General features: G+C 43.2%; 1 protein-coding gene across 1 annotated transcript; it reads left to right on the top strand.

Moving 5' to 3' along the window:
• Nucleotides 1-33,340: 33,340 nt before the first annotated feature.
• LOC126088428 (solute carrier family 52, riboflavin transporter, member 3-B-like) lies at nucleotides 33,341-55,810 on the top strand. Its single transcript, XM_049906572.1, has 2 exons — nucleotides 33,341-34,517; nucleotides 55,517-55,810. The coding sequence occupies exons 1-2, from the start codon at nucleotides 33,399-33,401 to the stop codon at nucleotides 55,709-55,711; spliced, it is 1,314 nt and encodes a 437-aa protein (XP_049762529.1). The 5' UTR covers nucleotides 33,341-33,398; the 3' UTR covers nucleotides 55,712-55,810.
• The last annotated feature ends 16,279 nt before the right edge of the window (nucleotides 55,811-72,089 follow it).

The following is a 72,089-nucleotide window of genomic DNA, read 5'->3' as shown; positions in this document are numbered from 1 at the left end:
AGTGCCACCAATGCGAACAAGAGGTGATCGAGACGTGTAACCAATGGCACCCCATACCATCAAGCTGCGTGATACGCCAGGAAGGCGATGACGAATACACGCTTCCAATGTGCGTTCACCGCTATGTCGCCAAACACGGATGCGACCATCATGATGCTGTAAACAGAACCTGGATTCATCCGAAAAAATGACGTTTTGCCATTCGTGCACCCAGGTTCGTCGTTGAGTACACTATCGCAGGCGCTCCTGTCTGTGACGCAGCGTCAGGGGTAACCGCAGCCATGGTCTCCGAGCTGATAGTCCATGCTGCTGCAAACGTCGTCGAACTGTTCGTGCAGATTGTTATTGTCTTGGAAACGTCCCACCTGTTGACTCAGGGATCGAGACGTGGCTGCACGATCCGTTACAGCCATGCGGATAAGATGCCTGTCATCTCGACTGCTAGTGACACGAGGCCGTTGGGATCCAGCACGGCGTTCCGTATTACCCTCTTGAACCCACCGATTCCATATTCTGCTAACAGTCATTGGATCTCGACCAACGCGAGAAGCAATGTCGCGATACGATAAACCGCAATCGCGATAGGCTACAATCCGACCTTTATCAAAGCCGGAAACGTGATGGTACGCATTTCTCCTCCTTACACGAGGCATCACAACAACGTTTCACCAGGCAAGGCCGATCAACTGCTGTTTGTGTATGAGAAATCGGTTGGAAACTTTGCTCATGTCAGTACGTTGTGTGAATGCTCTGAAAAGCTAATCATTTGCATATCACAGCATCTTCTTCCTGTCGGTTAAATTTCGCGTCTGTAGCACGTCATCTTCGTGGTGTAGCAATTTTAATGGCCAGTAGTGTACATTTTTTTTGGCATTTCGGTTTCACATCTTCAACCTCAGAGAAGACTATTTGATGTAGACTACTCAAATACTCTGCAATTTATATCCTCTCACTTTCGCTCCGCAAAAATATACTTCTGCTCGTTGTAGCACTCTTATAGACGCTATCACAGCCTTAAGATCACTGATGCCCTCGCCTACGTTAACTCATTAGAAAAATTCGGATCTATTACCTTCCACGACGTATAAGATGTTACCCTCGCGAGTTGGTTCTGTAACTATCTGCTCAACATAATTTTCAGACAACACTGTTAGAACAATCTCGCTCTAATCCCAGTCTCTGACACAAGTTTTAATGACTCTCTCATTCTATAGTTGGCATACGGAAGTCTCCGCCTGTAACAATAGCATTATCAGGAAACCTACTAACGATATTCGGTAAGTTTTCTTTGAAGCGCTCTGTCACTACATCTTCTGATACAGGTGGTCCATAGAAGCAGAGCGTTACTATATTTTTTATCCAAGTTTGATGCCTTACTTTACCAAGATTATTTCACATTCAGAATTCGTAATAGCCTTAGTATATTACTGTTAATGTATAACATGTTTCGTGTCCTTTAAGGCCCTAATTCGCGATGGAATTTAAGGAACACGGTAAGTGAATGAATGACTGAATGGATGAATGAACGAATTAAGGAATGTATGTGTCGCGTCATGTTGTTTGTGGAAAAAAATGTTGATTGTCTGCAATTTTTTTCAGAGTACGCACAGTAAATTACGCTATGGGAAATTTATTATACTGTCATTTTCATATAAATCTCGTTTAGTTGCTTGTATGCCATATGAGAAACTTAGCACTCGGTGGTTATCTCGAGAAGCATTTGGAGTACAACGGCACTTGAAATTCAGAGTATCTTGGTTAGTAGCTTGACAGTGTGTTGAATAATTTGCAACAGTCAATGTGTCACAGCTGTGAATTACAGCACCCTTATCTGCCAAAACGCTTAAATTCGTATCTTATTTGCATCTGTTAAAAATCTAACTTTCGTGGTACCAACATGAACGATTCAAAGTTCAGGGTTCTATCGACTTTATCTTTATATGTCTGGCCTCTGAACAAACGTGTTGAACCGTGACTTGTGAAATATTTAAGAATCCGGGGATCCAGGAGTGGTAAGCTAAAGAGCCCACTTGTAACAAAAAAATTTACAACTTTATAACCCACAAACCATTTACGCAAGGCGCACGCTGGTAAACTGAACACATTTAGTTAGTTAGTTAATCAAATGTAAATTATTATCAAACTGTTAGAATATATCAAATGCCATTAACGTGAAAAAGGGGCCGATAAAAATATCTTATAGTGCAATTCCAACAAATATTTAAGGCGCTGCTAATTCAAGTATCAACTTAATATTAAAATTTGTTTTAAACCCTGAGGATTTAAGCTTACAATTTAACATAAAAATTACTTAAAGGGGCGCCAATAATTGGATTAACAAAATACTTTACGGGCTCGAATAAAAGGACAGTTTAACATCAAAACGCCTTTGAAAACGCCAAGGACCAAATTAAACAACGCAATATCAAAACTTTATTTTTAAGGCTCAAATAATAAGCATCAAAAGACCTTTAAAAACACCGAAGACAAAAGTAAACAATGTAATATCAAAATGTATTGTACGGGTGCTAATAATTAGGGCGAACACTGTTCCGTTCCATGGATTTAGACTTAGTACAGAGTTCAAATGACGCCGAATAAATTACAACCCAGATTTTACGCCGACGAAGAACGCCAAGGGCTTGGCCTGATTTTAATTACAAGCTGGCAGTTACGTTCCACTCCGGATGCAACAGTTTGTCCCACTACTTCTACACGGGTACAATAAAAATAGTTAAGTTTTAGAGGTCTAAAACAGCTCTGTTACACACACAGAAGCACCTCAAAAATAATTACATACGTTTAAGGTAAGAAACGGTTTTGCATGTTTAGCTTTACTCAGCCGCTTAAATAAATTTATCAATGGATACTGCACGCCCCTTTGACTTAACATGGCACATGCATACATCAAAAACATTTTTGCACCACACCGGTTCCCAGAACTCCTGAAGATAGATATTGACTGTGGATACTGTATCACAGACAGCCCCTTTTACTGTCCAGAGATGTTACTAAATCCGCCCAGAGATGTAACAACCACGCATGAGCAGCGCCTATTAGACGCGGGGGTCCGACAGCTGATCAGTTCCACTAATTCCACCAGGAAGGAGGTACACGGCTCGTGTTGTCTGTAGTTCAACCATGCCTAGACGGTCAATACCGCGGTTCGATCGCGTCCGCATTGTTACTTTGTGCCAGAAAGGGCTCTCAACAAGGGAAGTGTTCAGGCGTCTCGGAGTGAACCAAAGATATGTTAAAACTTCCTGGCAGATTAAAACTGTGTGCCGGACCGAGACTCGAACTCGGGACCTTTACATTTCGTAGGCAAGTGCTCTACCACTGAGCTACCCAAGCACGACTCACTCCCCGCCCTCACAGCTTTACTTCTGCTGGTACCTCGTCTCCTACCTTAATCTGGCAGGAAGTTTCATATCAGCGCACACTCTGCTGCAGAGTGAAAATCTCATTCTGCAAAGAGATGTTGTTCGGACATGGAGGAGATACAGAGAGACATTAACTGTCGATGACATGCCTCGCTCAGTACGCCCAAGGGCTACTACTGCAGTGGATGATCGCTACCTATAGATTATGGCTCGGAGGAACACTTACAGCAACGCCACCGTGTTGAATAATGCTTTTCGTGCAGCCACAAGACGTCGTGTTACGACTCCAATTGTGCGCAATAGGTGGCATGATGCGCAATTCCACTCTCGACGTCCTTGGCGAGGTCCATCTTTGCAACCACGACACCATGCAGCGCGGTACAGAAGGGCCCAACAACATGCCGAATGGATCTCTCAGGATTGGCATCACGTTCTCTTCACCGATGAGTGTCGCATATCCCATCAACCAGAGAATCGTCGGAGACGTGTTTGGAGGCAACCGGTCAGGCTGAACACCTTAGACACACTGTCCAGCGAGTGCAGCAAGGTGGAGGTTCCCTGTTCTTTTGGGGTGGCTTTATGTGCGGTCGACGTACGCCGCTTGTGGTCATGGGAGGCGCCGTAACGGCTGTACGATATGTGAATGCCATCTTCCGACTGATAGTGTAACCATACCGGTAGCACATTGGCGAGGTATTTGTCTTCATGGACGACAATTCGCGCCCCCATCGTGCATATCTTGTGAATGACTACCGTCAGGATAACGACATCGCTCGACTAGAGTGGCCAGCATGTTCTCCATACATGAACCCTATTGAACATGCCTGGGATAGATTGAAAAGGGTTGTTCATGGACGATGTGACCCACCGACCACTCTGAGGGATTTGCGCCGAATTGCCGTTGAGGAGTGGGACGATCTGGACCAACAGTGCCTTGATGAATTTGTAGATAATATGCCACGACGAATACAGCCATGCATCAATGCAAGAGGACGTGCTGTTGGGCATTAGAGGTACCGGTGTGTACAGCAATCTGGACCACCACATATGAAGGTCTCGCTGTATGGTGGTACAACATGCAGTGTCTGGTTTCCACGAGTAAAAGAAGGGCGGAAATGATGTTTATGTTGATCTCTATTCCAATTTTTAGTACAGGTTCCGGAACTCTCGGAATCGAGCTGAAGCAAACTTTTTTTGATGTAAACTGCAAAATACCGTCCAGGTGGTACAATAGTTATGGTCACATTCAAATCCCCAAAAACACAAACAAGTTACCGTTGGCTGTCCCTTGGAAGTCTGAATTAAACAAGTACATAAATGATGGAGCAGTCGAATTCACACGAGAGCTAACAAGTTCACTCGCCTTTGGCACAACCCAATTATTATACAGTACAGCAGACACGAGCTCAGCATGAAAGTCCGTTATGTGGTGGTGATAATTTCCTCACAGTCACGTTGTAGGTACACCTCGATGAAATACTTTGGTGGCGAAGCTAAATCCTGGCTCCAGCCCATTGAATGTTCCACAACAGCAATGGAGATGACCCGAAAAAAGTGATGACTTACCTTGTGGCTACTCATAATGTAGTGACCTCCAGACTTCAACACTTGTCGCCTTTGAGAATCAACAATCTCCAGTGTCCTGGGAAACCTTCATATACTTCTGGTTGCTAGCAGACTGGCCTCCACTGTACATCCCAAGCCCTTCTTTTCTCTTTTGCTCTTGGCATCCAGAAGCAGCACACTCTCGCAAAGTGCTAAAGAACTCCAAGTCAGATCACTGCTGCCAGCCTTCCCAAATAAGATCCGTACGAAAGTATCAACTTGTATATAAAAATCATTGTCGAGTGAGCTACTGCAGTGGTGAAGAAGCTGAACTTGTAATCGCGAGAGAGTAGAGTTCAGGTCCCATACTGATCATCCTGATTTACTTTTACCATGGTCTGTCCAAATCACTTGAAGTGGATGTTGGAGTGGTTTATTCAAAATGGTCATAGTTATTTCATTTTGCATTACTGCTTGTATCTAGAAACTTCCTGTCGACGAGAGATTACATGATAACCTTCCTATCTTCTTTTTTGGAGCTTTACTGACGATACGTAGCATTCTGTAAAGTTAATTGAACGTTAGCCAGGTATATCGACTGTAGCGACTTGGTGATCATGGGTGCTGTAGAGGGGTGGAGCAGTCTTCTTCTGAACTGTTAGGATAGCTTTCGGCCCTCCCACCTGAGCGGTGTGTGTTCGATGGGTTGGCGAGGAATACAGGAGCCCATTAGAGGTGAAGGTGGCTGCAGCAAGACAGAAGGCATTCAGGAAAACAAGCTTGGTCAGATACAGGAGGTAGCCATCGTCCAATGTCGCAGCCTGGCTCGATCCACGATGTCCATGTTCGTGGACGTGGTCAGGAGTCGATGTCATGGACCTCAGTGACGAAACATTATCATGAAGACATCAGTAGTGGCTACGTCCAGCTCGGCGCGACGTCATACCGATCACGCAACGGCAGCATTTCCGGCAGAGGGTCTGAGCTGAAACATGAGACTGACATGGCCAACCGAGTACAGGAAGTGCAGGTCACCTGTCCCAGCCGTAGTAATTGACACGAGCATAGTAGATATCTGGGGTGCAAGCCCTGTTCTGGCGTCTGTTGCTGGCAGATGCCCAGTGGTTTGGTGACTATGAGCACCTAAGTTCGACCGTTAGCCCATCAATGCTGAGGCTGGACCCTATGGTAGATGACCCAGTCAGGATGCTGGTGAAGTGGTAGTGGTCTCACAATGGAAGCCAACACCACAGTGGATGCTGACGAAATGACTCGCCAGTGGCCAGTATCTATATACTTCAAAGCGAGTTTGTTCTGGTATGGCTATCGCAGATGTCCCGTACTTCTCAAGGTGAACTGTCCCGGTTTCGATAACGCCTACCAGCGGGCTGCTGGTGACACCTAGTTGGGTGCCATGGCACAATTGCTGTGCCAGTACATAGCTGCCTGCAGCAATGAGTTCTCTTGCATTAGTCTCAAGCTGTAACATGATAGTAGCGCTGGTCGTAGAGTGGTTTCTCCAGACTGGGACATTCGTGTTGCCTCACAAGGAGACCTTACAGACTATCCTTCTTAGTATGTTCTTCATACTTGTAGTGCGCAGACATCAATTTCCTTAAGCGGAATGCACAACTCTCAAAAACTGTCACAATAATCTGCTTTGAAGTTATCCAAGCGTTATTAAGTAAAAAACTTTTATGCTTTGGTTATCAGACTGTCTAGAGCTCAGCCACAAACTGAAGGTCTACTGCTACAGACTTTATGCCTGCGGTGTCAACCAAAGACCTGAAGTTCATGAACTCCAAATTATCGGACATCTGCCGTTCGTTGATAATTAACAACAACTTCTGTTAATTTTTATATTTCAGTATAAAATGTTTTAAAGATTTGAAGTAGCATCAAAAAAGAGTGTAGGTTTCTGGTCTTATAGCCACAAGGTTGCTGGTTCGATTCCAATTACAGGCAGCAGTTTTAAACTTTTATTTCAATTCCGTGTTTTTCAATAAGTAGAATTGTTAATTAACAAGTATTAATGTGAATCATAATTTTTAATCAAAATGACATTCACAGTGTAATACAGATGGCAAGAGGTAGCTCCTATGAAGGTGGGAGAATCGGTTGCTGGCAAGTCAAAGTGAAGTGCAGTGATATGGCGTACCATCACAAAAAGATCCCTGGTTAAGAAAGTCTTTTATGCGTGTCATTTCAAGCGACAGATCGTAGTTGGAGAGAAGGTTGTTATTATCTATGAAGTAGTGTCTGCGGGTGATCGGCGTTCTTGCGTCAGCAGCTTGGCTACCAGGCAGGCAGTGTGTGCCGGGTACTGGTGACTACTTGCGTCAGAATTGCCACAAAGTTCTGATGTAAGGTGGTGTGCCGTCGGTGACAGATAAAAGAGGCAGGCCCTTCCTGCTCGGCAGCGATATGGCCACAGCTTACAACAGACTGGCATACATAATCTTTAAAACTTGGTGCCCAACATGGCCGAAGACGATGATGGGTGCCTGCTGCAGGTGATGGTCAGCAACAATGTAGGCATGCACAGGCCGCAGAACAGCATCAGTGTATCTGGGCAGCAAGCAAGCCCAGGCTCAAATAATGTACGGCTCTCCAAAGAGGTGGGCGTCGTTGGAATATAGTCACTCAGTGGGTGATTCACTTGTGCAAAGGTAGCATGTTGATAGCATGCGGACTTTAGCCCAGGCAGTAGCTTGCGGCTACTACTGGCAAATTCGGTAAGTAATGTCTGGCTGCTTCATCATGTACTGCGAGTGCCGTATGTCTTCTTGTCGTCAGCTGGCATAGACTGCATCCCTCAGCATGTTGCACACAACTGCATACAGCTGCATGCAAAAATATTTGAGAGCAGGGTCTGAATTGGGTGGTATACACTATAAGACAAAAAAAGACGATCCATGAAGGAGTTATACAAATTGATATTTATACAGGTATCAATGGGAAATGCAAAACTGTAAACTTTGGCGGCCAATGGACGAATGTGTGACGCTGCAGTGCCATTATAACGAGCAGCTGGTAAGGATATTAAATAGGTGACATGCCGATAACAGGGCGTAAAGTCTTTGCAAATTTCATTCCGTATACACAGTTGAACACTAACTATACCTTGCAGGAAGCGCGTGAATAAGATACGCAGAAGTGAGCATTTGATAGAGGACATGTAGTTCGGCTCAAAGATGCAGGTTCGAGGAATTGGCGAATCACTCCACATTTGAATAAGAGCGATGCTACTATACGAATATGTTGTCAGGAATGGGTGGACCGTGGCCAAACACAGCATCAAGAAGTAAGCGGTCGACAGGAGAGACCACGGAATGTGAGGACCGAGCGGTCGTCAGAGAGACACTCACAGCCCCAGATTCATTATCATCAATCTGACGTGCAGCTGGAGCTTCAGTGATCACAAGGACAACAAGCCCGGTTGCAGTGGTGTCGGCCTGTAATCTCATTGCCTGTAGTGGAATAGTCTTCAGTGACGAGTGGTGCATCTAACTGAGCCCTGATGATCAGCAAAGACGTGTCTGGAGATGCCACAGACAGCGGTGGGATACCAACCTGACTCTCACTCATTAAAGGGCCTGACAACCAAAGTGATGGTCTGGTGTGCCATTTCATTTCATAGAAGACCCCTGTTGGTGCCATTCGTGATACGACACAGTCGTATATTGATGATACTCTCCGCCTCGTTTTGTTACCCTTCATGGCAAGCCTTCCTGAGCTTACATTTCAGCACCTGTTCAGGCATGAGTTTCTACTGCTTGTCTTTATGTTTCCCAAATCCTACCTTGGGCCGCAAGGTCGTCGGATCCCTCCCCAATTGAGAACGTTTAGAGCATTATGGGCAGGATCCTCCAACCAGTTCGGGATTTTGACGCTCTAATGGCAATTTGGAAGAAGTTGGCAATTGGAAGAAGTTGGCAATTGGAGGAAGCTGGCAATTGTTAGAACCTGACAATTGGAAGAGGCTGGCAATTGGAAGAAGCTGGCAATTGGAAGAAGCTGGCAATTGGAAGAAGCTGGCAATTGGAAGAAGTTGGCAATTGGAAGAAGCTGTCAATTGGAAGAAGTTGGCAGTTGGAAGAAGCTGTCAATTGGAAGAAGGTGGCAATTCGAAGAAGTTGGCAATTGGAAGAAGTTATCATCCCACTCGGATAACTCATTCGTGATGAGTTTTTTTAGCTTGTTTATGTGAGCCAGCTGCCTAGTGTTTTCCCCATGGCAGCAATTCAGCACAGAAATCATAACAGGCTGAAGCATACAGCCATACCTGTTAGGCAATGGTGACTTCATTCATCTTGGTTTTCTCGTCTGGTCAACTCTTCCTGATGTGTTGGCGCTAATGTAAAGTGTCCCACCTGGCTTTGAGTAGCGGTGACTGGCAAATTCTGCAGGATTAACATACTGAACGAATCCTCTTGCACTCTGAGTACACTTTTTTTGCTTCACATGACCTGGCCTTCATGCTGACAGACTCTTCTCCCACTATAACATTGTTTTGCTGAATCAAGGTTGAGCATTCAATTACACCAGACCAGGTTTTGGAGCAAGATTCCTCCCTCCTTTGAAGAAATCTGGTCTCCGGATTATGAACGTTTTACATTTCTCGAAAAATACAAGTTCCACATGTTAAAAAAATAGTGAAAATCATATGGTTCATTGGCTGTCTGTTAGTATATATGTAACTTCCTAAGATTAGCTCAGTCTGTTGGTTGGCTGTTGGTCTACTGGGAACTCAACAGGTTTCGCGGTTCTCTCTTTAAACTCGATACAAGTTAAACAAAGCAGAGTCATTACCACAATGGTACCAGAAACTGAGTTACTCTTGCCCATGACCATATGGAGGATCATGCAAACATACCGCCGTTTGAGTCTCGTACAGATTCCCGTATGGAGGACATAGTGATAGACATCCCTGGGGTTGTGAAGCAGCTGAATGGGTTGAAAATAAATAAATCTCCAGGTCCTGACGGGATTCCAATTCGGTTTTACAGAGAGTACTCTACTGCATTGGCTCCGTACTTAGCTTGCATTTATCGCGAATCTCTTGCCCAACGTAAAGTCGCGAGCGACTGGAAAAAAGCGCAGCTGACGCCTGTGTATAAGAAGGGTAGAAGGGCGGATCCTTAAAATTACAGACCAATATCCTTAACATCGGTTTGTTGCAGGATTCTCGAACATATTCTCATTTCGAATATAATAAATTTCCTTGAGACAGAGAAGTTGCTGTCCATGCATCCGCACGGCTTTAGAAAGCAACGCTCCTGTGAAACGCAACTCGCCCTTTTTTCACATGATATCCTGCGAACCATGGATGAAGGGTATCAGACGGATGCCATATTCCTTGACTTCCGCAAAGCGTTTGATTCGGTGCCCCACTGCAGACGCCTAACTAAGGTACGAGCATTTGGGATTGGTTCCCACGTATGTGAGTGGTTCGAAGACTGGTTAAGTAATAGAACCCAGTACGTTGAACTCGATGGTGAGTGTTCATCGGAGATGAGGGTATCATCTGGAGTTCCCCAGGGGAGTGTGGTAGGTCCGCTGTTGTTTTCTACCTACATAAATGATCTTTTGGATAGGGTGGGCAGCAATGTGCGGCTGTTTGCTGATGATGCTGTGGTGTACGGGAACGTGTCGTCGTTGAGTGATTGTAGGAGAATACAAGATGACTTGGACAGGATTTGTGATTCGCGTGAAGAATGGCAGCTAACTCTAAATATAGATAAATGTAAATTAATGCAGATGAATAAGAAAAAGAATCCTGTAATGTTTGAATACTCCATTAGTAGTGTAGCGCTTGACACAGTCACGTCGATTAAATATTTGGGCGCAACATTGCAGAGCGATATGAAGTGGGACAAGCATGCAATGGCAGTTTTGGGGTAGGTGGATAGTCGTCTTCGATCCATTGGTAGAATTTTGGGAAGATGTGGTTCACCTGTAAAGGAGACCGCTTATATAACACTAATACGACCTATTCTTGAGTACTGCTCGAGCGTTTGGGATCCCTATCAGGTCGGATTGAGGGAGGACATAGAAGCAATTCAGAGGCGGGCTGCTCGATTTGTTACTGGTGGGTTTGATCATCACGCGAGCGTTACGTAAATGCTTTAGGAACTCGGGTGGGAGTCTCTAGAGGAAAGGAGGCGTTCTTTTCGTGAATCGCTACTGAGTAAATTTAGAGAACCAGCATTTGAGGCTGACTGCAGTACAATTTTACTGCCGCCAACTTAGATTTCGCGGAAAGACCACAAAAATAAGATAAGAGAGATTAGGGCTCGTACAGAGGCATATAGGCATCATTTTTCCCTCGATCTGTTTGGAAGTGGAACAGGAGTGAAGATGCTAGTTGTGGTACGAGGTACCCTCCGCCACATATCGTATGGTGGATTGCGGAGTATGTATGTAGATGTAGACGTAGATATTGTGCTGTTTATCATGGTACCACCGTTCAAAGACTATCGAACGTCTGGAAGTGAGGGTGTGGCGTCAGGACATTCCTTTGGCATCCTACTGAATCCATTTTACCTAATAATAACTGTGTCTCACACGCATTCGTGTGTAACCAGACCATCCTCGTTGGGCATATAGCAACTATTTCCTTTGGCATTGGCAGAACTCATCCATCGACATCGGTGCATAGTTTCCCCTCTCCCTAGATATTAACATTGTTCCTTGTGTCTTGATTTGTATATATTTTCCAAAAGATTGAGGGTGGATTGTAAAACATTCATAATGTGCATCAATACTTGCCACTGTAAACTGAACTAGTTTATATAGTCGTGCTCTATCGGTGTTAATTTCTTCCGTTGTCATATGGTGGTTGCTTTTACTATATGTTGCAGTTCCGCTGTAGGTTCTTCCTTCATCTTCTCTAGGCCAGCTAGGAACTGCCCTGGAGGTAGCAGTGTAGTACACAATTGTCCACGTACTGCTTGGTATACTGCTTCCTATAATGCTGTTGCTTCCTCTCTTGCATCTCCAGCGATATCCGCTAGTGATCGTAAATATCTCGCCACTGCTTCCCTAACATCCAGCAAATGCACTGGGGAATACATGGATCAATATGCCCAAAGCTATTTTCCTGTACGCGTATTACACTACTGGCCATTAAAATTGCTACACCAAGACGAAATGCAGATGATAAACGGGTATTCATTGGACAAATACATTATCCTTGAACTGACATGCGATTACATTTTCACGTAATTTGGGTGCATAGATCTTGAGAAATCAGTACCCAGAACAACCACCTCTGGCCGTAATAACGGCCTTGATAAGCCTGGGCATTGAGTCAAACAAAGCTTGGATGGCGTGTACAGGTACAGCAGACCATGAAGCTTCAGCACGATACCACAGTTCATCAAGAGTAGTGACTGGCATATTTTGACGAGCCAGTTGCTCGCCCACCATTGACCAGACGTTTTCAATTGGTGAGAGATCTGGATAATGTGCAGGTCAGGGCAGCAGTCGAACATTTTCTGTATCGAGAAAGGCCTGTACAGGACCTGCAACTTGCGGTCGTGTATTATCCTGCTGAAATGTAGGGTTTTGCAGGGATCGAATGAAGGGTAGAGCCACGGGTCGTAACACATCTGAAATGTAACGTCCACTGTTCAAAGTGCCGTCAATGCGAACAAGAGGTGAGCGAGACGTGTAACCAGTGGCACCCCATACCATCACGCCGTGTGACACGCCATTATGGCGATGACGAATACACGCTTCCAATGTGCGTTCACCGCTATGTCGCCAAACACGGATGCGACCATCATGATGCTGTAAACAGAACCTGGATTCATCCGAAAAAATGACGTTTTGCCATTCGTGCACCCAGGTTCGTCGTTGAGTACAACATCGCAGGCGCTCCTATCCGTGATGCAGCGTCAAGGGTAACCGCAGCCATGGTCTCCGAGCTGATAGTCCATGCTGCTGCAAACGTCGTCGAACTGTTCGTGCAGATGATTGTTGTCTTGCAAACGTCCCCATCTGTTGACTCAGGGATCGAGACGTGGCTGCACGATCCGTTACAGCCATGCGGATAAGATCCCTGTCATCCCGACTGCTAGTGATACGAAGCCGTTGGGCTCCAGCACGCCGTTCCGTATTACTCTCCTGAACCCACCGATTCCATATTCTGCTAATATTCACTGGATCTCAGTCAACGCGAGCAGCAATGTCGCGATACGATAAGCCGCAATCGCGATAGGCTACAATCCGACCTTTATCAAAGTCGGAAACGTGATGGTACGCATATCTCTTTACATGAGGCATCACAACAACGTTTCACCAGGCAACGCCGGTCAATTGCTGTTTGTGTATGAGAAATCGGTTGGAAACTTTCCTCATGTCAGCACGTTGTAGGTGTCGCCACTGGCGCCAACCTTGTGTGAATGCTCTGAGAAGCTCATCATTTGCATATCATAGTATCTTCTTCTTGTCGCTTAAATTTCGCGTCTGTAGCACGCCATCTTCGTGGTGTAGCAATTTTAATTGCCAGTAGTGTACTTCTGTAGCCAATCCCTATATTGCTACAGTAGTATTTAAAACGCCGTGTTCCAGGTTTTTTAGTTGTGATGTAAGCCACTCCACAACTCCTCTGTAGTTATTCACTGTTTGTTACACTTGTCCCAACGTGTTAACCAATTCCTGGATATCATCAGTGTCTGTCATTCTAAATTATATCACTAATACTTTTCCCCCCTCATCTAGTCACCCCATTTTTGATGCCACAGTGTGTTTGGCACTAGATCTACAACGTGACGCAACTGTCTTCGTAGCTGTTTATACGGGAGACTCCAGGTGCTCTCCTCACACCTTCTCTAGTATTCCCTTCCCTCTGGCCTCGATATGTAATCTGACGAACGTCTCCTCCAACCTTCATGCCTCATTCCTTACTTCCCATGCGCCGTGGTTCAGCCTCAGTGTTCAATCACAGCTGGTTAGTACGATGTCCCCCTGCCTGGATAATAGTACTCCTCCTTCTAGTTGCTGAGTCAGTAGTCTTTCCGACACTTCTCCACTGAACAGAGGTAGTTCACGAAAATTATCTCACACGTCATGGTCGTCCTCGGTGGTAACGCCAACTGAGAGAAAGAAATCTGTATCGCTCTCCCTCCTCCTCTCAAAAGACCTGGCGCATATAGTCCTTCATCACATACCAACAATGACACAACTCACCCTGTTGCGCTAGCATGCTTATTTTGCATTTATGGCCGATACTAACTCCATCACCAAAAATTATACCAATAGGTGAAAACACAAATCTCTGTAGCCTAACACAGTATAATAAAGCCCTAAAGTGAGACAATGGTAACAGACTAACACAATTTATTAGAGGTGTCTTCACAAATTCCACAAGCCATGCCACTTACCAGCAAGACCTGAGTGAGTAAGGTATCTCACATGCATCTTGTGTGAATCTTTCTGCTTCCTTCGTTCCGTTTTTGCCCTCCACCTTCTTCACAAGTTGCATCACTAGTGCATGTGGCAAAGAATATGGAGCACCCTTAAAAGGTTCAGTCTGCCTCACAGGGACAATGATGGCTCAGGTCAGTAGCCATGACTTTACATTTGTGGGTGATGTCATTTATATGACTCGGTATGATCCTTAATAGTACGTAATAAAGTTCTTTGTGTTGCACTTCGAGATAAAGAGGCTTGCTAACATTATTCTTTGGCCAGCCGTTTATCCTGTTAAATTAATACTATGTCGTTCAGTTTTCTCTTGCCGCTTGAGAACCTTTGTATTCGCGCTTTTTAATCGTTTCCACCCATCTCTTACTGTTTTCACAACATTTTGTATCGACTCTGCACTTTTCTAAATTTTAGGTCTAATAACTTTGAAAGATAACGACACCGTCTGTTATGGTAGCACCCCAACCCCTTCAAGCACTTTTCAACTGTGTGCAGCCACAACAGAAGGTAGTAAACATTCCAGTCGTTGTGGTGATTCTTCACATCACAGCTTAATATTTCACCAGTGGTATAGTGAATGGGCTTATCTTCCCATTTGCTTGCAGTTGCAGGGGACTAGTTCTTAGTTTCCATATTGGCAACATGTAACATAGTTAGTTATTCATTAGTTCACACATGCAGTTGATGGCATGATCCATAATTACTGTATCAGGAATACCAACTTCAGTACCCACTTGTAAACAGTTGCTTGTGCTACTGTACTCACTTGCTGATTCGAAATGTCAGTCACCAAGGCATAAGGCGAAGAATGGACTGTGATAGTTATTCTGTAGTGGTTACCCACTGGTGTTTGTTGGTTAAAGTGACCCAAGATGTCCTTCCCCACGATTTCAAATGGCTTGGAATGCTTCCAGTAATCTTTGAAGCAGTATTTGTTGACGGATCAAATCAGGACATTTTGCACATGGCATGCAACTCTTCGCAACCGATCAATGTGACGTCGTTTGGGTTTCTGCGGGGCCTACGAGAAAGACAGGCCGCGGCACGTACGTCACGAAGGTAGTCCTGCGCTCGATCGCTCGCTCAAATCAGCATACAGACTACGTTTCTACACCAGTTAACTCGTAACTAGGCGTGTCCGTACAAACGATCAACTGAATCTTCTACTGGAATTCGCTATTATGGAATCTTACTGTTATTAGTCGTATAGTAATGGGAAGGGCATGGGCCTACTTATAATATGTTACGGCTGTACTGGCGTACAATAAAATAAAATCATGCTAAAATGATAATCAGTTGCATAAGGCACCAATTCAAGCATGTAATGAGTACTGTTAAGCAGAAGATATTAAATACTATAAACAAGCCGCTATACCATTTACATCGATTATTGATCTTAAATTAAATTTTGCTGTAGTACTGTTAATCAGTAAGACTTCACAATAGCACATTCCAGTGGAAGATGCAATTCTCGTTAGTACTTACACGCCCAGCTGCGAGTTAACAGGTTAAGAAACGCATTTTGTCTGCTGTGCTGAGCGAGCGAGCGAGTTCAGAACTACCTTCGTGACGTAAGCGCCGCGGCCTGTCTTTCTCGTGGGCCTCGGGTCTCTGGGAGGGGACTTCCAAGGAAAAGGTGACCATAAGAAGATGGAATAACAACAATGGGATAACATTGTATTAGTTGGAGCGTGGAATGCCATAAGTCTGAACTTAGCAGGAAACCTAGAAAATCTTAATAGTGAAATGCAATGGCTCAGTATTGATATAGTGGTAGTGAGCAAAGTGAAATGGGAAGAAAATAAGGATTTCTGGTCAGACAAATGCAGGGTAATTTAAACAGCAGCAGAAAATGGTATAAGGGAAGTTGGATTCGTTATGACTAGGAAACTAGGGCAGAGAGTGAATTACTGTGAACACTTTAGTGATAGGGTAATTCTCATCAGATTCGACAGCAAATCAACACTGACAATGATGCTTCAGGCATACACGCCAAGCAGAATATAAAAGAGATAGAAAGGTGTATGAGGATGTAGAATGGGTATGTAAAGAAAGAGGAAAGTTTGATAATCACGAGGGACTGCGACACGGTTGTAGGGGAGGGAATTAGGAATTAAGGAAAGGCTTACGGGAGAATATGGGCTGGACAGCAGAAGTGAGAGAGGAGAAAGACTAATTGAGCTCTGCAATAAATTTCAAATGGCGACACCGAATACTCTGTTCAAGAATCATGAAAGAAGGAGGTATACTTGAAAAACATCAGGAGATGCTGGGACATCCCCGTTGAATTACATCATGATCAGACAGGGGTTCAGAAATCAGATATTAGATTGTAAGGGGTACCATGGTGCAGATGTGAACTCAGATCACAATTTAGTAATAATGAGGAGTAGACTGAAGCTTAAGAGAATCATCTGGAAGACTGAGTGTGAAAGGAAGAGGGATACTAAAGTACTGAGGAATTATGAAAGTCGTTTGAATTCCGCTAAGGATATGGATACTGCGATAACGAATACCAGAGTAAGTAGTTGAAGGGGAGTGGTCACCTCTAGAAAGAGCAATCACAGAAGTTGGACAGATCAGCATATGTGCAAGGAAGAAACCTTGGGTAATAGAAGAAATACTTCAAATGATCGACGAAATGGGGAAGTACAAAAATGTTCAGGAAAATACTGGAACAGAGCAGTATAAATCTCTTAGAAATGAAATAAATAGCCAGCCGCTGTGGACGAGCTGTTCTAGGCCTTTCAGTCCGGAACCACGCCGCTGCTACGGTCGCAGGTTCGAATCCTGCCTCGAGCTTAGTTGCGTTTAAGTAGTTCTAAGTCTAGGGGACTGATGATTTCGGATGTTAAGTACCTTAGTGCTTAGAGCCATTTGAAACATTTTTTTAAATAAATAGGAAGTGAAGGGAGCCAAGGAAATATGGCTGCATGAAGACATCAAAAAGAAACGGTCGTCGGGAGGACTGACTGAGCATAGGATAGGAGAATAGAGTACATTGAAGTCCTTCATAATAGGCAGGATGTCATCATTGACGTGAAAGAGGAATAAACTGGAGTCGATATGGAAGACATAGGGTATCCAGTATTAGAATCTGCGTTTAACAGCTGTGAATGACTGGAGATCAAATAAGGCGGAAGAGATCGACCATATTCCATCAGAATTTCTAAAATCATTGAGGGAAGTGGCAACCACACGATTATTCATATTGTGTGTAAAATCTTTGAGAAGCCGGCCGCGGTGGTCTCGCGGTTCTAGGCGCTCAGTCCGGAACCGCGCGGCTGCTACGGTCGCAGGTTCGAATCCTGCCTCGAGCATGGATGTGTGTGCTGTCGTTAGGTTAGTTAGGTTTAAGTAGTTCTAAGTTCTAGGGGACTGATGACCACAGATGTTAAGTCCCATAGTGCTCAGAGCCATTTGAACCATTTTTGAATCTTTGAGACTGGCGACGTACATCAGACTTTCGGAAAAATACCATCCACACAGTTTCAAAGATAGCCAGGACAGATAAGTGTGAGAACTATCGCACAGTCAGCTTAACAGCTTATGAATTCAAGCTACGATAAGCATCATATACAGATGAATAGGAAAGAAAATTGAGGATCTGTTACATGACAATCAGTTTCGCTTTTCGGAAAAGTAAAGGCACCAGGGATGCAGTCCTGACGGTGAGCTTGATAATGGAAACAAGACTGAAAAAAAATAAAGACACGCTCGCAGGACATGTCGACCCAGAAAAAGCGTTCGACAACGTAAAATGCTGCAAAATCTTCGAAATTCTGAGAGAAATAGGAGTAAGCTATAGGGAACTAAGGCTAATATACGGTTTAATACAAGAAACTAGAGGAAACAAGATTGGAAGACCAAGAAAGAAGTGCGGATTTAAAAGGGATTAAGTCAGAGGTGCAGCCTTTCGCCCTACTGTTCAGTGTATAAATCGAAGAAGCAAAGAGTAAAATACAGGAAAATTTCGAGTATGGAATTAAAGTACGGGGTGAAATATATGAGTGGTAATATTCGCTGATGACATTGCTATCCTCAGTGAAAGTGAAGTATTACAGGATCTGTTGATTGAAGTGAACAGTTCAAAAAATGGTTCAAATGGCTCTGAGCACTATGGGACTCAACATCTTAGGTCATAAGTCCCCTAGAACTTAGAACTACTTAAACCTTACTAACCTAAGGACATCACACACACCCATGCCCGAGGCAGGATTCGAACCTGCGACCATAGCAGTCCCGCGGTTCCGGACTGCAGCGCCAGAACCGCTTGAACAGTCTGAATATGGATTTTATGTTGGCCAGACAAGCAGCAACTTTGCAATTATATTTAGAGGCTGCGCAGATGATTGTAACAAGACTATCCTCGGTTATAATCTGAGCTACGATAAACATGAAAAAGGGCGAATTCAAGATAATTTAGAAATTTTACATAAGACTAAATGCTACTCTCTAAACATATTAGAATAAATGGAAATCTTTATTAGCAGCAAAGGGCTTGCTCAATTTCAGATTAAATTCACATGTTGCAAGACTTACAAGTGTGGCAGTGCGGTGAGTTTGGTGGGCTGAGCTGAGCATGGTGCTTGCCTGGCGTCCATCTTGTGTATGGCCACGTTAGCTGTGTTATCACAACAGGTAAATACAACAGCTGCGAGATGGAGGGATTCTGATTATGGCGGTGGTCGAAACGCTTTATGTTGTATCTTTTTAAAAGAAAAATATAAAAAGGAATCAAGATGAATAGTTATATAGACTGAAAAATGAAAATAACGTAACGATGTTCCTCAACTACTTGTACGTTAACATTTTAATGCCCATGCTATATATTTTAATAATGAAGTCATTATGTTTTATATGTTCTACTTACAAAAGAAAAGCAGGTTGCAATATGGCTTCACATAACAGAGTACAGACGAAGTTACATTAAGCACTGCCTTGTACAATTTCAAAGCCTTACGTTAGTTGTTCTTAACAACGCAATTGTCCATTTTATTTTTATAGATTACTTTTTATGAAATGAGCGCACGCTCTATTTTATGAAATAACAGTATGTTCAGTTTGTTGACGTAACTTGGTATTGTAGCGTCACCGTTCCAATTCATTATTTTTTTAGATTACTTTTTATGACAGTGTGCTTCATTTGCAGACGTTAATTTGAACTTTAGCTGGCACAACCAATTGTATTTAACGCCACTTAACTGCCAGAGACTGTTATTTCTGGTAGTCTGCCTCTAAACAGCGCTAGTCGTGGTAGAAGTCTTCATGTGACCTGACAAGGTACAGCGTATTGAGATCTGAAATGTGCTATGTCTTCGTTTGTTCCATAAAATGTATTAGTGTATTTCTGGTAGGAACACTAAGCTCATTTTTTCTGTTTATCTGACGGATTCTGATGATGACTGTGGCCGAAACACATTCGGGAGTACACTATGCGATCAAAAGTATCCGAACACCCCCAAAAACATACGTTTTTCATATTAGGTGCATTGTGGTGTCACCTACTACAAGGTACTCCATACCAGCGACCTCAGTAGTCATTACACATCTTGAGAGAGCAGAATGGGGCGCTCCGCGGAACTCACGGGCTTCGAACGTGGTCAGATAATTGGGTGTCACTTGTGTCATACGTCTGTACGCGAGATTTACACACTCCTAAACATCCCTAGGTCCATTGTTTCCGATGTGATAGTGAAGTGGCAACGTGAAGGGACACGTACTGCACAAAAGCGTACAGGCTGACCTCGTCTGTCGACTGACAGAGACCGCCGACAGTTGAAGAGGGTCCAAATGTCTAATAGGCAGAGATCTATCCAGACTATCACACAGGAATTCCAAATTATATCAGGATCCACTACAAGTACTGTGGAAGTTAGGCGCGAGGTGAGAAAACTTGGATTTCGTCGTCGAGCGGCTGACCATAAGCCACACATCACGCCGGTAGATGCAAACGACGTCTCGCTTAGTGTAAGGAGCGTAAACATTGGACGATTAATCAGTGGAAAATCGTAGGGTGGAGTTACGAATCACGGTACACAATGTGGCGATCCGATTCCAGGGTGTGGCTATGGCGAATGCACAGTGAATGGCATGTGACAGCGCGTGTAGTGCCAACAGCAAAATTCGGAGGCAGTGAAATTAAGGTGTGGTCGCCATTTTCATGGAGGGAGCTTGCACCCCTTGTTGTTTTGCGTGTCACTTTCACAGCACAGGCCTACATTGATGTTAGGCACCTTTTCGCTTCCCACTGTTGAAGAGGGGATGGCGATTGCATCTTTCAACACGATAGAGCACCTGTTCATAATGCACGGCCTGTGGTATAACAATAACATCCCTGTAATGGACTGACCTGCACAGAGGTCTGATCTGAATCCTACAGAACACCTTTGGTATGTTTTGGAACGCCGACTTCGTGCCAGGCCTCACCGACTGACATCGATACCTCTCCTCAGTGCAGCACTCCGTGAAGAATGGGCTGCCATTCCCCAAGAAACCTTCCAGCACCTGATTGAACGCGTGCCTGGGAGAGTACTAGCTGTCATCAAGGCTAAGTTGGGCCAACACCATACTGAATTCCAGCATTACCGATTGAGAGCTCCACGAAATTGTAAGTCATTTTCAGCAAGGTGTCCGGATCCTTTCGATCACATAGCGTACATTTTTAAAAGAAATAAAAATGTAAATAGCGATCAGAATGATAGTTATAGTGACTGAGAAATGAAAGAAACGTAGCGACGTTCCTCAGGCATAGAGATATATTTCCATGATTTTTATGAATATCAGTTAATGACATAATAAGTTACAAATTATCGTCGAGATGGTGGTCCTCATTAAAACATAGTCTTTGCGCTCAATAGCCTGCTTTACGCGCAGGATGACACCCGCAAGACGAAACTGGTGGTAAAAAGATCAGCAGAACCTGACAACTTGACATCATGGAGATTCCTTAAGAAATTACTGAAAAAGACTCAGTTAGGTTGATCATACAGGGTGAAAAGTATTTAAACCGACAAACTCTGGGATGTTGTATGGGACATCAAAACAAATATTTTTCCCTAATGTCATTTTTTCCTATGAGGATTATTTAAACCTGTGGAGGCCGTATTACGCTCTTCAGTTGTTAGAGGCCGTATTACGATCTTCAGTTGTAGCCAACTGCTGTCCACCAGTGTAGTAGTGCATTGTCTCTGTTTACTAATGGAGCGATACACCAGGAGTGAGTACACTGATATGGTTGGTGCGTACTACGTAACGCACCACAACGGACGAGCTGCACAGCGGGTTTATCAACAACAGTATCCTAGTCGCCGTATCCCGCATCATGCGACCTTTACTGCTGTGTACCAACGTCTGCGTGAGACCGGGTCATTTAGCAGATTACCTGGGCAGGGACGCCGTCGCACGGTAAGAACGCTGAAATTTGAGGAAGCTGTCTTGCAGCATGTGGAGCGGGATCCTTCAATCAGCGCTCGTGAAATTGCAGGTAACATGGGGACGAATCAGACGAATGTAAGAACAGTCCTTCGAGAGCAATTGTTACGTCCATTTCACTTACAGCGTGTCCTCAACCTGGAACCAGTTGATTATCCACCCAGAGCACAGTCTTCGCGGTGGTACCTGGGACATTGTGAAATGCATCTTACATTTCCATCATATGTGTTGTTTACCGATGAAGCAACGTTCGGGCGTGATGGAGTCCTCAACATGCACTATTCGCATGTTTGGAGGATAACCCACATGACACAGTTACTGGCTCTCATCAAGTGCGGTTCGTCGTTAATGTGTGGGTCGGTGTTGTTGGGGACTGTTTAATTGGGCCGTATCTGCTAACTAGGCCATTAAATGGCAGGCACTATTACAATTTTCTCGCCAGAGCATTGCCAGAATTGCTGGAAAACGTCCCGCTCCCTACAAGACAACGCATGTGGCTCCAACATGACGGGGCGCCGGCACATTTCAGTCGTCGTGTACGTCGATTCCTGGACCGGCGGTTCCCAGAAACGTGGATTGGCAGAGGTGGTCCTGTAGCATGGTCTGCTCGATCCCCAGATATGTCCCCTCTGGACTTTTTTGTTGCTTTCATTAATTTGTCGCTAGAGAAATCTTCCTCTACCGGTTTAAATACTCCTCATAAGAAAAAATGACATTAGGGAAAAATATTTGTTTTGATGTCCCCTACAACACCCCAGAGTTTGTCGGTTTAAAAACTTTTCACCCTGTACAAAGCAGTGTTACTATGCTCAATTTTTCTCCGGGCGGGTGGTTTCAAACAGGGCACACTATAACATACCCGCTCACAATTTAACCAGACTTTGAAGGAACAAATGTGTCGACCGGTACAGCCAGTCACCAAACTATAAGAATCAACAGTTTGGACTCCGTCGTTGGTAGAAGTTTACCTCACCACAAAATCCTCAAAAGCTTACAGAAGGCTACAGTTTCAACGATGAGTCATTTCAGTTCCATTATTTCTATATTTTTAGGATGGTGCAGCAGAGTCAGCAACTGTAAAATGTAATTATATTGAATTTCAGCCTCCAGTTGAATAAGCAAAGAAACTTTACCTAGGTTTCGTCTATAACAGGGGCGCGCAGGAATCCTGCACGTGTGCGATGCACTTGCACGTGTGCAGTTAACAGGTGTTGTGCGTGCACACAGGAGCAAGCTAGCCACCCGCTTCTCTCCACTTCCTCCTCTCCGCTTCTTCCTCTGTAATGCGTTTTGTTTCCTGGCCAGTTTTATTGAATGAAGGAATAAGGTTAGTAAGAGTGCTTGAAAGAAATCATGGTTTGAAAGAGTACCTATTACCTACTATACGTTTTATTTAATTGTCACAGGTGGAGTTTACAATACATTTAATGTCTGGAACAAAATTCCTACATACAGACAAACGCAAACAGTTACGTAAATATTCATTACTGATGTTTGCTCTTAACCGAGACTTATTAATTCTCATAACAGAAAAAGTCTCTCACAAACGTATGTCGAGCCACACATTGACATTATCTTCGCGACTTCACGATGGAGACGAGGAAACTCTTGCTGTGGAAAGTCGTGATAAAAATCTATTACACGTCTTGTCAAAAGGAACTTGTCTCTCAGACGAGAATTATGCTGTAGAATCTACAGTGCAAATCTATTAATTTCATTTGCAAACTGGGATGAATATCATCTGCAGAAACAACAAATTGTCTCGAGAACTATTCAAAACCTTGGGATAAGTGTGATATATCCCCAAATCGCTTGAGAAATTCCTCTTTTATTGCACTAAGTACGGGAACATATTGAAATTTATTGTAATGGCTTTCAATATTAAACTTCCGCTGACCAGCGAGAATATTGTCACATATTGTACATTTCGAATTTTCACGTTTTTGCACAAAGAAAAAATGATTCTCCCATTCCTTTTTAAAAGATAGCAAATCTCCACTTCTCCGTTTCTTTGATTCACTCTGCATTTTCCGGTTCTTGAAATACAACATTCACTACGTAGTGGTCGCTTCGCTTCAACGTCTGCAGCTTAGCCTGGTACTACACTGCCGCAACCTGCCGGCTGTCGTCACTGTCCCATTTGACGATTGCACGCGAGCAGCACACGTGCAGCGCCGTGTGCTCATGAGCCGCGTGCAACGTTTGCCCTGGTCTATAATAATGTAGCCTTCTTCAGATGTGTCACAATATAAAATTAAGTTAAAACATGCCAGATATTGGCCTTGTCAGACTTAAAATGTTAGTACCGCAGTACACAGTCATGAGACTGCGTCACTTGTAGTAATGTTCTGCCGTTAGGTCACGCCAACAGGCCAGACAGGTGGGCCGCGGGCGCTGAGTCGTAACTGGGCGCCTCGGGCAGCGACGCAGCGAGCTCAGCTGGTGGTCGCGCGCATGCGCGTGCGGAGTAACACAAACTTAAAACCAGTAAATGTTAACTGAGATTATTATGGAAATAGCTTATTACAATAGTTCGGACTATTAATGGCATTAAAGCCTTATGTTACTGAAGTTACTGTTCCATAAAAGGCAGAATGTGGTGTCACCGCCAGACACCACACTTGCTAGGTGGTAGCTTTTAAATCGGCCGCGGTCCGCTAGTATACGACGGACCCGCGTGTCGCCACTGTCAGTGATGGCAGACCGAGCGCCGCCACACGGCAGGTCTAGTGAGACGTACTAGCACTCGCCCCAGTTGTACAGCCGACTTTGCTAGCGAAGCTACACTGACAAATACGCTCTCATTTGCCGAGACGATAGTTAGCATAGCCTTCAGCTACGTCATTTGCTACGACCTAGCAAGGCGCCATTTATCCTTTGCTATGTATCTGATGAAGCATGAACCATCTGACCGATGTACACCAATTATGGAATAAAGTTAAGTATTACTTCAACTACGTACTTTATTTGCTACTATAATTTACGTTAACTGTTCCAGACCTCACGCCAGTCTGCGTGAGCTTGCACGCGTGCATTTCGGCCTTCTCTAGTAACACGGTGTTGGCTCTTCTGCCAACACTACACAGAATACATATAAAAAGTGTACTGTACATAAGTATGAATAAACATTAATTGATAACATTATTTGTTGCAAAAGCTAGAAATGTTACTGGCAAATAAACCATAATAACTGAAGTATCAGTTGTATGAGAGGCAAATGACGTTATATAGAAAAGGACATAATTTAAGGTTAACAGTGCCTGAATTGTGTGGAACTTAGCTAAGAGATAACACCTGTGAATGATAATGAGGACAATTGTCTCATAAAGATTAGCGGTTAGATATACAGCATGAGATCAGCAATTAATACATAAGAAAACCAGTAGGCTGTATGTCATAGCCAGCTACTGAATTACGTAGAAGACCATATAAAGCAGGGGCGGGCAAACGTTGCACGCGGCTCACGAGCGCACAGCGCTGCACGTGTGCTGCTCGCGTGCAGGCGTCGACCGGGGCTGTGGCGACAGCCGGCAGGTTGCGGCAGTGTAGTGTCAGGCGAAGCTGCAGACGTTGATGCGAAGCGAGCACTATATATTGAACGTTGTATTTCAAGAAACGGAGAAGTGGAGATTTGCTATCTATTAAAAAGTAATGGGAGAATCATTTTTTCTTTGTGCAAAAATGTGAAAATTCGAAATGTTTAATATGTGGAAGTATTCTCGCTGGTCAACGGAAGTTTAGTATTGAAGGCCATTATAATAAATTTCACAAGGACGAGTACAATTTATTGTCGGATTCTGAGCGGATGGGGAATTGACTGAGCTTAAGAAGAGCGATCTGACGATACCAGATGAATCTGTCGTAGTTGGCCGGCCGGAGTGGCCGAGCGGTTCTAGGCACTACAGTCTGGAACCGCGCGACCGCTATGGTCGCAGGTTCGAATCATGCCTCGGGCATGGATGTGTGTGATGTCCTTAGGTTAGTTAGGTTTAACTAGTTCTAAGTTCTAGGGGACTGATGACCACAGCAGTTAAGTCCCATAGCGCTCAGAGCCATTTGAATTTGTCGTAGTTGCTGTTGTCACGAGAGATCTGCGACTTTCTCTCGTCATGTCTCTCATCTAACTGATCTAACATTTTATGGAGCACTGTTTTCAAGTTTTCAGGACGACAACAATAATAGCCCAGCGGTATGTGCAAGTTATAAGACTGAGCTTAATATAGCAAGAGCTGGAAAACCATTTGCTGAATTAATAAGTCTCGGTTAAGAGCAAACATTACTGATGAAAATTTACGTAACTGTTTGCGTTTGTCTGTATGTAGAAATTTTGTTCCAGATATTAAACGTATTGTAAACTCCACCTGTGATAATTAAATAAAACGTATCGTAGGTAATAGGTACTCTTTCAAACCATGATTTCTTTCAAGCGCTCCTACTAACCTTATTCATTCACTCAGTAAAGCAACCTAGGAAACAAAACGCATTACAGAGGAAGGAGCGGACAGAAGGTATGGTAGGGATGGGAGATAAGCGGGTGGCCAGCTTGCCCCTGTGTGCACGCAGAACACCTGTTAACTGCACGCGTGCAAGTGCACCGCACATGTGCAGGATTCCTGCCCGCCCCTGATATAAAGTAATGGATTTGTCGGATAATAAGTGCGTGCAACACTACAAACTTATGAAGACAGTATAGCCAGTGGAGTCAGTGGAGTTATATGAAAACTTTATGAAGCTCTTAAATATAAATACGCCATTTGATGTTTAACAAACTGTGAAACAGCATTGAACATAAGTTAGTGTATTAAATATGCAGTGTATAATCGGGAAATACCCGAAGCTACTAATAAGAACAAAAAGGCTGTACGTCGTACCCAGGTATTGGCGTGGGTAATAAGCAATATACAGTATTAGATTTAATGGGTTAATAAGTAGTACATAGGGGCGTACCACGCCACAAGACATTATAAAGGCAGTTATAAGAAGTCATGTTGCGTGCAATCTTTACTAAGCTCATAAATAGAGATACACCATTTGACGTGTGTCAAATTGTGAAACAGCCGTAAACTTATAGAAATTAATGAAAATTATGTGAAACGCATATGTAAACATAAAGATAAGAGGGCAATGGCATCGGGCGACATAGAAAATTCCACATCATCATGGTAGACGAAGCAAGGGCTGAAATCCTTCGAAGAAGTTCTTATTTTTCAACTGCTATTGGTCATTAAGCAAGTTGTCTTTATCGTAACCCACTTATAAACAGAGAGCTCTTAAACCAAGAAGATAAAGGATGCAGGCTAGATGCACTCGAAGAAATGCAAATTTTCAAACACCTTCTTACTTTCACGTACTTCTCTTCACAACCGTACAAACAACAATGCTGCACCATGGCTGTCATTACAACTAAAACATGCAGACACGTACGTAAAAACAGGTGAATATCTGTAATATTAAACTTTCGCTGTTACCAAAAATTGCATACAAGCAGCGACGTCCCACTACCACATGACTTGCCCGGTTTGATGTTTAGAACATGCGCAGTAGGCTACGCTCACTCCACAGATATTTATACTCTACATTCTGTTTGGACGGCGTACCTCGTTCTCCATTTTAAGTGACGCGCAAGCGCTGACTGGAACAGTTCTGCGCATCTATGAGCACTCTGCTTCATTCTGCGCTGTTCGGCCCTTTGCTTCGCCGTATCGCTGCCCTGCGCTGTGCGTTTGTACGCGGCAAGGCGCGTCCGGTATAGACGTTTGATGAATTAAAAGCCTGACCTAGGTATCAGGAGTGGGTGAGTAAACCTCTTGCCACCTTTCCTCTCCCGTCCCCCTACTCAAACCCATCCAGATGGCTATGCCAGTGTGATGTTTTCTTACCAGAATTCGTCTGATATCGTGTTGAATTAAGGGCTTAATTGTATATAATCTGTGATACTTCATCTTTTAAATTATAATCCTGTTTAAGTTAGTTCTTATTTTATATCGAGCGGGCTGTATTGCTCCCATCAGCAATACGCCATACGGAGCCTAGCACTGTATTGGTGCTGCAACTACACTCCTGGAAATTGAAATAAGAACACCGTGAATTCATTGTCCCAGGAAGGGGAAACTTTATTGACACATTCCTGGGGTCAGATACATCACATGATCACACTGGCAGAACCACAGGCACATAGACACAGGCAACAGAGCATGCACAATGTCGGCACTAGTACAGTGTATATCCACCTTTCGCAGCAATGCAGGCTGCTATTCTCCCATGGAGACGATCGTAGAGATGCTGGATGTAGTCCTGTGGAACGGCTTGCCATGCCATTTCCACCTGGCGCCTCAGTTGGACCAGCGTTCGTGCTGGACGTGCAGACCGCGTGAGACGACGCTTCATCCAGTCCCAAACATGCTCAATGGGGGACAGATCCGGAGATCTTGCTGGCCAGGGTAGTTGACTTACACCTTCTAGAGCACGTTGGGTGGCACGGGATACATGCGGACGTGCATTGTCCTGTTGGAACAGCAAGTTCCCTTGCCGGTCTAGGAATGGTAGAACGATGGGTTCGATGACGGTTTGGATGTACCGTGCATTATTCAGTGTCCCCTCGACGATCACCAGTGGTGTACGGCCAGTGTAGGAGATCGCTCCCCACACCATGATGCCGGGTGTTGGCCCTGTGTGCCTCGGTCGTATGCAGTCCTGATTGTGGCGCTCACCTGCACGGCCAAACACGCATACGACCATCACTGGCACCAAGGCAGAAGCGACTCTCATCGCTGAAGACGACACGTCTCCATTCGTCCCTCCATTCACGCCTGTCGCGACACCACTGGAGGCGGGCTGCACGATGTTGGGGCGTGAGCGGAAGACGGCCTAACGGTGTGCGGGACCGTAGCCCAGCTTCATGGAGACGGTTGCGAATGGTCCTCGCCGATACCCCAGGAGCAACAGTGTCCCTAATTTGCTGGGAAGTGGCGGTGCGGTCCCCTACGGCACTGCGTAGGATCCTACGGTCTTGGCGTGCATCCGTGCGTCGCTGCGGTCCGGTCCCAGGTCGACGGGCACGTGCACCTTCCGCCGACCACTGGCGACAACATCGATGTACTGTGGAGACCTCACGCCCCACGTGTTGAGCAATTCGGCGGTACGTCCACCCGGCCTCCCGCATGCCCACTATACGCCCTCGCTCAAAGTCCGTCAACTGCACATACGGTTCACGTCCACGCTGTCGCGGCATGCTACCAGTGTTAAAGACTGCGATGGAGCTCCGTATGCCACGGCAAACTGGCTGACACTGACGGCGGCGGTGCACAAATGCTGCGCAGCTAGCGCCATTCGACGGCCAACACCGCGGTTCCTGGTGTGTCCGCTGTGCCGTGCGTGTGATCATTGCTTGTACAGCCCTCTCGCAGTGTCCGGAGCAAGTATGGTGGGTCTGACACACCGGTGTCAATGTGTTCTTTTTTCCATTTCCAGGTGTGTATATATAACGTTTCGGCCTTTTTCAAACGTGAAAATTTAATCCGTTTGAACATAAAAGTAATGCCAGCCCTAATTAAAGTAAAGAACGGATATTTGGTGTCCTTAGAGGCATTATAGAGATCTGTAACATAAGTGAATTTCAGAATACTTACGTAGTTTTTGTAGGAGATATAGAATTTAAACTTCTCACTTGTTTGGAATCTAAGATTGACTAAATTGGAAAAAAGGGAAAAAAGAAAGATTTTCTGATGCTTATACAGTGTGATTTTTTCCACTGTGTGCAAACTCTAGGGATTGATCGACGAGGGGATACAGAACAAAAAAGGTCTAATGAATTTATGTCCGGAAATGCATGCTTTCCGTGATAAAGACCATTTATTCAATCTTATATTGTCACAGATACTGCGGTATGATACGCCCGGTACCTGCAGTCACAGTTACAGTATGTGCTGAAACTGGTTTCCATATTCCTCATCTCATGTGGTACGAGCCATGTCTCACGTGTTCGTATCGGCCAGACTGCATCCGAACAGTGTCAAGGGCAGCGTGAACACGCTACTCCAGCGTCTCCACATCTGGAATGGGTTCTCCATACACGATACTTTTGAGATGGCCCTTTAAGCAGAAATCGCACTGGTTGATGTCCGGTGAGCGAGCAGGCCATGCAACAGGATCCCCTATTCCGATCCTTCGAGCAGGGAATACACGATTGAGATGCGTCCGGACGCTAACGGCGAAATGTGCGAGGTGCCGGGGCTAGCAGTGTATTTAACACTAAATTCTTCTAGAATCTACCTATGTAAATGATGCTCTAAGCCCCCCCCCCCCTATTCTAACTCCGACTTTTGCTGTTGCACATGGATTAAAAAGATACGCAAACTGACTGTAATCAACCCTGCAAGTGGAGTAGAAAAGAGTTTGGCACCTGCAATAATTTAATTTGATAAATAAGTGAGAAATGATAGGGTTGCTCTACCGATTAACAGAATGAAAGTTCTGTCCAAAATAACAATGTGATTTATTAAGACTAAACACAAAATAATAAACAAAAACACATGAAACCTTTACAATACATCAAATTGGCTCAAATTGGATACTCAAACAAACGCTATGAAGGTGAAGTTGTCCCTAAACTAGATTGTGAGGTTTAAGACAAAGTGGTATGTGGAGCCAATTCCTTGCCACTCAAATCTTAAGAGAGACACACAGCTAACCCAACATTAATTGCTGCTACTCAAGACAGAACAAAGTTAGAAAAAGACGAACAGGCGCGCTCTGCTGAGCTCTGATTATCACCTAGGAAAATCCCTAGCTGCCGGTGCTGTGGACATACATTACCAAACTGTCTTCTTAACTGCCGGAACACGATCTGGCGTACCGGAGGCGATGGCTGGTTGCTTCGACGTCATCGACCGAAAGGCGAGAGCCGACTACCTAGAGCACCCGTACAGGCCGAACACACAACATTCCCGCCCCCACGACAGTGGCCGTGGTTAAACGTTCCAATCAGCAACTCGAAAACCGGCGGAAAATTCCACTCTATTGCTGGAGCACTACCATTCCACCAATGGAGATTCTTGGCGCCAATTTCTGCGCTGATTTTGCTACGTCACGGAGCTATGCCCTGAGCAAGCCAATCACAGTTACTATTTTGCAGAAAGCGCGGGAATTTTCCCGCCACAACTGCCTGGGTACACAAGTCATTCCCACGCCTCGCTGGTAGCCCGCCAGAAAGTGTTTTCGCTAAGTTTCTGCGAAGTAACGGAACCTCTAGTCCAGCCGCTACTTCAGACCCCTCCGGGCGTGTCTTTTGACAATGTTGGCGTCTGCAAAGCATTCGCTCGACTTCCTCACACCCGTCGGCTTAACGCTTTCCAGATCAGCAGAGCCCGCCTGTCACTGGACCACCCGGGTGACGAGAGACACTGCGTGGGAAGTCCGCGTGTGAAGGAATAGGGACTTTTCACTGCAGGCAATTAGAGAGGAAAATCGTAAGATAGAAATATGAGAGGGGGCTCATGCCACCTCTCAAGTGCGCTGGAGCACCATTGTATATCAGCCACATAACCCTTCAAATCGTCAATGGCATTTCTTCCAGCAGGGGAGGCAAAGTCAGCTGCAAGAAACGCCGATAGTTTCGGCCTGTTAGGCAACGTGGAAGGAAGACTGGTCCCAAAACACGGTCGCCAGTTATCCCGTTCCGCACGTTCCGGCTCCATCGTTGCTGATGATTCAGTGTACCATACCATGGGGGGCTATGCATACTTTTCCACAGACGACTGTTACGAAGGTTGAAGATACCACTCCGCACAAAGGTGGCCGCATCTGTGAATAGGATGGATGACACATATCCTGGAATCTTGGTTGCCTGGTGAAGAAACCATTGGCAAAACTGGTGCTGTCTTGGAAAGTCTGTCTCTAGTAAGCCCTGCACGCGCTGTAAGTGATAAAGATAGTAACAAGTCATGGAGACTGTTCCACACGGCGGGCGAACTGCCTCGTACTGACATGGCGCTCACCTTCCATAATGTTAATCACACTTTCCTCCAAGTTTGGTGTCCCAACGTTTCGGGTACGTCCTTCCTGATTTCCTGCTTCATGACCCTGTCTCAGACAAACGGCGAAGCACTGTTACAAACACTGAATGCTGTGGCTGTTGTCGGCGGGGATATGTCTCCTGATACAACCTTGCTGCCCGCCGCCCGTTGCCATTTGCTTTTCCGTAAGTAAACACCATGTCGGCAATCTCTCGATTCGAATACGTAACCATTGTGTACAACGTTGTATAACGTCCACTACAAGGTGATTAAACAAGAGAAGTTAATCGAACACAGCATTACGAATTGGTATGGTAGAAGAAGGCACTGGGGCGTGACGTGTGAGGAACAGTAGCACCCTACAGGAGAAAACGATGCATACTGTAACTATGACTTCATGGTACAGCGCCTATTAGAACGCAGTCTCTGTAACAAAGTACGATTCAATAAATGGTCTCTAGCATGGAAACCATGAATCTCCACACATAAGTTCATTTGACTTTTTTGTTCTATATCGTTTCATCGATGAAGCGTTAGAGTTTGTGCACTTTGGAAAAAATCACCCTGTACTTAGCAAACTTTATGCCACAAGTAATTTGGGAAAGACAGATTCCTACCGACGTGTTTTGGTAATTTACCAAAAAACTTCGTTAGTTTTAAAGATATGACGAGATACGTTCTGAACAGTCTCCCGAACGAGCAAGCTTCATATATTCCAAAAAAAAAAAAAAAATAACTCCAGCGCTAATTAAAAGTAAGAAAAGTTCTTTGACGTGCTTAGTCAGTAGAGAGCTGCACGAGAAGTGAATTTCAAACTTAATTTTTGCAGGAGATAGAGACTTTTGTTGTGTTGGCAGAAGAGCCAACACCGTGTTACTAGAGGAGGCCGAAATGCACGCGTTTTAGCTCACGCAGGCTAGCATGAGGAGGGAAGAACTACACTGACGTGAGGTCTGGAACATGACAAGGAATTAGAATTCAGAAAGCGGACGTAATTAGTTTGATACTTAACTTTAATCCATTAATGATGAACGTCGCTCTTGACGGTACATGAGTCCCAATATTATCTGTTCAGAAGACATAGTAACTGAATATGGCACCTTGCTAGGTCGTAGCAAATGACGTAGCTGAAGGCTATGCTAAACTGTCGTCTCTGCAACTGAGAGCGTATGTAGGCAGTGAACGATAGCTAGCAAAGTCGGCTGTACAACTGGGGCGAGTGCTAGGGAGTCTCTCTAGACTAGACCTGCCGTGTGGCGGCGCTCGGTCTGCAATCACTGATAGTGGCGACACGTGGGTCCGACGTATACTAAAGAACCGCGGCCGATTTAAAGGCTACCACCTAGTAAGTGTGGTGTCTGGCGGTGACACCACAACTTTAAAGTGATTTTCTATCGCCACAGAGAGTGGAGCACTTGCGACAACGTCGCAATATCAGCTGTCAACTAATATGAATTAAACAGCGACTCTTCTACCAGTGTTGTTTACGAAATTCTTTTCTTTCACAGGTTGTCTGTAAACGAGGAAGGAAAGCAGACCACTACTCACGAATGACCTAGCACCGCTACGAAGCAGTCAACGTGATATCGTCATGGCGTTCCTACTGAAACGGCTGTCGAACACGCAGGTTCTGGTGCACATCTTGGCGACGTTGTTTGGAATTGGTACGTGGCTGCCGGTAAATGGAATGTACGTCCAGTTACCACTGCTCGTCCAGACGCAGCCAGAAGGATGGAATCTGCCCTCGTACATTTCTATCATCGTACAAATTGCAAACATTGGGCCCATCCTGTACGGACTGTCGCAGAAATTCCTCCCAGGGAAGTTGAGAGATAGCTTCATTATCTACGGTATACTAATAACGGGTACCATTGCACTCTTGCTGATGGCACTGCTGTATAGGGAGACGACGTACTTTGGCACTGAGGAACACAGCACAGCCTTCTTGGTATTGACGTTTTTTTGTGCCCTTGTTGGCTGCACCAGCCTCGTGCTCTTCATGCCATTCATGAGGAACTACAAAGAAATATATCTTATATCTTACTTCGTCGGAGAGGGCCTCAGTGGCTTTTTGCCAAGTGTTCTCGCCCTTATACAAGGTGTGGGAGGCAACCCAACGTGTGTGAACCAAACTGTCGTAAATGCTACTAATCCTGACGACTCCTATACCGTACTCGTGTCGCACGTACCGTCGCCTAATTTTTCAACCACCGTCTTCGTCCTAATTATGTTCGCAATCCTCGCCATCAGCACCGCCTCTTTCGCACTTTTAAACAACCTGAAAAGCTGTAAGGCCGAGAGAGTTAAATCACAAATGGTGCCGTGTAAAGTTTCCACCACGGACGACAACGCTTCAGAAGCATCGAGCGACCAGACAGAGGGGCACGGCTTGCCGCTTTCCCGCCGCACCTACGGCTATCTGATGGTGCTAGTGTCCGTAGTGGCTGCGTTCGGACACGGAGTATTTCCCAGCATCCAGTCGTACTCCTGCCTACCGTACGGCAATGTCGCCTACCATCTGGCGGTAACTCTGTCCGCCATGGCGAACCCGCTGGCGTGCTTCGTGCAGTTCTTCCTGCCGAGGACCTCTGTGAGAGCGATATCTGGCATCGCAGCGGTGAGCGCCGCTTTCGCCGCTTACGCCGTTGTCACAGCACTCATGAGTCCCGCACCACCTCTGGTTGGCTACACGATTGGTGAATTCCTCGTGGTGAGTATAAACTAATGGCACGCTGTGAATATTGCTTTTCTGCTGTGTGCAGCTCAGCGATTTCTTTTTGCAATGTTTGTGTGTAAAATGCCGATGCCGCTGTGGTGGCCGAACACCAGTACTTTGAAGTTCGTGACAATGGTACTGACAAGGGAACCTCCCCATCGCACCCCCCTCAGAGTTAGTTATAAGTTGGCACAGTGGATAGGCCTTGAAAAACTGAACACAGAGCAATCGAGAAAACAGGAAGAAGTTGTGTGGAACTATGAAAAAATTAGTAAAATACGCAAACTGAGTAGTCCATGCGAAGATAGGCAACATCAAGAAGAATAGAAGTCTAGGAGCGCCGTGGTCCTGTGGTTAGCGAGAGCAGCTACGGAACAGGAGGTCCTAGGTTCAAGTCTACCCTCGAGTGAAAATTTTAATTTTTTATTTTCAGTTTATGTGACAAACTCTTATGTTTTCATCACTTTTTTGCGAGTGATTATCACATCCACAAGAAAACCTAAATGGGGCAAGGTAGAAGAATCTTTTTACCCATGTACAAGTTAGGTGGGTTCGACAACATATTCCTGTGATGTGACGCACATGCCGTCACCAGTGTCGTGTAGAATATATCAGACGTGTTTTCCTGTGGAGGAATCGGTTGACCTATGACCTTGCGATCAAATGTTTTCGGTTCCCATTGGAGAGGCACGTCCTTTCGTCTACTAATCGCACGGTTTTGCGGTGCGGTCGCAAAACACAGACACTAAACTTATTGCAGTGAACAGAGACGTCAATGAACGAACGGACAGATCATAACTTTGCTAAAATAAAGAAAGTAAAATTTTCAGTCGAGCGAAGACTTGAACCAAGGACCTCTCGTTCCACCGCTACTCACGCTAACCACGGGACCACGGCGCTCCTGTGCTTACATTTTCCTCGATGTTGCTTATCTTCCGCGTGGACTACTCAGTTTGTATATTTTACTAATTTTTTTCATAGATCCACACAACTTCTTCCTGTTTTTTCTATTGATCTGTGTTCAGTTTTTCAAGGCCTATCCACTGTGCCAACTTATAACTAAATCTGAGGGGGGTGCGATGGGGAGGTTCCCTTGTGAGTGACATTTGTGCGGAGATCAGATGTCTTGACATTTCTGCAGAACCCAAGACACTCAGTTTTTTGCTTCCGCATTTGTTGGCTTTGCCAACTCACAATAAGCTGTCACATTCCATCCTAACCTAGAGCTCACTCTAACCTACATATCAATCTAGTTGTCACAACTAGGTTTTATTTATTTATTTACGAGGGTTGGTTCAAATGGCTCTGAGCACTATGGTACTTAACATCTGAGGTCATCAGTCCCCTAGAACTTAGAACTAATTAAACCTAACTAACCTAACGACATCACACACATCCATGCCCGAGGCAGGATTCGAATCTGCGACCGTAGCGGTCGCGCGGTTGCAGACTGAAGCGCCTAGAACCGCATGGCCACTGCGGCCGACTACGAGGGTTGTCCAGAAGGTAAGTCCAGATAGGTCGCGAAATGGAAACCACAGTGAAAACCAGAAACGTTTTATCTGCATCAGTTAGGTACACCTTCCATCTACTTCTCTAGTTAGTCGCCGCTCCAACTTCTACACTCCTGGAAATGGAAAAAAGAACACATTGACACCGGTGTGTCAGACCCACCATACTTGCTCCGGACACTGCGAGAGGGCTGTACAAGCAATGATCACACGCACGGCACAGCGGACACACCAGGAACCGCGGTGTTGGCCGTCGAATGGCGCTAGCTGCGCAGCATTTGTGCACCGCCGCCGTCAGTGTCAGCCAGTTTGCCGTGGCATACGGAGCTCCATCGCAGTCTTTAACACTGGTAGCATGCCGCGACAGCGTGGACGTGAACCGTATGTGCAGTTGACGGACTTTGAGCGAGGGCGTATAGTGGGCATGCGGGAGGCCGGGTGGACGTACCGCCGAATTGCTCAACACGTGGGGCGTGAGGTCTCCACAGTACATCGATGTTGTCGCCAGTGGTCGGCGGAAGGTGCACGTGCCCGTCGACCTGGGACCGGACCGCAGCGACGCACGGATGCACGCCAAGACCGTAGGATCCTACGCAATGCCGTAGGGGACCGCACCGCCACTTCCCAGCAAATTAGGGACACTGTTGCTCCTGGGGTATCGGCGAGGACCATTCGCAACCGTCTCCATGAAGCTGGGCTACGGTCCCGCACACCGTTAGGCCGTCTTCCGCTCACGCCCCAACATCGTGCAGCCCGCCTCCAGTGGTGTCGCGACAGGCGTGAATGGAGGGACGAATGGAGACGTGTCGTCTTCAGCGATGAGAGTCGCTTCTGCCCTGGTGCCAGTGATGGTCGTATGCGTGTTTGGCGCCGTGCAGGTGAGCGCCACAATCAGGACTGCATACGACCGAGGCACACAGGGCCAACACCCGGCATCATGGTGTGGGGAGCGATCTCCTACACTGGCCGTACACCACTGGTGATCGTCGAGGGGACACTGAATAGTGCACGGTACATCCAAACCATCATCGAACCCATCGTTCTACCATTCCTAGACCGGCAAGGGAACTTGCTGTTCCAACAGGACAATGCACGTCCGCATGTATCTCGTGCCACCCAACGTGCTCTAGAAGGTGTAAGTCAACTACCCTGGCCAGCAAGATCTTCGGATCTGTCCCCCATTGAGCATGTTTGGGACTGGATGAAGCGTCGTCTCACGCGGTCTGCACGTCCAGCACGAACGCTGGTCCAACTGAGGCGCCAGGTTGGAAATGGCATGGCAAGCCGTTCCACAGAACTACATCCAGCATCTCTACGATCGTCTGCATGGGAGAATAGCAGCCTGCAGTGCTGCGAAAGGTGGATATACACTGTACTAGTGCCGACATTGTGCATGCTCTGTTGCCTGTGTCTATGTGCCTGTGGTTCTGTCAGTGTGATCATGTGATGTATCTGACCCCAGCAATGTGTCAATAAAGTTTCCCCTTCCTGGGACAATGAATTCACGGTGTTCTTATTTCAATTTCCAGGAGTGTAGTTCTGTCGTAGTGTTGCATCAACTTTCCAATATCCTCGTCATAGAAAGCAGCCGTCTGAGCTTTCGGCCAGTTACCTGCAGTGGTCTGCAGCTCGTTGTCTGTGGAAAAATTTTGTCTTCATAGCCAGACACAGAGGCAGCCAGTTACGGACTTTATTGTGGGTGATCAAACACTTCTCATCAGAAACGCTGCAGGAGAATCTTCATTGCCCCTGCAGTGTGCGGCCGAGAATCCGCATGAAGAAGGAACTGCTCGACAGTTGTGTTATGTGGGCTGCATGACACAGGCGAAATCTCTAACCAGGCCCTCATACTTGGCGGGAGACGCTGTATCTACGCATCTTTATGTGCTGACAGTTCACTCAAAACTGAAAAGAGCGACGCGACACGATCGACGAGCATACTAGAGACACAGCCCAACACATCTGTGCAAAGCTTTACCGGATTTTCTCAGTGGTTTCCATTTCGCGACCGATCGGAACTTACATTCTGGACAACCCTCGTATTTTGCTTTCACATCCATTTGGTTTGCCAATTAAGAACGGAGCTGTCGCATTCCAGTCTACCCTAGACCATGGGTGAAACTGCATATTAAACTTGTCACCACAACCAAGTTTTCTGCTTCCACATTCCCGAAGCTCCCAACAAGAGTCCTAAGCTGCTCGGAAATGTGACTCCCCAAAATGTTCCAACCCACATTCTCTCCTCTGTGCAGTCAGTTCCTACTAAACTGAGAACATGCATTGTAGCTTGGCTATACTGACTGTGACCTAGTGTAATAAAAATGTGTGTCATGAATAAAGGGAGAAAAATGTTGCAGTTTAATTTCTCTAAACTCGAGGAAAAATATGAAAGGAGAATGGTTATTGTTATTCTTTAAGTCTTTGATTTGAAAGTTCTTTAAGTTTCATACAAAATATAAATTGGATTGTACAATGCTGTTAAGAGAATGATGTCCATTGCACGTAACAGTACACGTAGCTAAAGTCGAACATCTCACAATAATTACTGTTTGCTTAAATATGTGGCTAGCTTCATAACAGTGTGACGACGATTATTCTCTTAAACAGCAGATTACGTAGGAGAACATGAGCTACCTTATTTTCAGGGTAAATGTGTTTTCTGCATGTGCTGCTGCTGAAGACCTAGAAATCATTTATAAGTGGCTCAAAATACTAGAAGAAAATGAGCTGCGTCGTTGTTTAACATACGCGGCTGGCTGCGTCCTCTTGTGACGATGATGAGGTCCCATACTCCGAGGAGCGTAGGGGACGGTATGCGAGACCCGCACCGCCGTACTAGGCAAGGTCCTAGTGGAGGTGGTTTGCCATTGCCTTCCTCCGACCGCGATGGGGATGAATGATGATGATGAACACGACACAAAAACACCCAGTCATCTCGAGTCAGGAAAATTCCCTAACCCTGCGGGGAATCGAACACGGGACCCCGTGCGCGGGAAGCGAGAACGCTACCGCAAGACCACGGGCTGCGTCCTGTTTTACCTGAAATAATTTAAAATTCTGACCGTATGTGCCTGTATTGCTTGCACATTTTACTTCTCTTTATTAATGAATCCAGTTTTTAGCTAATATTAGGGCACCACGTCCAGGTTTAGGTGAATTTAGGGAATGCAGCAGCAATGGCTGCCAACAATTAACGGACAGCTGCTACAATGAAAATGGCAATAACTCGGAAAAAAGGTGCTTTACACACATATGAATATTACATAAAATCAGATATTTTATGTTCACGAACAATAAATATATTATGAGATAACAGACAGATATAATCCACATAATAAAATATTTGCGCACAAGTTTCCGTCTTATTCTTCAAAGGAATCGAACAGAAGTAAGGGTTAATAGTATCGCAGTCTTTACACAACTAACGTTAGCAATGAGCGTTGTATTTTCTTTGATTTTGTTGCTTCGCAGATACGACTATTATCTTAGTTTATGGGATTTTGTGCTTTTGTCACACCCAAAGAAATATCTAGCACTTCTTCCGTTTCCAAGCGATAGTACACTAGGTATGAACTTCAATTTCCTATTAGCCGGGGTAATTAACCTGTGCCTTTTGCTAATCATAATTAAAATGTTTAAAACTACTATCAAAAATATAACGTAGGCGGTGAGCTTACAATACTACTCAAATGAGAGTCGTATTCAGTCTCAGATAAGTAGATTATTCGAATCTCCAATTATATACGTGAAGAAACTCACTGTTCATCATCATGAACTTAGAGAAAACAAGACAGTTATTGCTCAGTTACTTGGAAAATGTAAGTCACAAGATATACAGGGCGAGGCAGCTGAAATGAATAAACATATCGAGATTCGGTTTTCGCCAAGTTATAGCGGACAATACAGCGAATTTTCTGCCGTTCACAAGTAAGTTTTATCGTTTATAGTCGCCCAATTTATACTCCGTCTTTGTTTTTTCTAATGTAATTATATACTTTTTTTCTGTAGGATTAGAAAAAGCTCCTAAGCGAAATTCAATAACACAACATGTAAGGGACTTGATCAAACCTTTGTCCCGCCGTCAAGAGGTGAGGCTTCACAAACATCAGCCCTATTTCACCAAATGTAAGTAAACACGTAAACCAGGTACAGTCCATGTGTCATCACGGCTGTCATACCATGTTCTCAAAATGTTGACCTTAAGCATTGCTACATACTGTAAAGGGATTCTGGTTCTGAAGAAACAATACGGTATGTTGAATTTCATCTGGAATTAACGGCAGCGAGGGCCCTGTTATAAGGTATTTCCTGCCTACGGGAGTCGTCGCTGTTTCCTAATAGAGCTCTTGTTTTAATCTTAGGCACAGGTAAAAATATATAAGTGTTAAGTTTGTTGAGTGTGCAGATCATTTAGCGTTTCCTGAACGACTTTTCTGTTACTCTCTAGATGTCCTCTTAAGAGGGTCTGTCATAACATGTGCATAATAGGAGGGACATCCGTCATCTTGGTACCATAATGATTGCCCCATGTCCAGTGGGAAGTCTTCCAACAGCCGTGCAACAGCGTATCATAGAAACACGAGCAATACAACAGCGACCAGTGATGCAGGTCCTAACAAACACACCAACCGCTGATAGCCGAAGAGCGCTGCTTTTATCCACTTCCTTCAGTAAGCGTGGGTTTTCAGTTGGTGATTAGTGAACATTGCGGAGATTGACTTGCCCATGGTTTGTAAACGCTGCTTCTTCCTTAAACTAAATTTTGCATGGAAATACCGCATCACCTTGAACTTTTCATAGATAAAAGTCGCAGAACCGAAATCAATTCCGTAAGTCATTGCCATGAACCTGTAGATGCACCTAAATGTGAAGAGGATGAAATGCTATGGAATGTAGTGTCCCCAGAACACTCGTTTGGTTGATCCCTCTCGAACTGTCAAGATGACACATAGTGACATCTACATTGTGTGTTATTGCTGCTGAGATGTTAGTTTCATTTCTTTTATCAGCTGCTTTTCTTCTTCTCCCTTGACGTATTTTATTCTCCACACTTTCAGTTTATAAAACTTTTTTATTATGCTTGCAAAGACAGATTGTGAGGGCTTGGCACGATCTGGATCCTCTTCAGCATACATCTCCACCGATGCCCTAATATTGTGGCAACATTCGCCTTAAACAATATTCACTTTTTCGATTGTCATGCACATTTTGAATGTGTCAATAGCTCTACGAACAAGTTATCTCATCGCTACAACGGCGGAACTCAGGCTAATGGGCTTCAAGCGCACAGGTAAACACAGGAACCTTAACTGAGCGAAGTGTTTGCTTACATTTGGTATAATAGGGCGGAAGTTTGTGGAAACTCTTCTCCTGACGGCGGAACAGTGGTTTGCTTCGCTGTTATCTAAATACTGTTTGATCAAGTCCCACACGTATTATGTCTTTGAAGTTCTTTTAGAGCCTTCTTTCAAATGACAAATACGCTAGGAAAAAAAACCAGTATCGGTGTCGTAATTCGGCGACTATAAACGATAAATATTATTTGTGAACGTCAGAGAGTTTCCAATATTGTCCTCTATAACTTGGTGAAAACCGCACCTTGATATATTTGTTCAGTCTGGATATGCACACATCAAAAAAAGTTTTGCATCATCTCGGTTCCGAGAGTTCCGGAGCTTGTACAGAAAATTGGAATAGAAATCAACATAAACATCATTTCCGCCCTTTTTATTATTCATGAAAATTGAAATAGAGGTCACCATAAACATCATATCCGCCCTTTTTATTGCTCGTGTTGTACCACCATACAGCGAGACCTTCGGAGGAGATGATCCATATCGCTGTACACACCGGTACCTCTAATACCCAGTAGCACGTCGTCTTGTATTGATGCATGCCTTTATTCGTCGTGGCATACTATCCACAAGTTCATCAATATTCTCCCACTCCTCAACGACGATTCGGCGTAGATCCTTCAGAGTGGTTGGTGGGTCACGTCGTCCATAAACAGCCCTTTTCATTCTATCCCAGGCATGTTCGATGGGGTTCATGTCTCTATTCGAGCGATGTCGTTATCCTGAAGGAAGTCATTCACAAGATGTGCATGATGGTCGCGCGAATTGTCGCCCATGAAGATGAATGCCTCGCCAATATGCTGCCGATATGGTTGCACTATCGGGCGGAGGATGGCATTCACGTATCGTACAGTCGTTACGACGCCTTCCATGATCACCAGCGGCGTACGTCGGTCGCACATATTGCCACATCAGGGAACCTCCACCTCGCTGCACTTGCTGGAGAGTGTGTCTAAGGCGTTCAGCCTGATTGGATTGCCTCCAAATACGTCTCCGGTGATTGCCTGGTTGAAGACATATGCGACACTCATCGGTGAAGAGAACGTGATGCCAGTCCTAAGCGGTCCATTCGGCATGTTGGTTGGGCCCATCTGTACCCCGCTGTATGCTGTGGCTGCAAAGATGGACCTCGGCATGGACGTAGTGAGTGAAGTTGCGCATCATGCAGCCAAGTGCGCTCAATTTGAGTCGTAACACGACGTCCTGTGGCTGCACGAAAAGCATTATTCAACATGGTGGCGTTGCTGTCAGGGTTTCTCCGGGCCATAATCCGTAGGTAGCAGTCATCCATTGCAGCAGTAGTCCTTGGGCGGCCTGAGTGAGGCATGTCATCGACAGTTCCTGCCTCTCTTTGTCTCCTCTATGTCGGAACAACATCGCTTTGTTCACTCCGAGACGCCTGAACACTTCCCTTGTTGAGAGCCCTTTCTGGCACATAGTAACAATGCGGACGCGATCGAACCGCGGATCTGACCGTCTAGGCTTGGTTGAACTACAGACAACGCGAGCCGTGTACCTCCTTCCTGGTGGAATGACTGGAATTGATCGGCTGTCGGACCCCCTCCATCTAATAGGCGCTGCTCGTGCATGGTCGTTTACATCTTTTGGCGGATTTAGTGATATCTCTGATCTGTCAAAGGGAATGTGTCTGTGATACAATATCCACAGTGAACGTCTGTCTTTAGCATTTCCGGGAACCAGAGTGATGCAAAACTTTCTTTGGTGTGTGTATTCGGGGTGGCCTGTCTTAGTTATCTCACCCTGTATAGACACAAGATACACGAGTGAGAGACATATCGTCAGATAGTGTCACAAAGGCAACTGAATATTTAGTTCTACCTAACGAAGGTAAGAGTTCAATGTGCCGTCGACAGCGCGGTATTTAGAGACGGAGCACGAACTCTGAATATGAAAGGATGGGGAAGGAAATTGGCTGTGTGCATTTCGTAGGAATCACCCCAGTATTTAACAGAAGCGATTTAGGGCAATCAGAGGATACTAAACATAGATGGTCAGACGGGGATCTGAACCTCCGTCCTTCCAAATGCCATTCCAGTGTGCCAACAAGAGAGCCACGTCACTCGGTTGTATTTATAACTTGGCGGCAGCATGGATGACCTCATGGTTCTGTAACGACATTGCTTTTGAGTTACCATCGTTAATTTACCTGCACGAGTTTGTGAGCTCTCGACTAATAAATTATCGTAATTTTCGTCTTTTAACTGTCCTATGCTGACGCAATTGCGTCAGTGTAGTCGTAGGGTAACTTGAGATTAAGAACGAAATTGCCTCAGTCTGCAATTAAATGATCTTTAGATATTTCATAGCAGCGTCTATAGCGAGATAGATCGTGTAAAAATAAATAACCTGAAGATCGTTTGATTTCAGTCTGAGGAAAATTCATTATCAATCTTAATTTTCGACAATCGCTCTGTTTAGTTAGTAGCATAACTCACATCCATTGGTCATACTTGCTTCTTAGAATGACTGCGGGCTGGTAACTAATCCAACCACAATTATAACAATTAGCAAAATGGTTCAAATGGACTGAGCATTATGGGACTTAACATCTGACGTCATCAGTCCCCTAGAACTTAGAACTACTTAAACCTAACTAACCTAAGGACATCACACACATCAATGTCCGAGGCAGGATTCGAACCTGCGACCGTAGCGGTCGCGCGGTTTCAGACTGTAGCGCCTAGAACCACTAGGCCACGCCGGCAGGCAACCGTTAGCACAAATACGTATTAACTGTTAGACAATTATCGAATAATAATAGTTCAAGTCACGTTTGACGACACTTTGGCATTTATTATCGAATAGTAGTCGCTACGATTTCTAGCTCTTACACACACACTATTGAAATCACAATTCTACTTTTCATACATCTGAGTCCATTACTAGGAAGAATTATTTAAATTATTTGTTGTACTATACATAAGATATAATCTGCATAAATCATTCGTGATATTACACTCCTGGAAATTGAAATAAGAACACCGTGAATTCATTGTCCCAGGAAAGGAAAACTTTATTGACACATTCCTGGGGTCAGATACATCACATGATCACACTGACAGAACCACAGGCACATAGACACAGGCAACAGAGCATGCACAATGTCGGCACTAGTACAGTGTATATCCACCTTTCGCAGCAATGCAGGCTGCTATTCTCCCATGGAGACGATCGTAGAGATGCTGGATGTAGTCCTGTGGAACGGCTTGCCATGCCATTTCCACCTGGCGCCTCAGTTGGACCAGCGTTCGTGCTGGACGTGCAGACCGCGTGAGACGACGCTTCATCCAGTCCCAAACGTGCTCAATGGGGGACAGATCCGGAGATCTTGCTGGCCAGGGTAGTTGACTTACACCTTCTAGAGCACGTTGGGTGGCACGGGATACATGCGGACGTGCATTGTCCTGTTGGAACAGCAAGTTCCCTTGCCGGTCTAGGAATGGTAGAACGATGGGTTCGATGACGGTTTGGATGTACCGTGCACTATTCAGTGTCCCCTCGACGATCACCAGTGGTGTACGGCCAGTGTAGGAGATCGCTCCCCACACCATGATGCCGGGTGTTGGCCCTGTGTGCCTCGGTCGTATGCAGTCCTGATTGTGGCGCTCACCTGCACGGCGCCAAACACGCATACGACCATCATTGGCACCAAGGCAGAAGCGACTCTCATCGCTGAAGATGACACGTCTCCATTCGTCCCTCCATTCACGCCTGTCGCGACACCACTGGAGGCGGGCTGCACGATGTTGGGGCGTGAGCGGAAGACGGCCTAACGGTGTGCGGGACCGTAGCCCAGCTTCATGGAGACGGTTGCGATTGGTCCTCGCCGATACCCCAGGAGCAACAGTGTTCCTAATTTGCTGGGAAGTGGCGGTGCGGTCCTCTACGGCACTGCGTAGGATCCTACGGTCTTGGCGTGCATCCGTGCGTCGCTGCGGTCCGGTTCCAGGTCGACGGGCACGTGCACCTTCCGCCGACCACTGGCGACAACATCGATGTACTGTGGAGACCTCACGCCCCACGTGTTGAGCAATTCGGCGGTACGTCCACCCGGCCTCCCGCATGCCCACTATACGCCCTCACTCAAAGTCCGTCAACTGCACATACGGTTCACGTCCACGCTGTCGCGGCATGCTACCAGTGTTAAAGACTGCGATGGAGCTCCGTATGCCACGGCAAACTGGCTGACACTGACGGCGGCGGTGCACAAATGCTGCGCAGCTAGCGCCATTCGACGGCCAACACCGCGGTTCCTGGTGTGTCCGCTGTGCCGTGCGTGTGATCATTGCTTGTACAGCCCTCTCGCAGTGTCCGGAGCAAGTATGGTGGGTCTGACACACCGGTGTCAATGTGTTCTTTTTTCCATTTCCAGGAGTGTATTTTGTCTGCTCCCTGTTAACTGTTAACGCTTTCACATCTTCAATGTGACCATACGCCTTGCATCCACACTTCAGCCTCAGACTAGACAGACTACTCATCGTTGACTCGTACGGTGCCAATCGTCCACAGTCCACCCTAATTATCAGACATCAGAAACAAAGCGAGTACGAGACTAATGTTAAGGTTTGCATACCTTAGAAATCAAGGTGACACTGTTACGTCAGTCCTATCAACTTCTTCCTCCCCACATTCTCCCTTACTGAATTGTGCACAGATGTAAGGCAAGTCGTGACTCCAATCGGCAGTTGAGCGCACAAACTTGCTGTTGTAGTGTGGCGCAGAGAAGGTGAAATGACCGACTGTTGCGATCAGATAGCGTCTATCGAAGGTATATTTTGTCAGGCTGTGGGAGGTGCAAGACAAAAATTAAATGATGCAATTTGTACAAATAGAATTAGTGCTCCATTACAGAAAAAGTATTGTCGGGAAAAAGTTCAATACTGTAGTACACCGCTCAGACGGAAAACACAGAAAGCTCGTCCACTGCATACAAAATGGTTGTATCATTGTTCATTCCACCTCCACCGTGAGAAAACGTATGTGCTCTGTCAAAGGAATATAGGTTACACAGCAATGTCACTGTTTTGTCCCACCGACAAAAAAATCGTGTTATTTGTGAATTCATTTACTCTTGGTAACTAGTGATTATGTGCTAATAAGGAGTTGTGTAGCTGATCATTCAGTTCTGTAGCTTTTTAGAAGACTGACGACTACTGTAAATTTATTTTAATAATTAATCGCAATTTAGAGCACACATTTCATTCTCGTGAGCCGTTTCCTTGTACTCTCGTCGCACACTCGGTAACGTGTCAAAAGTGTGTGTATGTCACTGTAATTGTTGGACGTGCTCTGAGTAGATATTAAATATTGAAATAAATTTACAGCAGTCTTCGAAAGAGTTTTATGCACATTACATACACATTCACATTTATTTGTATGTATACATAACACTTATACATACATATTAAATGGTTAAAATGACTCTGAGCACTATGGGACTTAACTTCTGAGGTCATCAGTCCCCTAGAACTTAGAACTACTTAAACCTAACTAACCTAAGGACATCACACACATCCATGCCCGAGGCAGGATTCGAACCGGCGACCGTAGCGGTCGCGCGATTCCAGACTGAAGCGCCTGGAACCGCTCGGCCACACCGGCCGGCCGCTACAAATAAGTCCCTCCCCCCTCCTGTGATGCATATCATACACACACACACACACACACACACACACACACACAAACACGAACCCACGCACGCACACACACATACACACATCAGGGATTTAGAAAAATCTTACGTAAGTCCTTCAGACAGTTTCAGCAGAAACTCAAACAGACAAAAAATTAGCAAATGGGAAGTAGGTCTACTGTCAGAGAATGAAGTCAGCATCAGACCAACGGCAAAGTGGGCTAAAGAAAGAAAAAGAATCCAAGGAGAAAGAATAAGAGCTGCTTGTAAACTCCGATGATTGGAATATAATTGCTTTGAATGGTCCGATAGCGTCCAATCACACGTAATATAATACACTGCACATCAGAATTGATGATGACGTTTGGTTTGTGGGGCGCTCAACTGCACGGTTATCAGCATCTGTACAATTGCCCAACCTTCGCGCAGTCCAATCTCCCACTTTCATGAATGATGATGAAATGATGGGGACAACACAAACGCCCACTAATCTCGAGGCAGGTGAAAATCCCTGACCCCGCTGGGAAACGAACCCGGGATCCCATGCTCGGGAAGCGAAAACGCGACCGCGAGACCACGAGTTGCGGACTACACAACAGAATTAAAGAACCACTTTTTCTAAACATCGTAATACCCATCCACTGTGACGTATAGGTTTGGAATTTTGCTGAATGGTGCCATAACCTTCCTCTGTAAGGGTGCAAAGGCCTGGCGCCCAGTGACGTCACCCTCGGGTTCGCCGCCCTTCAAACAGCAAGGTGTCGACGTCAGCGAAAAAGAGGCCCCAGCTCAAAAGTTCATGTGACCTATCACGTGGGTTAATGATGTCACATTGTCACCTAACTTCACCACAACTCTGCCCAGTGCCACTGCGGACGCGTCACGCGATCTGAAGGTCGTCATATCTCCTCACCCCTTCTTTTGACGCCTATGTAATGGAAAAATCGCGCGGCATTCTTATGAGCGGCCGAGGGTAGCATTCCAGGCACACCGCCCTCGGCACGAAAAGACCGCAGAGTGGTGGTTAGTGTTTAACGTCCCGTCGACAACGAGGTCATTAGAGACGGAGCGCAAGCTCGGGTGAGGGAAGGATTGGGAAGGAAATCGGCCGTGCCCTTTCAAAGGAACCATCCCGGCATTTGCCTGAAACGATTTAGGGAAATCACGGAAAACCTAAATCAGGATGGCCGGAGACGGGATTGAACCGTCGTCCTCCCGAATGCGAGTCCAGTGTGCTAACCACTGCGCCACCTCGCTCGGTAGACCGCAGAGTGTGGCATACAGGGCGTCAATGAAACCACCTCTTTCCCTGGGGCGTTGATTACCATGCATTTCGCTGTCGAAAACGACAGTTCGCGATGCAGCAAGCAATAGGAAGAAGTTCTTCAAGATCTTTTGCAATGCTGGCACCCTTGTGAGTTTCAACCCTTCTCTAAGAATATTGTGGGGCTCCATTCCTATCGAACGTGATCCCACACATTTGTAGCGGAGCGTGACCGCAATTTTTGTTCTCACGTACAGCTTGGAAACCATAGGAACTGTTGAAAACGATTCGACGAAATTTGAAGGTGACCGGAAGCAGCTAAGGGTGATTGTGCTTTTTCAGCGCTCCTATTTTGTATCCTCCTGTGGAGTGTTCATGGGGGATACAACGTTGACACACAGCATGAATAAAATGGCAAAGAGCCCCTCCAAGACCCCTAGTTCGGCAAAACCCTCGGTGGCACCCACCCAATTTTATTGAGAATTTTAAAAATGCACTAAAAGACAGAACACGTGAAGTCATCCTAGGCGCTTGCAGACCTGTATCCCTTCTGACCGTCTCCGGCCCCACATGGCCTATTATCAAGCGTGAGAGCAACAGTGTAACGACGAAAGAGCAGCCGTGTAGCCTGCCCGATGGTGCCTGGGACTCTGATCACTGGTTCTGTCTGTACAAGTGCATTTCACGTAAAAAATTAAGAATCAGTGCAACGGAACTCACTGGTACTGCGCAGTCTCTCTCATTCGATGTTGAGGAAGCAATTTCGTAAAAAAAATTGATTTTTTTTTCATCGTATAGTCTGATATCACAGCTTGATAATGAACTGGATTTCTTTTCGCTATTGCTCATAGTTGTTGTGATGTTTCCAAATTAAGCGAAACATTTTGATAAGTTTGCAATAAAATGTAGTTGCTGGCAAGTTTATGGTTGGAGCATTTTCGGTCATACAATTCTACGTACTAAGTGTAGCTAGTATGGCAAAATTGTATTTAAAGCTGAAAGACAGCAACAACTCTTTCCATTATCAAGTAAAAAACTGACATATTTGAAAGTTGTCCATGTCGAGACTGGCAGTTACATACCACACGCGTGGCTATTGCAGCCTACTGTGTCTTATTACTTGTCATATCGCTCCTGAGGGAACACTAGTGTCCCAGGATAACCCTCGCATTGCACCACCTTTATTGCAACATTTAGTATTGAGTGCTGTATCACCTTAGTAAGAACTGTACCTTGCTGCCGCAGCATCCCACTGCATAAGGATATTCACTCATTGCCCACTACCTAAAGTCGCTCCTGGGCCACATCCATTGACCTCCGTTGTGGAACCATCCAGTAATATAGGTTTTGGATAAACTTTGTGTACTCTGCACTCGTAGCACTACTAGAGATCCCATCCTACAGCTTCATGCTCACGCCGTTTTGTAGTCTGAAGTGGTCATCGTGCAACGCTTCCGTTCTGCACCGCTGTAACGTAGAAAACGTCGAATTTTGATTTGTAGCTAAAATTTGCCCATCTGCCCAGTCGACGTCGCTATTCATAGGGCGAATGCTGATGTTTAAAGGCTTTTTATTCTCCACTATTTGGTCAGTTAGTTAAGAAACTGTGATTGTTGACGTTTGTGGTAGCCAGATTTTGTGTGATTTCCCTAGATTAAGATAATACCTCTCTTGAGCGTCTAATGCAGTAGGAACATGTGCCAAATTGTTGGTTATATATTCGTCAATAGCAGATCTTAAATTCTTTTCTACTGTTGGTGTATTTCACGTAGTAGGTTGTTTTTAAATTTACCCGTGTTATATGGATGTTGTTTGAGGTTTCCGACTGTATTATAAGATTGTGTGGAATAATTTTATACTGCTGCAGTCACTTTTTTACTAATATTTTGTTAGGACAATGCATTTCAGCAACATGCTGCCATCATCAGGTGCATTATACAGTTACTTATACATCAGCTGATAAGTTATGTACATTATCTATGTGTGCCAGTGGGGTTAAGCGCAGCATTTTCTCAAATGGCTCTGAGCACTATGGGACTTAACATCTGAGGTCATTAGTCCCCTAGAATTGAGAACTGCTTAAACCTAACTAACCTAAGGACATCACACCTGCCCTAGGCAGGATTCGAACCTGCGACCGTAGCAGTCGCGCGGTTCTGGGCTGAAGCGCCTAGAACCGCTCGGCCACAACGGCCGGCTTCTGGCACTTGGTTCCAGACTCTTCCTTGCATTGCACAGTCATGAGAAACCAGGCACTGGGCCCATATTTGAGAGTACCATGGTCCAGGACATTGGTCGTGATCCAGGCAGCCACGTGTGGATTTTCCATGGCTTTCATAAATAATTAAACGAATGCTGCCGCGCCGTGTAGCCGCCCGCATTGCCGCATTTCGCGCGGCTCCTTCCGTCGGAGGTTCGAGTCCTCCATCGGGCAAGGTTGTGTGTGTGTGTGTGTGTGTGTGTGTGTGTGTGTGTGTGTGTTGTCCTTAGAATAAGTTATTTTAATTTAGATTAAGTAGTGTGTAAACCTAGGGACCGATGACGTAAGCAGTTTGGTCCCACAGGAACTTACCACAAAAAAAAAAAAGAAAATGCAAATGCTGGAATGTATAAAACACTCATTATTCTTGTTGCGCTGGATTAGAATAGAATTTCAGGCCTTCACGGATAACATTCATTGTCTTCATCAGGAACAAATGATTATCGCCATACTGTCAGAAACAGTTACACAGCTTGATCTCTATCGCCCAATTGATCGAAGAGTCTCAGTAATTTACACCCCTAAGACCAGATTTTTGTTTAATCAAACATAATTTTTCATTTATTCGTGACTCTTTGCTCTAAAACAGCTTATATGTCTACATTACGATTATAATATGCCGTCTGCATTCTGCACAACGCTCGGAAATTCTACAGATCGATATAATTATTCCTCAGTGATAAAGACCACTCGTAAATTTCAGGATCCGGACGGCGGAGACTACTAGATAGGATGCAAAACTCTCTTACTTTTTTGACTGAAACTCTCTCCGACCGAACAAGTCTCGAAGGGCCCAGTGGCACCGACTGACCGTCGTATCATCATCAGCCGATAGGCTTCACTAGATGCGGATATGGTGGGGCATGTGGTCAGCAAACCACTCTCCTAGCCGTTGTCGATTTTCGTAACTGGAGCAGCTACTACTCAGTTAGGTAGCTCCTCAATTGGCCTCACAAGAGCTGAGTGCAACCCGCTCGCCAATAGTGCTCTGGAGACCCATCTAAGTGGTAGCCAAGCGCGATGGCTCTTAATTTCGGTGATCTGAGGGAAAACAGTGTTACCACTGCGGCAAAGCTGTTGGCTCTCTTACCTTCTTGGGTCGTTGCCAAATAGGCCTTCCCAGAACTCTAACCATTATCTAGCTGTAACCCTGGGACGCTATCTATTTTGCCATGTACAGAACCACTGAAGGAAAGAGGCGAGTTGGTTGGAGGGCCCTGCACCTAATGTCCTCAGACTATCTCAGTTGGGGAGAGATCTGGTGACCTTGCTGTCTAAAGTAGGGTTTGGCAAGCACGAAGACAGGAAGTAGAAACTCTCGCTGTGTATGGGCTGCCATTATCTTGTTGAAATGTAAGCCCAAAATGGCTTACCATGAAGGATGACAAAATGGGGCGTACATTGTGGTCCACTTCCCCTGTGCTGCAAGGAAGCCGCGTGTGTCAACCAAAGACATTCTGCCACGAAGCGAAACGGTACCCCAATCCATCATTCCTGATTGTTGGACCGCATGGTTGGTGACAGTGAAGTTCATATCCCACCGCTGTCTGGGGAATCTCCAGTCACGTCTTTGGGCTGGAATCTCATTGACTGGAGTAGAATTGTGATTAGTCCCACTTTGAACTGAGCCACAACGACCAGCCCTGGACAGCAGTGGGATATCAGCCTGAGTGTCGCCTGCCATATGGCCCTACAACCAGATGTGATGGTCTCGGGTACCATTCCATTTCGTAGCAGGACATCTTCGGTTAACGTCTGCAGCATAGTTACAGCACAGCAGTACATTGACACACTGTGCATTCCGTTTTGTCACCCATCATGGCAAGCCATCAGCAAGGTACTGACTGCTCACACACAGTGAGAGCTTCTACTGCTTGCCTTCGCGCTTTCAAAACCCTGCTTCAGCCAACAAGGTTGTCGGATATCTCCGCAATTGAGGAAGTTTGGACAATTACGGGCAGGGACCTCAGACCAACTCAGGATTTGAAGATCTAATGCACCAGTTGGACTGAATTTGGCACGATATTCCTCAGGAGAAGAGACAATAACTCTATCAGTCAGTGCAAGCCAAATAAGTGCTTGCATAAATGCCAGAGATGGACCAATTAGTTATTCACTTGCTCAATTTGTGAAGCCCTTCATATTGAATAAATAATCCAGTTTTTCAGAAACTTTAATCATCTGTTTGTCCATACACGTACATCACATCCTTCGATATGCGTCCCATTAGATAATTCCTTCATAGCACATCCATTTTTTTTTAATTTTCATTTAAGTTGGTGTACAGAGCTACAACTGTTTCTGACATTAAGTACGAGGATCTTCCTCTCTTTCCTTTTGTCTTTCTCTCTCAGACCTTCATCAGAATTTGCCCCTCATCGCTGGTCTGGTGGAGGCTAAGCACAGCTACTGTTTTCTTTTAGTTGTATTTGATAACTTCTAGTTTGTGTTGCCGTCTCAGTTCACTTCTCAGATTTCTTGTGTCTCCTTCAACGCTGGAAGCACTAACAGCTTTTGGATGGCCCATGAGAAACCAGTCTTCACTGCTCCCCAGCGCCGACGTCGTTGGGAGCGGCTGAACGACCCGGCTGCAATGCAGTCGAACTCGACGACTCTCTGAAGCGTCTCGGCAAGGTGACAGAGAGACAGTGAGGGGACGAGGGCAGCCAGGTCACTTGTGGCAACAGCTAATGCCAGTGCGTCGGTAGGCGGAACAGCCACTGCACGGCGACTCGGCGCAGTGTCCGCGAAGCGCTTGCACTCCTGTCTCCTGCCATTGTGGCGTTGCCATCTGTGCGGTACTGATTTTTCTCCATAGAAGGATCCACTGTCCCTCTCGTGTGCCGTCTCGAGCACGCTTTATGGCGCGCAGGGCCCATCCTGCCTCTTACTGAGGAGGACAGCATCACTGGCTGGCGTCTGCTTGGTGTTGTTTACCCCCCCCCCCCCCCCTCTGTTTGTATAGTTCGCCACGCTGGCGACCACTGTTCCAATGACCATGTACTTTGTTCTTCACACCAGGCTTTACGGGCTCTACTGTGACCAGGGGTCAGTGGAATGTACCTTGCAGTCTCCAGGCGAATAAACCATGTCTGTTCAGTCGTCTGTAGACTGTGTGTCTGAAGACAACTATTCCAGTGGGTGCGGTAAGGTCTCGAGCAAGGCTACCTGCAGTACTCCGCGGTCGTCTGCGGGCACTGATGGTGAGATATCGGTCTTCTAGTGGTGTTCTACACTGTGGACGTCCCATATTGTAGTGCCTGGATACGTTTCTTGGAATCGTTGCCTTAATCATGAGATCACACTTTGTGGCACACGGAGGGCCCGTGGAACGACCTGCTGTGTTTGACCAGCCTCCAGTCGCCCTAGTATTCTGCCCCTCATAACGTCATCAATATGTGTTCTTTGAGCCATTTTCAACACACAGTCAACATTAGCACGTCTGAAAACGTCTGCACACTTACTCGCTGCACGGTACTCCATCATGCACCAACACACCTCTGCATATGTGGACGCCAGCGCCACCGTGCGACGATCGCAGGTCAAATGCACCACCTGGTCATACCCCGAGATGATTTAAACCCGCAAACCGCCAACCAGAGCGTTTTTTCACCATGTGTCAGCATCATCCTTGATTTATGAGATCAGTGTACAGGAAGAAAGCAACGCCTGGAGACGGTAGTGAACTGCAGAGAATCGAAGACTCATACAGGGACCTGTATTCAAATACTGCACATAAACAGGCGAAGAAATCCATAATGTACAATTCCACTATAGATGACAAATCACTAGAAACAGTAATTACCGTAAAACGCCTGGTTGGTTGGTTGGTTGGTTTAAAGAGTAAAGGGACCAAACTGCACAGGTCATCGGTTCCGAAAAACGCCTGGAAGCAACCATCCGAAGTGACCTAAAATGGAATAACTAAGTAAGGCAAATAGGTGGAACAGCATACGCAGGGCACAGATTTACTTGAGGTATCTTAAGGAAATGTAATCCATTCATAAAAGAAGTGAGTAACAAAACATTGAACGATTTTTGTTTTGTTTAGTATTGCCCGTTAGCTTTGCGCCGTTAACAGATCACGTTAACAGAAGAGACAGACGAAGTCCAATGAAGAGCAGCAGGAACGTGATCGTTTAGTTGATGTGAAAACATTATGGAGATGCTAAACAACCTTCTATGGTACAGAAGAGTTGAAGTGCTCCTGATGGATTTGTTTCTCAGGCGACATCTAATGATTACATGAATATTTTAGTGTGAACGAAATGGGAAGGAAACAGGGTGGAAAAGAGTTATGAAGGAAATAATGGCTTCCAGCCACTCAGGGCAATGCGGCAATGCAATGGCGAGAGTTGAAAATTTGTGATGGAGTGGATCTCGAGCACGAATGCTACACTTCTCTATGGTTGTAATAACTGTCTCGTCCATCCGGACAGGCTTTCTGTCAGACCAAATTCCTACCTTTCCAATCGCAGCACCGCAACGGCCCCACTAACAACCTACTCACAAATTTCTGATTCCTGTAGCAGTTTGGTTGTTGGTAGTGCATCTGCACTGAAACTTTTTCGCCACGTAACTGTCCCACCCATAGAATTATACATATGTGTAATGCCTGTTTTGTCAGACACATCCGACAGAACAGACGGCACTCATATCTATAATCCAACGACCAGTCCTTAATCACTGAGTTCACCTGATGAACCCACTTTGGTGCCTCTCTACTGACAACACAGTACTCCTCACCTTCTTTTATACTGGCTGATCCGCTTCTCATGACATTTAGAGGTTAATTTCACATTACATAGGGTTGTCTGGACACTTATGATCAGATATTGTATCTATGAAGATACTGCATGCTATTGTGTCTTTCTACAAAAGTGAACGAACGTTACCTCACTTCAGTACTTCTTCCTAAAACTAACAAGTACCTACATTTGCTTGATTGCAGGTCATATCGTGGATAATCTTCACCGGGGGAATTTCGTACATCAAGATGGCGATAGCGTCCATTTTCCGGTCAGAAGGAGGCCGCAGTCTGTTCTGGTGTGGCGCCGTGCAGCAACTCGGCTCTGCCATATCTTCTGTGGTCACTTTCAGCGTTGTGAACTACGCTGACATCTTCCACTCATACACTCCATGCTGAACTGCTGTATGGGCAGTGTCTTGCCCAGTGAATAAAAGTGTCACAATTCTGTGAAACTGCAAATAATGGTTAAAGCTAGAAATAAATCTCCATACTATATGTATCTTGACATTTAAAATAAATAATATGCAGTGTGCTGTAAAAGACTCAATATTACTGCATAAAATTCATTGGGGAAAAAAAGGAACAAGAAGTAGAGTACAGTGTGACTAAAAATGTTGTGGACATGCCCAGCCGCCTAAACGCTGTCAGCGCCACATATTAGAATATCTGCAGCTTATCTGTCTCACTAGTATTGACTAATTTTGTTTTGTTTTTACAACATATCACAATCACATACAGCTAATAAAGGGTATTTAACATAATGTATATTTTAATGCAATTTGGTGCTGATGATTTACAGATGAGATTGTATGATGGTAAAAACATTTAATTTAGAAACAGAAGTAATTATGTATTTATTTTACACTGCATAAAGCACAATCTGTGAAAAGAAAATGAAATAAGGGAAGGAGTAAAGAAGAAATATTTTTACTTGCTATTAAATTTTGATTTACTACCTATTAAATATTATGTATCTGGGTAAGTTGTTGAAGTTTATACATCCATTGTTATTCACTTCCTCCTGAATTAGTCAGTTCTGATGACTGGTACTGACAGTCGTTTTGTTACCAGTTACTGAAGGTATGGACATCATATACACAGTAAAGCTTTATTTACTACAAAATTCATGAAAGATATATTGTGCAATAAAAATGTTTATCTCCTTAAACTTTTGTGTACAACTTGATTCTGTGTGAAAAATGAAAATCTTCTTTCTTAAATATGAAGGAATATAATTTAAATGGCATTAATGAATGAAAATATGCAAAATATATTACCACACTGATTCCTTTCTCTCTGGGATTTGCAGTGTCATTATCTCAGTTCTTTTATTTGCCTTATAATGTTTTTATCAGTTTCATTCTAAATGATAAGTATACCCAAAAAAATTTTAAGACTTCTTGCCAGTGTGCTAAACTTGTAATTGCTTTTCTACTTCATTCGGTATTAATTAGATTTTTTTTAAAATTAGCATAGAGACAAACTGCAGACAATCAAGGAATAATTTTCTTAAAGGTATTATGTCCAATTTCTTCTATTGCTGCAGATCAAATGCCATTGCTTGTAAAACTTGTGTAATGTACCAAACTATTTTTTTCTTTTTATACATCAAATTATTAAATGGAAAGTTAGCTCTATAAATGTGGAATGTAACAGGAAAATTGTGGCAATCTGTTCGCGATTTCCCACAGTCGTCAAGTCTCTCTCTCTTCGTTTTTTGTAGAATGCAATACAAATGTCCACATTTTTTCATAACATACAGCATGAGCCACATCTTGTTTCCTACAGTCCCAGTTGTTGAGATGTATACAGTTGTATTCCTTGGCCAGATTATGAAAAATAACGGATGGTACATTTTCTCTTATTGCTTACTGAAAATTAATGGTGAATGTGTAGATAGAGTTGTCTGTTGAACGACCATTGCAGAACACAAATTATGATGGACTGTTTATATTATCATATATGAGGTAGGATACTGTTCTGAAATACATAAGAGTTTTTGAAAAGAAAAAGAAGAATATTGTTATGTAAGTAGTCAAACCTGTTAGTAATTAATTAAATCTGTTCAAAGGTTTGAACTACAGCACTTTTTAATATTTCCACAAATAATTGTCTTACTTTATAGAAAATAAATGAGAGATTTACAGATGACCAATTTTTTTGGAATTTTCTGTGCTACTTACCTTTATCAACTAAATCATTCGACATTATTTCTCCTACATTTTATAAATGATATAACTAATATCTACTGCTTGTGAATTATTTACATTCATTCTGTTCAAGTGTGTATGGTAATACATCCCATCCCCACTGTCGATCTCTGCCTGAGGTTCTTGCCCACAACTCATTACTTCGACTGATGGTGCCTGTATGCCTAGCTGGAATAATCGAATATGATACTATCGCCAGATTAATGATATTGAAATATTGCTCCAGAAGGGTAACTCCTGGCAAGAATCAAAACATAAATGCTCCAAATCTAAGTTCAAAGCTGGATCCTATTTGCAGGGTTCGAGAATGTAACTCTGTTGGAGCTGCAAGGTGGGTGGAGTTACCAACATGCAATCTACTGTATGGGCTGGTCATAAAAATAATGTATAAAGACAAGAATTCTAGTAATAACAGCATGCACAAGTTAGGAAGAGAAGAACATAAAGAAATCCGTCGAGTAGGGGACATATCAGAGACACAACTGTGCAAGGGTTTTGTTAGACATGGAGTCTTCTTGCATCTTGCTGTGTTATTTGGTGTAGCAAGAACGACATCAGTGGCCCGCCTACCTGACGCCAGAGACATAGGCTCGTCTGTTATGGAAACGGCTGCATGGCATATTTCCTTTGCAACGCTGTCCTTTTGTAAGTGATCTCTTTTTGCTTCACCAAAACCGTTGACCCTCCTTCGGTGTCTGGCTGTAGAAAACCTGTTGCACTAGCCCCTGACATCTTGCCAACCCAATCAGCGACATAAGCACATTCCTCCCATAGCAACAACAGAAGAATTTGATTCTGTAAAGTTTCCTGGTAAGGTCGATTTTTACACAAGGCCTGTGGCTGATATTAGCTGGGTCCTCTTCGCCAAGTCTGAACTTATTGATTTGATTTTTCTATCGTTTCCTGTCCCAAGAAATGGCCAATAAGCAACTTCCCCTCACCCCCCCCCCCCCCCCCCGAACGCTTGGCCGTAAGCCATTTGTTGCTAAATGTTTATCTTGCTGTTTCAGTGCCATGTCCCTCGCTAACACCATTGGCAGTATATATATATCTGCCTGAGGTTATTGCCCACAACTCATTACTTCGACTGATGGTGCCTGTATGCCTAGCTGGAATAATCGAATATGATACTATCGCCAGATTAATGATATTGAAATATTGATCCAGAAGGGTAACTCCTGGCAAGAATCAAAACAGAAATGCTCCAAATCTAAGTTCAAAGCTGTGTTACAGGTGATATGATTGTGTTCTCTTTTCTGCTGTGTTATGTGTTGTTTTACTTCGCTCCACAGACATTCAGCTGTGTTGTCTATACTATTAATCGATAATAATGAACAAATTTTCTTTCACAATATACAGCGTTACTCGGAAGTACTGAAATTTTGCATGGAGATAAAACTGGCGCTACAAATTTATACTGCTCTTGTTTTGAAGCCTTCGCCGCCATGTCAGATGCCCCAATACGTTAGCAGACTATTATCTATATGGAGTTTGTTTATGACTGCTTTTTGTTCGTAACTTCTGTCGTGTTCACCACAGAATACCAAAATATCATAAATGTAAGGCACATGTTACGACACTGAAACAGAGACTGACAGCAGCGCTCTGAGTGGCCTGGCAATGAACTTCGAATTTTGGACAATATGGTGTGATTATCTGTAATCCTGTTTTGCTAAATACCAGTATTAGATGATAATAATCTTCATTTATTTTTTATGGGTGGATGATAAAGGGTATATCTTTATAAAACCCAAAATGGCCATTTCGATCGTGTGGCTGTGATGAAGAAGAAATTCTGTGCCTGATTACGACCTTTTTGTGTGTATTGCACTCTTTGAATTTCACTGTAAATATATTCTTCATATTTTGCGTAATTCTGCTCTCACCTGTAATATTAGATGAGATGAATGATTCCATATATATTTTTGTTTCATTTGAATCAGAAGCTGGTTTTGTGGACTCATGATAATCTGTTAGTGCTTACGAATCCGTGTGTGAACGGCTCGATTTATTTGCACTGTAAGTATATTGCTCGTATTATACGTTATTTTTGTTACCATCCGTTTTCTGGACTTTCACATTTAATGGAGGCAACCGAAATTTTCATTGACTTCTGCTAAAATGTAATATTAGTAGTACCTGTTAAAAACACTGAAAACATCTGCGTAACTACTGCCGCATTTTAGCATTTGCAAGGAAGACTGAATACTACAAGGCATACTTATCTACAGCTACATCCACACTCTATAAGCCATTGTGAAATGCCTGGCATTAAGGGCAAGAAGCAACAACACTCAAACCAGAATTACACAATCATTCCGTGATGTGAAGATTAATACCAACACTGTCAAAACCTGCTAACACAGACTTCTCCATTAAATGCAAGAAAGTACGGGAAACAGATGCAAACAAAAACATAAGTACTCTGCTTAACACGCATTTGAATTGAGCAGGTCGTACAGAGTTTTGAAACCACTAACAAATACGCAAAAGTCCACAGAATGCTGAGGAAACCAGCTTCTGCTTTGTATGAAACAAAACCAAATATGGAATCGTCCTCCCCCCGCCCTAATATTAGGGATGTGAGCGGAACTCAGTCAGAATACAAGCGACATATTTACAATGTAGCTGAAAGCGTGCAATACACACGAGAAGTCGTAATCAGAACCACATTGTAACTACGAAACAAAACCAAACATGAAATACTAAAAAAGGTGAGATGAAATACTGATGAATTTGCAGCGCTCCAACTGGCCTGGCAGTGAACTTAGGCCTAGTTACCGGAAGTCATTATATGAGTTTCACCGCCATGGTGTCCACGCAGCACTTGTTTTAAATAGTAGATGTTACATTTCTTCCGCCAGGAAGGCATTTCTTAAATGTGTATTTGATCCGCTAACACGACGCATTTGCCTTCGTAAATGTAATTTTCTTCTTGTTTATACATTTCGAATAACCAAGAAGAAAAGTATGGAGGTATACCTCCATGCAGAACTAAGTTCTTGTTCTATTAGATCGTCAGTGCGTAAGTGTCATTGTAGTTTACACATCTTCTCGTTCTGAAATCTTATCTATAAGTGTCATACAGTGTGTGGCCAGTAACAGCTAAAAAAGGTAAATTCATTTTTGCAAACATGTTCCAGCAACTTGAAATGCAATAAATGTCACCAGTAGGCAGTTCTGATGCTATTAATGAGCATTTAAACTAAAATCTGCTATATTAGTTAGTACAAAAGACCACATTCTGAATAAAGTAATGGCCTCAATAGCCTAGACCCTGCAAAACAGATATTTTGCTTCAACAATTAGGCTTATGTAGCTCGTTCTTTTAGTAATGACAGCCTAACCTCTGTAATATAAACATGCTTCTTAATCAGATGTTTCACATATATTTTAATAAATGTTTAATTAACAACATTTCATTTCACACTTGGTTTTCACTCTAAATAATTGTATCTTTTTAACAGTTGCCAATTCATAGAATATTTCTTACTAGGACTTCCCAGTGTAAGTTTGTCAGGAATAACCTGCTTGATTTTACTTCTAATTTCATCTTGAGGCTTTTGAATTACCTAAGTCTACATCAAGCTTTGTGATCAACCAACAATAACACTAGTATGACGTGTAACTACTATTTTATTTATTCATTCATCCATTCATCATACAGATGATCAGATTTGGTACACTGTGCTTGCCATATACGATCATAAACGATCAAGATCCATTTTCTATTGTTTAGTAGTAAAGGAAAGGTCGATACAAAATTACTCCACATTGTGAATCCAAAATAGGCTGTAAAAGCAGTGTTTGTCGGCAATTTCAACAGAAACGCTCAAGTGTTAGTGTTACCGAGATTGTACATAAAGTTGCTTCATAAGTGAAATGAAGGCATCTCAGAAATGTCAGAGAAGAAAATGAACATTCCAGTCCTGTGCAAAATAGAAGGAAAAGAAAATTGTTGGGACGTATTTACGATTCTTCAAAGAGATTACGGACCATGAGCTACATCGCAGATAACTACTGTCAAGTGCTTACGACTGAGACGTTTTCAGAGAGTTTTATTTATAGAAAAGAGTAGACTAATGAAGAAATTCAATCAAATGGCTTCCTATGATACAAAAAAATTCACCTGATCGGACTGATCATTGTAAATTCTGTGATGTGAAGAGACCAAGGAAAAGTCCAGATGAAGCTGCATGTCATGATTTTCCCTGTTTCTATAAGACGCATAGTTACAGAGATGGACGAATTCGGGATGTTCAGGTATATCAACCAGCACTTTTGGCATTGCATGGCATCACCAACAGACGTCTTCTTGCTCTTAGAATTGCATTCCTTCTACAGGGAAAGCACATGTGAGACAGAGGAAAACATAAATTCATGACAGCCATCGTTTATATTTGCAAGAAGAACTTAACATTCGAAAGCTAGACCTGTTATATTAAGGGAGTCTTCAAAACCTTGTGTTATACGAGTAATATCGACTGATTTTTGTGACTAACTACAACATAAGTTTTGGGTACCTCAGAACTGACATGTTCAGTGTGTGACAGATTTAGAACCGACTGTTCTAAACTTCATTTAGAGATATACAATGGGAAAGCTGCAATTCACACAAAAACTTTAAATAAGCGGTAAAAGCGGTTTAAAAAGAACTGCATAAGTGGGAAGCAGGCAAGATTTACGACATTAAATGTTTGAAGTCCAGAAAATTAATGATTAAGAAAGCAATCTGATGGATTATCAGAAAAATCTTCCGCTTCCTAGTATTTCAGCCATTTCAGCATATTACCGCAAGCACCTCTCATTTTATTTATTCAATATTCATTTTATTTCTTCTGAGAAATCTGTATTTTATACGTATGACGAAACACTTTCTAACAAAGCACCAGATGAAATACAAATCCTCCACACTTCAAACTTCGATCAGAACAAGTAGTGCACCCATAAATGACACACGCTGGCAATTTTAATTAAATAATTTTCACGGCTACAACTTTCACCACTCAAAACAACCAAAACACCTCAAGGTAATGTTTTGAAGTAGCTAATATGGTGGACGCGGGCTTCAAGTTTTTGACATCACGACTACTTCCCTTATTTTTACCTCTACAAATGTATGCCACTATGAACATCTTTAGATGCCTGAACATACGAGTGATATATATTCTTAAGCTATCAGAAGTTGCATAATTAATAGAGCACAAACTAGTGAGTGAGTTGGCTACAGAGAGAGAGACAGAATGAGAAGCTTACATGGCGAACATGCTGAACAGAGAATTAAATTTTATTTCAGATGCTCGGTGATATCGGACTGAATATAAAACGTGGACTATTGAGATACTTTGATGGAGAGATGGCATTTTTGGAAAAAGATAATATGCTTTGATTATTATTTTCTGCAACCACTAGCCGACTAGTAATTCTAATGTAAATATTAAATTGTGTGTAACAACATCGACGTTTTGGTACCCAGGGCGAATTATCAGTTATGTGTTCAGAACCTTAATTGTTATTCTCCACCCTCCACCTTCAGTTAAAAGTATATCATCAGAAAAACAAAGAGTAAATTTTACGAAATTTAAATTTTGCGACTGTGAGTCAATTTTTATGGTGTATGGTAATGCTAGAAAAAATCACATTTCATGTTAGTACGAATCATTCTGTGCTATTAAAAGGCATTTAATATAATTCATTTACGAACATTTCAATACAGTTTTGTGCACTGTTTCAGTGAAAAGTATATCATCGCTGCACTATCACGCCATGCACTATTGTGTGGATAGCTACCTGCATTTCTGGAAGACAGCAAAATTCTCATTTGCAACAGCAGCCTAAATAAAGACAAGGTAAAAATCTGGGCAGCGATTTCAGAGCTGTGCAGTTTAGTACTTCATATTATTACAGTATGCAGACAGAGCCGTTCAGAGGTGAGTTATCTATTACATATTTACATATGTAAGGATCCATTGTAGGGCCTAAAGGAACTTTTGAGAACAAATAAGGAACTGTTTCCATTTGCAAAATTTTCATACAAATTCAGGAGATCCGTGTTTCTAAAAAGGCGCTAAATACACAGCAGTTAGCCATTGTGCGCAATTACTTCATAAGGAAGCCATTCTACACATTACAGACAACCATTTTTTGTATTGAATTTCATTTACAGATAATCAGATTCACGTTAGTGTAACTGCCATCACACATGCTGCAAATAATTTACACAGCTAATGTTCGTATTCAAAAGTAGGGTAGGTAAGGTTATTCTACCCCAGAAAACAAGGTCTACGCTGCAATCAGCATCTAAAAGCTCTTCCTTTCACAATGCTAGTGAGAGGTTTCGGCACAAACATTTTACTATTACCAAGTTCAAGTTTAATAGCTTCAGTGCCTCTGAAGGTTCAGAAGACGATTGTTCGTAAAGTGTAAGACATACAAAAAAATTACGCCTGTCAGAGGACGCAGCGTCTCTCCATGTTTCAGTTCATAATTCACGCAGTGGCATAGTATCAGAGTGCACTGCAGGGGGAGAGGTGTATCAAAACATGTTGTATCGTGGAGCGATTCGAGCGTTTTGTGTCCTTGAATTCGCTAAATGCGAGTCAGTTCTGATAGGTCACTAACGATTTCCTTTAAAATATCGGGTAAAAGCATCAATATACAAAACGATCCATGGGTTGTTCAACAAATTTCGTGGCTCTCAGCAGAGAAGCTGGAGAATGTGCGGGAGTTACTTGTCAGCAGTAAGAGATGAACCAATTGTGAGCTACTCCCACAAATTGTTTTAACCTTATTATATCTATAGAATTTTGTAAGTATTATTTCTTTCCTTTCCCAGACATTATGTCTGGTTAAAAATGGAAAGTGACGCGGACCTTGATCAAGCATAACTTCCTTTTAACAGTGCGGTATATGTTACATTGCATTTAGGAACTTTCGGGTAATTGAACATGTATCAATAATTACAGATTTCTGTAGTTGTATATATATGTTTGGATGTGGCTGTATTGCGTTGATGTACTGGTGGATATTGTGTGGTATGACTCCTGTAGTTGAAAGTATAATTGGTACAATGTCAACTTTATCCTGATGCCACATGTCCTTGACTTCCTCAGTCAGTTGGATGTATTTTTCAATTTTTCTCCTGTTTTCTGCTGTATATTTGTTGTATTGGGTATGGATATTTCGATTAGTTGTGTTAATTTCTTCTTTTTATTGGTGGGTATGATGTCAGGTTTGTTATGTGGTGTTGTTTTATCTGTTACAATGGTTCTGTTCCATTATAATTTGTATTCATCGTTCTCCAGTACATTTTATGGTGCATACTTGTATGTGGGAACGTCTTGTTTTATTAGTGTATGTTGTATGGCAAGTTGTTGATGTATTATTTTTGCTACATTGTCATGTCTTCTGGGGTATTCTGTATTTGCTAGTATTGTACATCCTCTTGTGATGTGATCTACTGTTTCTATTTCTTGTTTGCAAAGTCTGCATTTATCTGTTGTGGTAATTGGATCTTTAATAATATGCTTGCTGTAATATCTGGTGTTAACTGTTTGATCCTGTATTGCAATCATGAATCCTTCCATCTCACTGTATATATTGCCTTTTCTTAGCCATGTGTTGGATGCATCTTGATGTGGCTGTGTTACATGATATGGGTGCTTGCCATGTAATGTTTTCTTTTTCCAATTTACTTTCTTCGTATCTGTTGATGCTATGTGATCTAAAGAGTTGTAGAAATGGTTATGAAATTGCAGTGGTGTAGCCGATGTATTCATATGAGTGATTGCTTTGTGTATTTTGCTAGTTTCTGCTCGTTCTGTAAAAAATTTTCTTAAATTATCTACATGTCCATAATGTAGGTTTTTATGTCGCTAAATCCCCTTCCTCCTTCCTTTCTGCTTAATATGAATCTTTCTGTTGCTGAATGTATGTGATGTATTCTGTATCTGTGGTATTGTGATCGTGTAAGAGTATTGAGTGCTTCTAGGTCTGTGTTACTCCATTTCACTACTCCAAATGAGTAGGTCAATATTGGTATAGCATAAGTATTTATATCTTTTGTCTTATTTCTTGCTGTCAATTCTGTTTTCAGTATTTTTGTTAGTCTTTGTCTATATTTTTCTTTTAGTTTGCGACCGAACCGCCGAATCTTTCCATCAGTAAATGGGGTATGTTCTCAACTGACTCGGTTGTTTTAACCCCCTCCACTGACGGAATGACCCGCTTCCTAATTCCGTATGCATGAAACCAATACGGACTTGTAGCTGTCACGCCTTTGCGCTTACTGCTACGTATTTTAACTGTAAATAGCTCAGTGCTAATGGTAAGAGGTAGTAGTGAATTCACGTTGTTAATATTTGAATACAGCACAGCTGCCACAAGCTCAGCTCACTTTTACTCCACTCCTACCCTCGCCATTGCACCACATTAACTAGGTGCTACGTGGACCTTGCTAAATTCACTTGCGTATACATTTTTGACCGTTACTCGCCAGTATTTACCTAATGACTAGTACACTCCTAACCGGACTATTTCCCTAAGAGCTGTGATGATTGAACGGGTTCGATCCATGGCCTACAGTGCCCTACAGTTCACACTGTAACATGCCTACCTGACCCACTTACCTTGGTAGTGAGCTTATGTATCCAATCACCACTGCTAGCAGCAGTGGATAATCCTATCAGCACGACGAGAGCAGCAGACTTACCGTCGAATCCTCCTGAAAATACTTATAGCTATGGTCGCCAGCTCTGAAGGAGCAAAAGAATAAATCAATTTTTGGCTCGTTTCAAAGTGAAATGGCTTGAGTTGAATTTAAACTTAATTCTGAATATTACTATTTCTGATCATTCTAGATGATTCTACAAAGCAAATACTCTCTCAATTTCTGTGAGTTGGCTTGGTAATTACTACCAAGACAGTTTATGCAACTTGGGTTAACAAAATTCTATCCTTCAACTTATTTAATGATTTTGGATATTACTCTTTGGACAATTGATACAGAATTAGTTAAGTGACTTTACTTGAAAGGTTACTCAGAAAAATTTAAATAACTATAAATAGGCGACTCATTCTGGTGTGACCATTGCTCTTTTCAGCATTCTTATACGCTAAAGTATTCTACAACCAAAAGAATTGTAAATGAAAGAGGCGATGGTGGCCTCAGTCTGATTTCACTATACTATGTTTGAGGTTACTACACTTTACAACGAACAACATGCGTCGTAATTTTACTCATTACTATATTCTGATAAGCAGCAATAAGATACAGTAAAATTTCAATACCCCTCGAAGAGTTTTGCCTAGCCTGATAGATGAAACTCTTCCCACAGAACTATTAGTATGATTGATGTGATACAGTACTAGTTGGACAAAATAACACAAACTGCATGAATTTAGAAAGATAAAAATTGAATCATGAAACTTTACATACAGATAAATTTTCCAAATAGCTACAAACATATACTTCAAGAAAACAAGAATTGGAAATATGAGATTACAAAGAAATTTCCAAAATTTTACAAAATCAATATTTATAGAAATTTTCTGAATGAATGTTTTTCTAAAACTATCACTTCTAGAGTGTCCTTGTTTTTGTCACTTATACAGCGTTCATTAATTTTGCCTCCTTCAAACACTCAAACACAAATAAGTTAACAAATTACAAATTTGATTGGATTGACTATGTTGCACTTTTAAAGTGTCCATATGACATGTTCTACAATAATATTATCATATAAAAGACAGAAGAATAAAATTTATCCTAACAGTTTGCAATACCATAAAATATTTTACAAATCTTGTCAAACATGAATACTCAAAATTATATTTGTATATTTTTTATTGTGACAGTATAGAAACTGTTCATTTATATCCAATCTGGATTGTTGTCACAAGTATCTGAATATACTATGTATAGTCAATATTTCTTTGCTTTGTACATCAAATGCAATAACGTCTCAAAATGTTTACCAGACACCCAGAAAGTCAGATCAAATTAACACTGAGAAACAGCTTCAAGATTTTATAAATTGTGACAAAATAAGTATTACGTCAATAAAATTCCTGAAAGTGGCAAGATACACTTAAGCAAGTGAAAATTCAATTGTGCTATAGTTAGCAACCTTGCAGTAAGGAGATTTTGTAAAAGAAAAAAATCGAGAACCTTGTCACATTGCATCTTATATTTCATTTCGTCAAAGTCCTCAGTCTGTCTATTAAAGTTGTCATTTCCTACCCCTCAATACCAAACTAGTCTGCAGATTGTGTCTTGTGAGATGTGACTAATGCAAAATAACAGTTTCTCAATGTGATTTGGTTTGCAGTGTGTTGTCATAGTTGTTCAAAATAACTCTCAAGTTTAATTTCATATCAGCATTTCCTTCAATCAAAATGTATAAGAGTTCTGCTTCATGCGATTCAAATGATTCATAAGTTCTGTTATGTGTGACTGCACAGTACCATCATCATCATAATCCTCTCAACTAAACGAATCATCAAAACCATTAATAAATGTGGCTTGAATACTACCAAAACACCTCAGCAGCATTACATTTCATATAACCTAAACCTCTCATCATCATCATCATCCTCATCCATATACCCGTACGATATCAAATCAAACCATCTTCTATCAATAAACTGTAATATCAGTTCATGTGAATCAGAAACAGGGATGAGTCTGCAACCTCAAATCCTTAATACAAATGCAAATCACAACATCACTTACCTTATTTCAAGACAATCCTCAACAATTCAGCAATTTCAACATCTCTCTTGTGCGTACATAACTGAGTGAAACATGTATACAGTATATCATGGCGATAGTCCCTTCTTAACAGCATAAATCACTTCAACCGTTTCATAAATCATAAAGTCTTTCAACATCTCATGTGTTCATATATATATTATCACATAATTTCAGTTGTCAATCGTATAATTGTATGAGAACCAAAACATAGTAATTCCTTCCATTTGAATAATATATATAACATAAAATCAGTGAAAAGATGTATATAGTTCTTTTTAACTGCACAAATGTACCATAAAATCTGTAAGTATGTATTAATAAGCTTAGTGTATCTTCACACAATTCACCTTTCATTTCTGGATAAGCTGATATAAATACAGTATGGTCTGTTGTCTGTAAAGATGTGTAACTATTCCTCACTAGAAAATACATATAGGTTTTTCCCAGCAATATAAGTTCACATCATAGTCCTCACGTATCAGTAATAGTCACAATCTGTAGGATGTAAATGTCAAATTATCAGTACATCTGATAATGCAGATTACTCAATCAAAACAAAGTGTATCTTATACTACAAATTAAATCACATGAAAACATCTTACATTGGTACAAAAAATGTATGTATTGTTGGATGTTTGTGTGTCAGAAAGGTATCTTGGAATATGGCATCAGTGTTTTTTGCAAGCCACTTGCATACTACCCCTGAGGGATTGCAATTATTGTGCATAAGGTTTCAACTGAGTGACATTTCTTAAACCAAATAGCTTTTTTTGATTTGGGATAGATAATTTGGTAGGCGTTTGGATGTGGTTTCTCATAAACTTCAAATGGACCAATATAAATATCGAAAAATTCGTGATCTCTCTATTGATTGCCTTGTATTTCTCATAACTTTTGGTTAAGACTAAATCACCTACATTGTACTGTGTAAACTTTCCTTTTGAATCATGTTTAAGCTTTCTCTTGGCACAGTGTGTTCCAGTGTTTTTCTTCACTATTTCGATTGTCTCGTCCGGTGTTAACTCATTACAGACAGGGAAATTGATTAATTCATACAAGATGTTTGGTGGGTATTTGTTAAAATGGACTTCATAAGGTGTAAAGCCAGTTGTTGTATGTTGTAAGGTTTTCAAAACATTTTCAAAATCACATATGTAACTTGACCAATTTGTATGATCTTTAGAGCAGTAAGTTCTACAAAGCCTGCCTATTTCACGCATATAGCGCTCAGTAGGGTTACAAGATGGAGAATAAACATAAATAAAGACGTGCTTAATGTCTTTATCTTTCATGAAATCTTTCCAAACGTTAGATGTAAATTGGCTCCCATTGTCTGAAAGAATGGCTTTTGGTTTTCCAATTTGTGTGAAGTAATCATTACAGAAACCGTTTAAAATTTTCTTGCTTGTTGCCTTCTTTAGTGGATACAATTTTACTAGTTTAGTGAATAAGTCAACAACTATGAACAAATATGTATAACCCTCTTTAGTTATCGGCAATTGGCCAAACAAATCAATTCCTATTAGTTCCAATTTGCCTTTTGGCACAATACTTTGTAAATAATCTTGGTATTTCTGATTTGTGACTTTTACTCTTTGACACCGATCACATTTTTGTATAACCTGTCTTACTCTTCTAAACATATTATTAAAATATACATTTTCCTTAAGTTTGTGAGTGCATTTCATGATTCCGCAGTGTCCATAGCTCTCATGTGAGTACTTAATTAGAACTTCAACACACTGTATAGGCCAACAAACCTTCCAGATGTCAGAGTCAGTGTTATGTCTCCTGAATAAAATACCTTTAAAATTTTGATAATACATGCCAACCTTTTCATAACCCCTTTTACCAATAAGATTTTTCACAAGTATCAAATCATCATCCTGGTTCTGGTATCTCCTAAGTTGACTGCAAATGTTAGTAATTTCCTTTTCACCCTTAATCCCTCTCATGTACATTATTTTAAACACTTTGTTATCCAATAGTTCTTCTTCCTGACCACCCCCCACAGGTAATCTAGACAAAGCATCAGCAATTATATTCTGATCCCCTTTTATATACTGAATGCTATAATCAAATTGTTGTAAAAATATGGCCCACCTGGTTAATCTACTATTGAAAATTTTACAGTCTTGATTATAACATAGAGCTTTGTGATCCGTGAAAACTATGATTTTATGGCCTGCTAGATAGTTCCTGTATTTAGTGAAACCCCATACAATGGCGAGTAGTTCCTTCTCAGTCACCGTGTAATTACATTCATGTTTCTGCAGACCTCGGCTGGCAAAACTGATTGAAAGATGTTCTATTTTTCCATCAGTTTCCTCCTGTTGAAACAAATGTGCACCCAATCCCTAATCAGAACTATCTGTCATTAGGCAAAATGGTAGTGAAAGGTCAGGTCTGTGGAGTAATTGACTGTTATTTAGTTGTTGTTTGATCTCATCGAATGCTGCTTGACACTGATATGTGCATTCCCATATGGTGTTCTTTTTTAATAGCTCTCTCAAACACAGTGCATTTAAAGCTTGGGTGCTGACATACTTACGATAAAAATTACATAGACCATAAAATGACCTCAGCTGTTTCTTGTTCTTTGGACATGGAAACTGGACAATTGCAGAAATTTATCACTGTCAGGTAGAATGCCTTCTCTGTTAATTATATGGCCTAAAAACTTCAAGTCTGATACTCCAAATCTGCATTTACTTAATTTAAGGGTCATACCTCCTTGCCTGAACTTATTGGCTAATTTGTACAAAGTATCAAGGTGTTCCTGCCAAGTTTTAATATATCATCCATGCAAATAATTAGTTTAGACAGTAGTTCACTTCCAATCACATGATCCAAAGCTCGAATAAACTCGGCTACAGACACATTCAGCCCAGACGGAACTACACAACACTGAAAACATTTACCATTATATAAAAAGGCCGTGTACTGCCTTGAATCCTGTGCTAATGTGATTTGATGAAAACCTAGAGTCAAATCCAGGCTAGAAAAACTTTTGTATCATTGAATTTGTACAAGAGTTTCTCCATGGATTCAGGATGATCTGTTTCTCTTTCTATAAACTTATTCAGATGACGTGAATCCAATACCAGCCTAACACCAACATTCTTTTTTGAAATACAGACCATCAGGCTGTTATATGGACTGTGACTTCTCTCTACTATTCTCCATTTTTGCATTTTCTGGAGTTCCCTCTCCACTTCTTTCCTTTTACAGATGGGTACCCCATAAGGCTTAATGAAAAAGGGTTCGTGTGGCTTTAACTTCAAATGACATTCATAATCTTTGACCCTACTGGGTTGATCACTAAAAATGTTACAGTTTTCCAGAGAAAATTTTCTAATTCCTGCTTTTCAGACTCAGTCAAATCATTTGCTTCTTTTACCTTTTCTGATATGGTTGGGGAGTAACAACCAAATTCTGGTTATTGTGATCCCTTTTTCCTCTTCCTCCATGTAATGGCTACACTCTGGATAAATTATTTCCCTAATATGGTTACTACTGTTTGTACTTGAATTTAAATGGATCACTATTTTCCTTGAATACTGGCCTTTGGTTCAGTGAACAGTAATTCTGAATTTTGCCAATCAAAACTCACCTTCGCCATAACTATCCAGTCCATCCCTAAAATCATTTGCTCATTGAGGTCTGGAATAACTAAACAACCATGTTCAAAATTAATGTTGCCAACAGAAAATGTAATTAAAGCTTGTTTGTTTATTAACTTACTAAAATTGCCAGTGGCACCTTTAATCAGGACACCTGTGATGGGAAATTCGATGTAACTTGCAGTGTC

This window comes from Schistocerca cancellata, chromosome 6 (assembly GCF_023864275.1).
Source record: "Schistocerca cancellata isolate TAMUIC-IGC-003103 chromosome 6, iqSchCanc2.1, whole genome shotgun sequence".
In the NCBI taxonomy this organism is placed as follows: Eukaryota; Metazoa; Arthropoda; class Insecta; order Orthoptera; family Acrididae; genus Schistocerca; species Schistocerca cancellata.
Note: the sequence above shows the minus strand (reverse complement) of the source record. Positions and strands in the feature narration are given on the sequence as shown.

Coding starts and splice junctions, on each gene's coding strand:
- LOC126088428 (XM_049906572.1), top strand. CDS start 33,399: ATGGCGTTCCTACTGAAACGGCTGTCGAACACGCAGGTTCTGGTGCAC. Junction 34,518..55,516: donor CGATTGGTGAATTCCTCGTG/GTGAGTATAAAC, acceptor GCTTGATTGCAG/GTCATATCGTGGATAATCTT.